The following is a 72,089-nucleotide window of genomic DNA, read 5'->3' on the forward strand; positions in this document are numbered from 1 at the left end:
TTAATTTTAAGTTGAAATAATAATTCTTTATTTAGTACAAGTTTTGTATCTAACCTTATTTGTGAACAATATACATTACTATAGGTATCTTTAATTAAATTTTGTGTATAATAATTATTCACTATCAACATCACCGGTTTTCCTTATTTCATAATTTTTATATTTTTAAAATATTATATAGAGAAAATAATGATAGTGGAAATAGTACTACAACAATTAGATATAATGCATTCAAACAATTAAGAAAATATATTTCTACGATTTAATATCCCAAATGAGTGCAGTTAGTTTAAGTTTCAAGCATAACATAAATTATTTTAAAATGCAGTTCAATTTTAAAAAAATAGAAGGATAAGACTTATTTGAATTTGAGATTAAAAAAAATGAATATGGTAAGAAAAATCGTATTTTGGAATATGAGCAATAGAGTCAAAGTTATTATTGAAATAATATTTAATTTTTATCTGTATAATATTAGAATGAGTGTTATAGAAATAGAAATTAAATTCAAACAGGCTAATAAAAAGCCACATGACAAGTATGATAGATAAATTAATAAATAAAAAATACAGAATAATAAAAATAAATTAAAGATAATGTGAGGATATTTATAGATAATTAGTTTAGAAAATAAAATAAAGTAAATATGCAATACTTATTGTAGGCATATAAATTTTATTGGAATAACTAAATCGGTAAAATAATTTGGACTATATTTTAAATTTAATATATATTAGTCCAAATAAATATTATTGACTAATATAATTGGATTAATTATATAAGTCTGATCCAATATATATGGATTAAATAAACAATTCCAAAGTGTTGGGCTAACCTATTTAGTTAGGCTACAAATAATGAGTCCACTTCATTAAGCTCAAAATGTCAATTTTCTAGAGGCCCAGTTTGGTGCCACGTGTCAAATGATGTGGCACGCCAAGTCAAACGGAAGAACCAATAGGGATCATGCCACGTGTCAAATTGACAAGGCATGCCAAGTCATATTAAAAGGCCAATGAAATCGCGCCATATGTGCAAGTGACATGTTCTGGCCAATCAAATGCGGCCTTGTCACTCTTCAATCTGATTGGTCGGAAAGAGTTTGTTCTTATCATAATTCTTCCCTCCCGCAACTATAAATAGGGATCTTCATAACCCAGAAAAAATACCAGAAGTTATAACAGGAAGCAAGAAAGAGCTCGTGGATCAAATGCTGCAAATTCCTCCACAAGTTTCAAGCTTCAAGCAATCAAGTTCAAGTTCAAACAATCAAATTCAAGCTCAAGAACGAAGAACAAATCAAGTTCAAGCTCAAGAACGAAGAACAAATCAAATTCAAGCTCAAGAACGAAGAACAAATCAAGTTCAAGTTCAAGCAATCAAGTTCAAGCTCAAGAACAAATAATATATCAAGCTCAAGTTCAAGCAATCAATCTCAAGCTCAAGAACAAATAACAAATCAAGCTCAAGTTCAAGCAATCAATCTCAAGCTCAAGAATGAAGTCAAATCAAATACAAGGTGTTCAAGATCAAGGCTACTTGTTCGTGATACAATTCGTGGCAACAATCAAAGTGTTCGCGACGGATAAATCAAATTCAAATTCAAGATCAAGCTCAAAGGCCCTTTATATGGGGAAAAAAAAATCAGAAGAATCATAGATATTGTAACACTCAAACTATTTGAAATAAAATACTACGATTGTTGCGATATTTTTCGGTCTTGATCTTATTTTCTCGACGCAATTTATTGTCTACAAATTCTGGCATGCCCAGTGGGACCATTTCTACCTCTCACCTCAACTTTTTAATCACCAAAGTTCAAGAACATCGAAATGGCTTCAATGAAAATCAACTCCAGATCAATTTCCACTAAAGCTGCTAATTCAAAGTTCTATGCTAATGTAGAAAACAACCTCAATATTACCTTTGGAAGATTTGGGCCAGTTACAAGGAGCAAAGTAAGCTCTTTAGGATAACAAGAACTTCAAGTGTCGTTCGCATCAACCCCTGTTGTCGGATCTTCATACTCAAAAGGAACAAGATTCTTTACAAGCGCGACCCAAAAAGGGAAGGATGTCGCCGAAAGGATCGAAAAGGTTCTTGCTCAACTTAGTTTATCTAAATCCAATAAACCTTTCATGCAAGCTGATGATGATGACTTAAGCGTTGGATCTCCTCTAGTTTCTATTAATGAGACCTCTAAGCTCTATCCCAACAATGATCTATATTATTCTTCATCCTCTACGGCGATCATGCAAGCAATGGTTATTGAAACTTCTACTGTAGAAGAACAACTTGCAAATTTGACGAAAGCAGTTGAAAGCCTATCAAAGCGCATGCAAGATCAAGATGCTAATTTTTGAGTTAATTTCGGATTTTTATTGGAAAATTAATATTTTTCTTATTGAATTAATTCCAATAATTTGTATTGGCTGAATCAAATTAATCGTGGCTAGATACGAGGCTTTCAGAGATTAATTCACTAGGCAAGGGCATAGTGGAGTGAGAAATTATACGGTTTGAGATAAGTAACACTTCTAATCTTGGTTTTGAGGGTATGAATCTCTGAATTACATGTTGTATGAATTGTTTGGAGATGACGCACACGCTAGGTGACGGGCGTGTGAGCGTGCATCATAAGAATTGTGACTTAATTGATTCCGTAGAGTTGCATAATTAAATAAATGACATTATCCGCACATCCTCCACGTGTTAGAGAAATTGAGCCGAGACTCATGTTAAAGATCATGATTTGGCTATGCGCCGATATATTTTGGGACCCACATGGGTCGTATTGTTGTTGAACTATTTGTCTAAATTTACAATGTTGTACTCAGTCACATCTATCACTTGCATATCATATCTCAGTCTCTGTTGTCATTCATTGATACTTCATATCATCATGTCGAGTTGATTTTTCATGTCAAGAGCCCGAAAGACTAGAGATTCTGAGTGATAGTTATGTTTATTTATTATGCCCGGATCTGGCTATTATAGCACTTGGGCTGAAGAAGCCCGTCCGGAGTCTACACCCCCCACAGTGAGCGTAGTTGATATATATATATATATATATATATATATATATATATATATATATATATATATATATGGGATGGATCTTCCCTGGGCATGGATCTTGACATATATATATATTGAGGGATGGATCTTTCCTGGGCATGGATCTTGCTCGAAGTATTTATATTGAGGGATGGATTTTTCCTGGACATGGATCTTGTCCGAATCATTGATATTTGGGTATGGATCTTCCCTTGGGTTGGATTGGCCTTATACAGTACTGAATGACTGACTGTCAGTTGATGGATATACATATATATTTGGGATGGATCTTTCCTGGGATGGATTGGCCATATACAGTACTCAGTGATTGAGTATTTTAGATCGTGAGTACACAGAGTTTTCACTAAGGTGCATCACATACAGTATATATATTGACATGTAGATACAGAGATGTCATATTCCTCACATTGTTCAGAATTGATCTATTTTATTTGTATTGAGAGTAACTGTTGAACTTGAAAGCATGCCTACATTTCTATATTGTTATTTCTATACTGGACTGTACCTGCTGAGCTCGTCACTACTTTCGCTCCAAAGGTTAGTCTTGTTACTTATTGAGTTGGTTGTACTCATACTACACTCTGCACCTCGTGTGCAGATCCAGGTGTTCCAAGATACGACGGTTGCTAGATTTTGACATTTATTCTGTGGAGATTATCAAGGTAGCTGCTTGGCGTCCGCAAACTTTGACTCCTTCCTTTTTAGTTATTATATTATTCTATATTTTCAGACAGTGGTTTTATCAGTCAGACCTTGTATTCATTTAGATGCTCATATACTCAATGACACAGGGTTTTGGGAGTGTTTATATATGTATTCGTGAGTTTTCTTCCACTAAATTTAGATATTATGTTTTCAAACTTAAAAGATATGGCGGTTATTTGAGATTGTCGGCTTGCCTAATATTGAGATAGGCGCCATCACGACCGGTGAGATTTCGGATCGTGACAATTAAGTTCCCAAAGATTTACTAAAAGATGTGTAACTAATAAAATATAAATTATCAATGTTCCTTTTTTCAGATATCTTATAAATCAATGACTCAAAAAAATCTGAATGAAAAGCATGTTATGAAATTACCATGGCTCTACTATATTCAGTCAAACCATATGAGGCACGCGAGAATTCATAGTTTTCATTTGTCATGTGATGTCATTCTGGTCATTAGCTAAAATAGATGGAGCTATTCCCAGGTTCAATGGATTACGGATGGCAGCATCACACGAATGAGAAAAATATATAGTTAAACATGATAATTATAGAACTAAAAAGGGAAACCAATCATAAAGTATTCAAAATTTGTGGTAAAGCCTTAATATATTACCTTTATTATCAGCATTGGAACTTAATTCCCCTTCATATGTGCTTCGTTCAAAATTAGTATTTGCCTCCCTCCTATTGCACTTTATAGCACTCCTATCATACACCCTGGGCAAAACATCGACATGCCAATGTTGAAAAAGTGAACGACATAACATAAAGGGGATGGGGAGAGTAATATATTTTGGTATGCGCTTAGGCAAAATAAGCAAGCAAACTTCAATAATGTAATTCAGGAAATTGGGAGAATGATATCACAAGAGAAAAGCATTAACTTTAGGTCGTTCAAACAATTAAGAAAGTTTGTATTAGAAAATATAGTAGCCAGCAAAATTAAGCTGTAATGATCCAACCGGTCATTTTAACTTTTAGAAATCCGTTCTTTAAAATAAAACTTCCCGAACATGCTTTTATTAATTTATGACTCGCGGGGATGGTTGGTTCGGGATTTGAAAGTGTGTGAGTTGAAATCGGAACACTTGATTCCTTAAGTTAACTTTAAATGGACAAGTTTGACTTCGGTCAACATTTTGGAAAAACGACCCCCGAATCGGGATTTGACATTTCCAATAGGGTCGTATGATGATTTTGGACTTGGGCGTATGTCCGAATCGGGTTTTAGATAACCCGGGAGCGTTTTGACGCTTAATAGTAAACATCAATTATTTGAAGGTTTAAACTTCTTTAAATTTGGTTTGGAGTAGGATTTTGAGTAAATGAAGTCCGTTTGGAATTTCGAGTTTGGGAATATTTTCGTATAGTGATTTAAGACTTGCACGAAAAATTTCGTGTCATTCCGAGTAGTTTAAGTATATTTCGGCGCACTGGAAGTAAATTGAATAACTTGAAATTCTTAAGTTTGAATCAATTTGGTTTAGGGTATGATTCTTAGATTTGATATTGTTTTACACATTCCGAGAGTTCGAGCGAGTCCGTTTTATGATTTCAAACCTGTTGGTATGTTCGGGCGGGACCCCGGGGGTCCCGAGTGTTAATCGGACGAGGCTCGGACCAAGTTGAAAGTTGGGAGCCAAAACTTAATCTCCCAGCTATTGTCAGAATCTCACCTTCGCTTGGCAAGTCGCAGGTGCGGCAGTAGCTCGCAGGAGCGAACCTCGCAGATGCAAGTTTTTGTGCGCAGAAGCGGAAAAAGGGAAGGGGGCAATCGACCGCAGATGCGGATGATTTGCGCACCTGCGAACGCGTAAGTGCGAAGCCGTGTGTGCAAATACGATAATTGGCCAGGCAAGTGGAACTCTCACCTGCGAGGATTTTCCGCAGGTAGAAAGACCTGTTTGGCAGAAAGCTTAAAAGAACGGGAATTCACCATTTTTGACCATTTTCTTTCAGTCTTAGCCGATTTTGGAGCTTTTTGAGAGAAGATTTCAACTAACAACTTGGAGGTAAGTTAATTCTACACTCCTTGAGTTAAATACATAGATTATAAGTAGATTATAACTAGTAAATCTTAGAAATCAAAGATTTAGATGAAAAACCTAGATTTTTATAAAAGTGAGATTTTAACCACGAAAATAGTTATGGAATTGGGTAGAAATTATATATTTGAGTTTTTGATATTATGGGTAATGTTTTCATCCGAATATTTCCAGAATCCGAGCACGTGGGCCCGGGGTAAATTTTAGGAATTTTACCATTTTGGATAGGGTAATTTATTTAATAGATGAATTTCGAATTTTTGAACATATATTAATTATTTTATATAACTTTTGTATAGTTTCGGATTTTTTGGCATTGAATCGAGAATTTTACGCGACGCGATATTCGGAAAGTGGACTTTGAGACGAGGTAAGTCTCTTGTCTAATCTTGTGAGGGGAAAATTACCCCATAGGAATTAAATTGAATATTGTTGCTAATTGCGGGGGCTACGTACGTACGAGGTGACGAGAGTTCGTGCGTAGCTACTATGAATACTAAAGTCCGGGTAGTTTAGAACTCAAAGCATGAATTACTTGTGTAAATTGCATTCCTTGATTAATTAATATTAATTGATATATATGAATATATTGTGAATTGTTAGATAAATGTATTAAAGGATGGAAATCCCATATGCTTAATTTTCTGTTTAAATCAATTAATTTTTAAAAGAAATAGTTCTCCTCCCGAATTTATCTTCTAATAAAAATACTCTCCTTCTGGAGGTACATAAGAAAAATGTCCTCCTTTCTTGTGGAGCGGGCCGAATGCCTCGGCAGGATAGATGCATCTATGGATCACGCCGCACATCACTCGGCAGTGTACACAACACTCTGGATCGGGCCGTACGTCCTCGGCAAAAATCGTGGTTAATAATAATAATTACACAATACTTTAATAGTTTATTTTAGCTTGCGAAGCAAATTGATAAATTGGAAAATCCTTGTAATTTAATGAATTATTATTCTTGCTTGTTAAAGAATTAATTGTTATTCCTGTAAATGATATTTAATTAATATATTGAGAATTATTGCATTTGAAGGAATTTGATTATTTTCGCTGATTAAATAAATTATTTTTAAATTCTGTAAATCATACTGATTTAAATATCTTAGTTGTATTTTAATTATTATTATTGACCCATAGTGAGTGTCAAAGTTAGCCATCTCGTCTCTACCACTTCGATATTAGGCTTGATACTTACTGGGTACACGTTGTTTACGTACTCATATTACACTTGCTGCACTTTTTGTGCAGGACCTGAGGCAAGTACTAGTGGGGGACCTATCGTCTTACACCCACGTTATACAGGGGCATAGTGGTGAGCTGCCTTTCTGATCCATTCTAGGGCTACTAGTGTCTCTCCTTGTATTTTCATTCTGTCTATTTTTATTTCAGACGGTATTTGAGGTTTTGTATAATATACTAGATGCTCATACACTTGTGACACCGGGTCTTGGCACACACATTGATAGAATTTAGTGTTTTATTATTTTTCTTGGTTTTAAATTATATCAATATATGCTTAATTTATTAAGTTGGCTTGCCTAACTGTAGTGTTGGGCGCCATCACGACCTATAGGTGAAATTGGGTCATGACAACATGGTATTAGAGCACTAGGTTCACGTAGGTCTCACAAGTTATGAGCAGACCTAATAGAGTCTTGTGGATCGGTACGGAAACGTCTGTACTTATCTTCGAGAGGTTATAAGGTGTTAGGAAACTACCTTTCTTCATATCCCATCGTGCAATTAATGTAGTATTAAATATCCTTCTCTTATTCTCTCACAGATGGTGAGAACGCGCTCGAATAAGGTCCAGACCAGGGAAGAGCTACTCCCCTAGTTGCTAGAGGCTGAGGCTAAGGCCGAGGGAGGGCTCCAGGCCGTGGTAGAGGGCGAGGACGTCCCAGGACTATTCCAGTTATGCCGCCAGTGGGTCCAGTAGAGAACCCCATTATTGAGGAACATGATGAGTTGCCTGTGGCAGAGCCAGCTCCGGTGGATTTCACATCTGCACCGGGATTTCAGGATTTCATGGGTCGTATGTTGTGGTTCATGGACAATATAACTCAGGCTGATTTATTTCCGGCAGACCCAACCACATCTCAGGCGGGCGGGGGAGCACATACCCCTACCGCGCAGGCTTATGGACAGGCAGCTACTGTATATCAGACCCAGGGTGCACTACCCGTGGGTGGAGCCCAACCAGTGGCAACAGCTACACCTGAGCCCATGCCAGCTGTAGCCGTTGATCCTCAGAAACTATTAGACAGATGGACTAGACTACATCCTCCTGTCTTTGGGGGTGAGCGACATGAGGATCCACAGGACTTCATTGATCATTGCAGGGACAGACTGCACAACATGAGGATATTGGAGTCTCATGGGGTAGACTTTGCTACTTTTCAGCTTGATGGAGGAGCCCGTAGATGGTGGCAGTCTTATGTTCTTGGCAGATCAGCAGATTCTCCTCCCATGACTTGGGACAGGTTCACCCGTATCTTCCTGGACAGGTATATTCCACCCTCCCAGATGGAAGAGTTGCGGTTTCAGTTTGAGCAGCTCCAGCAGGGTCAGATGTTAGGGACCGATTATGAGGCAAGGTTTTCTGAATTATCTCGCCATACACTTATGATACTCCCTACTGAAGCGGAGAGAGTGCGGAGGTTTGTATCCAGTTTACATACTGGCATTCAGGCCACTATGGCTCGAGAGGTTGAGATGGGTACTTCTTATGAGCAAGTTGTAGAGATAGCCCAGAGGATTGAGGGTGTGCGTCAGCGGAGCCGAGATCAGATTATGAGAGATAAGCGGTTCAGGTACTCTAGAGAGTTCATAGGTGCTCCGTTTGGGGGCAGAGGTAAGTTCGTGAGGGGGCAGTCCAGCAGACCCCCATTTCTAGCACCACCACCTCCTCGAGGTGCTCCAGTGCGACCTTATCTCAGTGCTATACCAGAGAGTTCCTATCGCCCACCAGCTATTCAGGGTCCTCCCAGTTGGTATTCAGTTCCCAGGGACAGACACTTAGTCAGCAGCCCATCGCACCGAAGAGTTGTTACGAGTGTGGGGATCCTAGTCACATGCGGAGGTTTTGCCCCAGGCTTCGGGGTAGACCAGTACAGCAGGGTCAGCAGCCTATGCTTATCAGACCAGTTTCTCCACCAGTAGTCTGACCACCAAGAGGTGGATGACAGGTGGGTAGGGGCCATCCTAGAGGTGGAGGTCAGCTAGGCGGAGGCCATCCAGTTGGCGCTCCAGCTCGATTCTATGCTTTTTCGGCTAGACCAGATGTAGAGGCCTCAGATGCTGTGATTACAGGTATTATTTCTGTTTGCGGCGAAAAAGCCTTAGTATTATTTGGTCCAGGATCCACGTATTCATATGTGTCATCTTTATTTGCTCCATTCCTGGGTGTTTCTCGTGAGTCCTTGAGTACTCATGTTTATGTGTCCACTCTTGTAGGCGATTCTATTATTATGAACCAGATCTACCGGTCTTGTATTATTACATCTGTGGTTATGAAACTAGAGAAGATCTCTTATTGCTCGAGATGATCAATTTTGAAATTATTCTGGGTATTGACTAGTTATCTCCATATCATGCTATTCTAGATTGTCATGACAAAACTGTTACCTTGGCTATTCCATATTTGCCTAGGCTGGAGTGGAAGGGTTCATCAGTTAGTTCATTTAATCGGGTTATTTCTTTTATAAAGGCTCAACACATGGTTGAGAAGGGTTGTTTGGGTTACCTAGCCTATGTTTGGGATACTACTGTAGAGACTCCGGCTATTGATTCAGTGCCAGTAGTTCGGGAGTTCTCCGATGTATTTCCTTTAGATCTTCCAAGTATGCCACTTGATCGTGATATTGATATTTGTATTGACTTGGCTCCAGATACCCAGCCTATATCTATCCCACCGTATCGCATGGCTCCGAAAGAATTGAAAGAACTAAAAGAACAACTTGAAGAGTTACTAGCCAAAGGGTTCATCAGAGCTAGTGTATCGCCTTGGGGTGCACCGGTATTATTTGTGAAAAAGAAGGATGGAACAATGCGGATGTGTATTGATTATCGCCAATTGAACAAAGTCACTATTAAGAACAAGTATCCATTGTCACGTATTGATGATCTATTTGACCAGTTGCAGGGTGCTAGGGTGTTCTCTAAGATCGACTTGAGGTCGGGGTATCATCCGTTGAAGATTCGAGATTTGGCTGTTTCAAAAACTGCTTTCCATACTAAATATGGTCATTATGAGTTTCTGGTAATGTATTTCAGTTTGACTAATGCCCCGACGACGTTTATGGACTTGATGAACAGGGTATTCAGGCCTTATATTGATTCGTTTGTCATTGTTTTTATTGATGACATTTTGATCTACTTGCGCAGTAAGGAGGAACATGAGTAGCATATGAGAGTAGTACTTCAGACATTGCGGGAACAAAAGCTATATGCTAAGTTCTCTAAATGTGAGTTTTGGCTTGAGTTGGTAGCATTTTTGGGGCATATTGTATCGGGTGATGGTATTAAGGTTGATCCCAAAAAGATTGAGGCAGTTCAGAATTGGCATCGTCCCACTTCGGCGACTGAGATCAGGAGTTTTTTGGGTTTAGCAGGTTATTATCGTCGGTTTGTGGAAGGTTTTTCATCTATTGCAGCACCTTTGACCAAATTAACCCAGAAGGGTGTTCAGTTCCGATGGTCCGATGATTGTAAGTCAAGCTTTCAGAAGCTCAAGACAGCATTGACTACAACACTAGTGTTAGTGTTACCTTCCGGTTCGGGGATGTATACAGTGTATTGCGACGCTTCACGCATTGGTTTGGGTTGTGTATTAATGCAGGAAGGGCGAGTTATTGCATATGCTTCACGTCAGTTGAAGCCCCACGAGTAGAATTATCCGGTACATGATTTGGAGTTAGCTACGATTGTTCACGCTCTAAATATTTGGAGACATTATCTTTATGGGGTGTCCTGTGAAGTTTATACTGATCATCACAGTTTGTAGTATTTATTCAAGCAGACGGACCTAAATTTGAGGCAGCACAGATGGCTGGAATTACTAAAAGATTATGATATTACTATTCTATATCATCCAGGCAAAGCAAATGTGGTTGCAGACGCCTTGAGTAGAAAGGCGGAGAGTGTGGGTAGTTTGGCTTTCATTTCAGTAGAGGAGAGGCCATTAGCTTTGGATATTCGGTCCTTGGCCAACAGACTTGTGCGGCTGGACATTTCAGAGCCCAGCCGAGTTCTTGCATGTATCGTAGCTCAGTCTTCACTATTTGAGCAGATCAAGGCTCGCCAGTATGATGACCCACACTTAATGGTTCTTCGAGAAACGGTACTATGAGGTGGTGCCAAGGAAGTTTCTATTAGTGCGGATGGTGTTTTGCGACTCCAGGATTGTCTGTGTGTTCCTAATGTAGATGAACTAAGGAAAAAGATCTTGGAGGAGGCACACAGTTCTTGGTATTCTATTCATCCAGGTGCTACGAAGATGTATCGTGACTTGAGGCAGCATTATTAGTGGCGACGAATGAAAAAGGACATAGTTGAGTATGTAGCTAGGTGTCTAAATTTCCAGCAAGTTAAATATGAGAACCAGAGGCCAGGTGTCCTACTTCAGCAGATGATCATACTAGAGTGGAAATGGGAACGAATTACTATGGACTTTGTAATTGGGTTGCCGCGGACCTTGAGGAAGTTTGATGCAGTTTGGGTGATTGTTGACAGGTTGACCAAGTCGGCACATTTTATTCCTTTTGTGACTACGTATACTTTAGAGAGGTTGGCCCAAATTTATACTTAGGAGATAGTTTGGTTGCATGGTGTGCCAATTTCCATCATATCAGATAGAGGCCCTTAGTTTACTTCACATTTCTGGAGAGCAGTACAGAGTGAATTAGGGACCTGTGTAGAGCTAAGCACAGCCTTTCATCCGCAAACAGACGGGTAGTCAGAGCGGACAATTCAGATTTTGGAGGATATGCTCAGGGCATGTGTGATTGACTTTGGAGGTCAGTGGGATCGTTTCTTGCCTTTGGCCGAGTTTTCTTATAATAACAGTTACCAATCCCGCATCGAAATGGCTCTATTTGAGGCTTTATATGGCCGTCGATGCCGTTCACCTATCGGATGGTTTGAGCCTGGTGAGGGTAAATTATATGGTACTGATTTGGTAAGGGATGCCTTGGAAATAGGTAAAGTTGATTCAGGAGCGAGTTCGTACAGCACAGTCCAAACAGAAGAGTTACGCGAATCAGAAAGCGCGTGATTTATCATTTATGGTAGGTGAAAAAGTTCTCTTGAAGGTTTCGCCGATGAAGGGAATTATGAGATTCGGGAAGAAGGTCAAGTTGAGCCCAAGGTTTATAGGCCCATTTGAGGTGTTGAGACGAGTTGGGGAGGTTGCTTATGAGCTTGCATTGCCTCCTAGTTTATCGGGAGTTCATCCGATTTTCCATATATCTATGCTCCAGAAGTATCATGCTGACCTATCACATGTGTTGGACTTCAACACAGTTCAGCTAGATAAGAGTTTGGGTTATGAAGAAGAGCCATTTGCCATTATTGATAAACAAGTTTGCCAGTTGAGGTCCAAGAGGATTTCTGCAGTAAAGGCCTAATGAAGGGGCCAACTAGTCGAGGAAGCGACTTGGGAGGCCGAGGAGGACATGCAGAGCAAATATCCACACTTATTTAGCACTCCAGATATTATTCTAAACCCGTTCGAGGACGAACGTTTGTTTAAGAGGTGGAGAATGTAATGACCCAATCGGTCATTTTAACTTTTAGAAACCCGTTCCTTAAAATAAAACTCCCGAACATGCTTTTATTAATTTATGACTCGCGGGGATGGTTGGTTCGGGATTTGAAAGTGTGTGAGTTGAAATCGGAACACTTGGTTCCTTAAGTTAGCTTTAAATGGACAAGTTTCACTTCGGTCAATATTTTGAGAAAATGACCCGGGAATCGGGATTTGACGGTTCCAATAGGTTCGTATAATTATTTTGGACTTGGGCGTATGTCCGAATAGGGTTTTGGATAACCCGGGAGCATTTTGATGCTTAATAGTAAAAATTAACTATTTGAAGGTTTAAACTTCTTTAAATTTGGTTTGGAGTAGGATTTTGAGTAATTGAAATCCGTTTGGAATTCTGAGTTTAGGAATAGTTCCGTATAGTGATTTAAGACTCGCACGCAAAATTTTGTATCATTCCGAGTAATTTAAGTATATTTCGGCGCACTGGAAGTAAATTGAAGAACTTGAAATTCTTAAGTTTGAATTAATTTGATTTAGGGTGTGATTCTTAGATTTGATGTTGTTTTACACATTTCGAGAGTTCGAGCTAGTCCGTTTTATGATTTCAAACCTGTTGGTATGTTCGGGCGGGGCCCCGGGGGTCCTGAGTGTTAATCGGATGAGGCTCGGACCAAGTTGGAAGTTGGGAGCCAAAACTGAAGCTCCTAGCTACTGTAAGAATCGCACCTGTGCTTGGCCAGCCACAGGTGCGACAGTAGCTCGCAGGAGCGAACCTCGCAGATGCGAGTTTTTGTGCGCAAAAGAGGAAAAAGGGAAGGGGCAATCGACCGGAGATGCTGATGATTTGCGCACCTGCGAACGCGCAGGTGCGAAGCCGTGTGCGCAAATGCGAGAATTGGCCAGGCAAATGGAACTCGCACCTGCGAGGATTTTCCGCAGGTGCGGAGCCGCAGGTGCGTTCCAATCTCCGCAGGTGCGAAAGACCTGTTTAGCAGAAAGCTTAAAAGAACGAAAATTCATCATTTTTTCCATTTTCTTCTATTCTTGGCCGATTTTGGAGCTTTTTGAGAGGAGATTTCAACTAACAACTTGGAGGTAAGTTAACTCTACACCCCTTGAGTTAAATACATAGATTATAAGTAGATTATAACTAGTAAATCATAGAAATCAAAGATTTAGATGAAAAATCAAGGTTTTATAATAGTGAGATTTTAACCACGAAAATAGTTATGGAATTGGGTAGAAATTATATATTTGAGTTCTTGAGATTATGGGTAACGTTTTCATCAAAACATTTCAAGAATCCGAACACGTGGGCCTAAGGTGAGTTTTAGGAATTTTATCATTTTGGATAGGGTAATTTATTTAATAGATGAATTTTGAATTTTTGAACATATATTAATTATTTTGTATAACTTTTGGATAGTTTCGGATTTTTCGGCATTGAATCGAGAATTTTACGCGACGCGATATTCGGAAAGTGGACTTTGAGACGAGGTAAGTTGAATATTGAATATTGTTGCTAACTGCGGGGGCTACATACGCACGAGGTGACGAGAGTCCGTGCGTAGCTACTATAAATGCTAAAGTTCGGGTAGTTTAAGACTCAAAGCATGAATTACTTGTGTAAATTGCATTCCTTGATTAATTAATACTAATTGATATATATGAATATATTGTGAATTGTTAGATAAAGGTATTAAAGGATGGAAATCCCATATGCTTGATTTTCTGTTTAAATCAATTAATTGTTAAAAGAAATTGTTCTCCTCCCGAATTTATCTTCTAATAAAAATACTTTCCTTCTGGAGGTACATAAGAAAAATGTCCTCCTTTCTTGTGGAGCGGGCCGAATGCCTCGGCAGGATAGATGCATCTATGGATCGCGCCGCACATCCCTCGGCAGTGTACACGACACTCTGGATCGGGCCGTACGTCCTCGGTAAAAATCGTGCTTAATAATAATAATTACACAATACTTTAATAGTTTATTTCAGCTTGCGAAGCAAATTGATAAATTGAAAAATCCTTGGAATTTAATGAATTATTATTCTTGCTTGTTAAAGAATTAATTGTTATTCCTGTAAATGATATTTAATTAATATATTGAGAATTATTGCATTTGAAGGAATTTGATTATTTTCGCTGATTAAATAAATTATTTTAAATTCTGTAAATCATGCTGATTTAAATATCTTAGTTGTATTGCAATTATTATTATTGACCCATAGTGAGTGTCAAAGTCGGCCATCTCGTCTCTACCACTTCGAGATTAGACTTGATACTTACTGGGTACACGTTGTTTAAGTACTCATATTACACTTGCTGCACTTTTTGTAGAGGACCTGAGGCAAGTACTAGTGGGGGACCTATCGTCTTACACCCACATTATCCAGGGGCATAGTGGTGAGCTGCCTTTCTGATCCGTTCTAGGGCTACTAGTGTCTCTCCTTGTATTTTCATTCTGTCTATTTTTATTTCAGACAGTATTTGAGATTTTGTATAATCTACTAGATGCTCATACACTTATGACACCAGGTCTTGGCACACACATTAGTAGAATTTGGTGTTTTATTATTTGTTTTGGTTTTAAATTGTATCAATATATGCTTAATTTATTAAGTTGGCTTGCCTAACTGTAGTGTTGTGCGCCATCACGACCTATATGTGAAATTGGGTCGTGACATTAGCAAACAACACAGTTAACACTTACCTACTAATCAAAATTTCAACACGTTACAAAGATCTGTGATAACCAATACACAAACACGCATATAAATTATGAAAATTTGATATTTGTTTTATATAACTTGCGCCGTCAACAAACTTCATAGAAATTATCTGTTACAGAAATACAATCTCAACTGGAATAATAAAGAGAATTGTATTTAATTATCTGTTACAGAAATTTAAAGATTGTTCATGAAATACAAATCATACCAATTACTTCTTGTAGTCCAGAATTGCTATTTGATATGCACGCAAGAGAGAAAGATTAGTCCACAATTGCTATTTGATATGCACACGAGGGGGAAAGAATAGAACTATATACTATAAAAGAAAAAAATTGACTTGAGAAAATTGTGAAATCATGTTATGAGAATCCAGCGAAGAAGAATTCATGGGTGAGAAGATGAAATCGTGGTGAGAGATCGTGGGATTGAAGCGCCGAATCTGTAGGATGATATATTTTTGGGCAAATAGGCGAAGGAATGGCGTTATTAGGTTCCCAATGTTTCTTTTAAAAACTACGGTTTTTCAAAATAGTAGAAATTACTGTTTCTTTTAAAATACATACCTATTTAATTATTTTTAAAATTGAAATTACAAAGAGAAACTAATTTACCTAAACTAACTAATTTGTCCTAAAATTGCTACATGGCAATTTATAGATGCAACACTTGAAAAAATCTCAAGGTTGACTTCTTTCCTTTTAAATAAACTATTATTAGTACCCCGCGATGCGCGAACATATACCATATTAAAATTACTTGAGTTATTTGAATTATGTGCAACTAACCTTAAAATATAAATATTCTAGATAAAAGTTAGTATATATAATCATTAGATATTAATTAAGAAGCAAGATATGATATTATTTCTCAAATCTCGTAGTGGACAACATATTTGTTTTCTATAATTGTAACATCCTAATCCCTTGATTTTAGTACTTATATTTCGTTTCGCTGTCAATATTATATGATACTAAATATATTATGTTGCGATCTGTCTTGTTTGACCACATTAGATCATTATATTTTAACAAAATTACTACGACTTTATTTTTCATTTCAAAGTCAAATAAGTCTTATTCATCACAATTTTACACAAATTCTTCTTTTTCTTTTGTTCTTTACTTATAGTTATTGTATTATTTATTATTTAATATTGATATTCCATCATATAATCTTTTATTGTCTTACTAATTGACTTAATGTCTTTCTTATTACCCTTTTAATAGTCATCAATAAATAAATAAATAAATTTATTATTAATATTTAATATACTTTTATACTTTTATCCTCTTACTAGATACTTTTTTATCAGTTAAATATATTAGTAATATTTTTAAGTATTATTTAATTATTTATTTTTAAATTAATTTAAAGTATAAATAATCTCACATTATCTTTATTTTCTTCATTATACATTCTCTTTCCTACTATAAAATTTTAATTATTTTTCTACATTAATATTTTACCTATAACCAAAATAAAATCACATTTTATTTGAAGTTGTAACTTTGGATCAGTCTAAATATTAAAACATAAGTTCTTCAATTATTATGCTCCAAATCTATTGAGTTTTTCTATAATTATTTTTTGTATTACATGTAATTAAGTTTTCTTTCTCTTTTAATTTTAAGATACAAATTTAATTTTAATTTTTGTTAGTAAAATTACCTACTTCAGACACTTATTTTCTATTTTTAAAACTTAACTTGTTATCAATTTTTTAAATTTTTTTAATAGGACTTTAATTTCGTGGTCTTATCCACAGTTTGAATCATAATTGTAAGAGCTTTGTAATCTCAAATTCAAATAGTCCTTCCCTTTCATTTCTAATAGTAAATTATTAATTATTTTCCTTAATTTGGATATTAAGTTATCTAATATATAGTATTATCACATTTTATATGTCTTTACACTAAGTTGTCACTTTATATAATATTATTATCTATTAATATTCTTTAATATAATATAGATAGATATATAAAAAATTTAATTCCGAAATAAGTATTATTTTATTATAAAATATTGCTTGAAAATTTTAAATTATTTAAATTTATTAATAATATAATAAGTGTTTGCAATAAATTTTCAAGATATGAAAAATAAACTACAATCACAAAATAGTAGAAAAATATTTTTACTAATCAATTGTGAGTACAATTATGTTTCTCCCTTGATTCTTCTCTCCTGATTATCTCCGTGATTCGAGGGCTGAAGCAGCGTATTTCTCGAATGTAGGATGATGCAGACCTCCTGGGGATGTATTTGATCTCCAGCTTCTTGAACTGTTTGATTGTGAAGAAGTATCCGGTCATATTTTGATCTCTTTATGAATATCCCAAGAGTTTATGGGACTTTTGAGACCCCTCTTCAAGGGAATATGTATCCCTTAATATAGGTCTGCGTTAGGGTTTAGGGTAGAGTAACCTCCAAGAAATCCTAATATACTCCTAGGATTTTAAAAGTCTTGTAGTATCTTAAATTTAGGATTTAGCTTGATCCGTTAAAATTTTAATGTCTACAAATGCCCCCTACTTCAAGGTTTGTCGGGGTGTAGGCTTGCCGAAACTTGAAGAAGAGACTTGAAGTACTCGACCATCGCAACAAATAATTTTAAAACTTGGAGTTTTTGATTTACATGAGAAAGAGATGAAGGGCAGAACTAGTCCCACTGGGCGTGCCAATTTGTTTGTAATAAATTTTCAAGATATGAAAAATAAATTACAATCACAAAATAGGAGGAAAATATTTTTACTTATCAATTGTGAGTACAGTTCTGTTTCTCCCTTGATTATTCTCTCCTGATTATCTCCGTGATTCGAGGGCTGAAGCAGCGTATTTCTCGAATGTAGGATGATGCAAACCTCTTGGGGATGTATTTGATCTCCAGCTTCTTGAACTGTTTGATTGTCAAGAAGTATCCGGTCATATTTTGATCTCTTTATGAATATCCCAAGAGTTTATAATTTCAATCCCACATCGGCAGTATACTATTGTAAGTGGCCTATGGAGATCTATATAAACCCCTGGGTTCGTATTTGTTGAGCATCAATTCACAGTGTTTGCCAATGTTTTTCCCTTTTTCTGTCTTTTTTTTTCCTTTTTTTTGGTAGGCCAAACAAGAAGGATAAATCCATGATGGCATATAGATGATCAAATCCACAACAGCATACAAGAGGATAAATCCCTCGAAACATATAGACAGACAAATTCACATTTCCATATACACGGATAAATCCATACCAATATATAGACGGACAAATCTCCATCACCGTATAGACGGACAAATTCCAATCAGTATATAGACAGACAAATCCACATCACTATATAGATGGCCAAATCGACATCACTATATAGACAGATATAATTGGGCAACAGATAGAAGAATAAATTCTCAACAGCATATAGAAGGATCAACCCGCAACAGCTTATACTAGGACAAACCCATGACAACTAATAGAAAGGACAAATTCTCAACAACATATAGAATGATCAAATCTGTGATGAGACGAGCTTAAGGTGCAAAGGGATTTAAACGTCCACCTTAAGATCGGAAAAATTATAGTTCCTTCTAAGAAAAATCCGCGAAGAGGTCAACTTAAGGTGCAAAGGGACTGCAACATCCACCTTAATATTGAAAATTAGAAAACTACAACTTGAAGACTTGGTGGACTTTGTATATTTCAACTTGAAGACCAACAAATTTGAAGATTTGACGGACTTGAAAATTTGGTGGATTTTGATGCTTCAAATTGAAGAGCAGTGGACTTTAAACTTCAACTTGAAGAATTAGCAGACTTGTAGACTTCAACTTAAAGGCTTGGAGGGCTTAAACAACTCAACTTGAAGACCGATGAACTTCAACTTGAAGGGTGGTGGACTTGTAGACTTCAACTTGAAACTGGCGGATCTAAAGATTTTAACTAGAAGATGGGTTGTCTTGAAGACTTGGAGATTCGTAGACTTCAACTTGGAGGCTTGACGGATTTGAAGACTTCAACTTGAAGACTTGCAGGAATTAAACACTTAAACTGGAAGACCAATAACTTGAAGGTTTGGCAAACCCGAAGGCATAACGTATCTCCCGGCTTCATTGCAAATACTTGGTAGCCTCCTAAAAGACTATAATCATTCCATTGCAGATACCAATTTATTCATAGAGGCTTGCCCCCTTTAAATCAAATGGGATCCAAAGTTCAATAGAAGAATGGTATTTCAGCCCGATTTTCAAGTGTTGATTGAATGGATTACATTCCATCATACTTCATTCGAACAACGATTGGGGCACTATGTAACTTTTGAACTCACGCGACTGAACTTAGAATGAAACTCTAAGCTACCTACGTACCTCGGTGAAGAGGATCAAGTCATACCATAGTTTAGAATATGTGAGTTTTTCTTATGTCCTAACTTTTACCTAGGACGCCTCTTTTGAGATTTTCAACCTAGCGAATTTTTTTTAGGCGGTACACAGTTTATACTCTTGCGGGTCAGGAGTAAATACAGTTTATGCTCTTGCATTAAGGATTGCAATTTAAGCTTGTATTTTGAGAAGATTTGCAACCTAAAGATTTTGCTCAAATTTGAAGAGCTTCATGACATACAGTTTAGGCTCATGCGTCCGAGAGCGTAGTAATTTGAAGATTTAGCTTAAAGTTAGAAATGCTTCGCAACTTGAAAACTTGCTCAATTTTGAAGAGTTTTGCAACTTGAAGTTCAGCTCGAATTTGAAGAGCTTTGTGACTTGAAGATTTAGCCAAATTTGAAGAGCTTTATAACTTGAAGTTTGGCTCGAATTTGAAAAGCTTTGTGACTTGAAGTCTTTGATCGACTTTGAAGAGATCTCGACTTGAGTCTTTGCTCGAATTTGAAGAGTTTTGAGACTTGAAAACTTTGCTTGAATTTGAAGAGCTTTGCGACTTGAAGACTTTGCTGAACTTTGAAGAGCTTTACAACTTGAAGACTTTGCTTGAACTTGAAGAGCTTTACGTCTTAAAGATTAGTTCAAATTTGGAGAGCTTCATGACATGCAATATAGGCTCATGTTCCAGGAAATATTATTACTTGTAGTTTAGGCTCGTGCATTGATGAGCATTATAACTTGCAATTTAGGCTCGTGCGTTAAGGAGCGTTACGACTTACTGTTTAGGCTCATGCGTCAAGAAGCATAGTGACATGCATAGACTCTTCGATTTCATTCTCAGATGAAAACTTCCCCCCCATCCTCTCCTTCTTGTTCTTCTTCTTCGTCGTAAGACTCAAAGACATGCAACTCTTGGTTTCCACTTGTAGCCATACTTAGTTCCATATCGTGAGCACGAGTTTCTAGTTCTTCAAATATTTTGGGCTTTATGCCTTGTAAGATATAGCGAAGACCCCAACACATGCCTTGAATGCATATTTTGATGCTAGAAGTTTCGCTAAGGCGATCTTTGCAGTTGAGGCTTAAGCTCCTCCAGCGGTTGATAAAGTCAATAACTAGCTCATCCTTTCGTTGATGAGAGTTTGTAAGTTCGATCATGCTTACGATGCGTCTTGTGCTATAGAAATGATTGAGAAACTCTTGCTCTAATTGCTCCCAACTATTGATGGAACCAGATTCGAGATCGCTGTACCAATTGAATGCATTAATTTTGAGAGATCGCACAAACTGTTTGACAAGATAATCGCCATACGTTCCAGCATTGTTGCAAGTTTCAACAAAGTGTATTACATGTTGTCTCGGATTTCCCTTGCCGTCGAATTGTTGCAACTTAGGAGATTGATAACCAACATGCATCTTCAAGTTATCGATTCTTTGCGTGTACGACTTTGCATATGTGAGAGATAATTTGGACGACTCGGGCTTATCTTTGATAGCCTCCATGATGAATTCCTTTAATTTCTCAACGGGAATCAGACCTTCAGTGGAGACTTGAATCTCATTGGTTGTCGTTGCTTTCTTTTCGGAGGAGTCTTCTTTCTCTTGTGATCTTTGAAGAATTAAAGATGTTTTTGTGAATTCTCCCTCTACTATGCTATCCAATGTATTTGTTCTTTCTCCTTCTCTTTATCTTCTTAGAAACATATACAAGGATGTTTTGGTTTGCAGCTTCACTTTACTACAAGCCAGCATGGCATTTTATTGTAGCTACTTAGGAAATACTTGTGTATAGTCCAATCCTTGATCTGTATAGGTACTAAAAATATTACTTTTTATTCTGAAATTATGTTACTTTTGGGTGTTCTTTATGAATCTCTTTTTTATTTTGGCTTGCATCATTACTATTACTAAGTAAAACAGTACAAAAGAGGGTTGCCCTTTGTTTTATTTTTGATCTGTAGAAGCAGCACAAAAATATTTATAGCAGTACAGGGATTAAAATTGCACTGCTACTATTAAGAAACGCCTAGCCGTAGGAAAGGTTTGAAGCTACATGGAAATATCATTATTCTTCAAACATTAAATACTTATAAGAGTTGTTTGACTTAAAATCTTTTATTGTTTTATGCCTCTTAATTTATCATTGTTCTAACAGGAGTAATAAATAATTGATAGTGAATGGTAGTTGAAACAGAGTATTCGATCAATAAGATTTAAGAAATATAACTTCCTGCTAAAAGCTTATGTTTACTTTTTTGTTTTAATTTTCTTTTTTCTCCTGAAAGAGGAATTGCTTATTAAGATATGAATTTAATAGTAGGCTGTAACTATACATTCCTGATTTAAGATATTGCGGTTGTAGCAGCAACTGCTGACTTATATTAAAGCAATTCATTTGCTTCATGTTTTTAGTATTCCAAATAGACGAGGGTGATGTAAATCTTATATTCTAGAGTGGATTGCAAATGTAGTCTTATATTATTTGTCCTTTAATCACATTTTTTGCTTTTTACAAATTGCAGAGTATTTCTTGCAAACAAGTACTATTCTTCCAGAGTTAGTCGATATCCTTGACGAAGAAAGGATCGGAAAGACAATTGTAAATGTTGGATAATTTACTAGAGATTCGTTTTCTCCAGTTACATCTATTCTTTGATATTAGATAGGCTCCAGATGCCACTAGCAACTTTTGTGATTACAAGATTCAGAGCAGACTATAACCTTTAATATAACAGACTATAATGAAGTAGTTCTTATCCAATTTAACCCCCTGATAATTGAGATTCTTGAAAATTCTATTGATGTTAATTCAAGTAAGTTGGTCGATTTATTTCAACAACTAATGTAGAGGCATACTTTAACTCCTTATGGATTAGTAGGAGTATTTTTTTTGGTCTCTCTTTAATTTTTGTTGTTGTTGTCAAGTAGCTTATTAAAAGTTAGTGGCAAGCCGCTGGATAAATTAGCAAAGCTAAATGAGTTAGTTGATTTTTCGCCTTACGAAGAAATTAAACTTTTTGATAGATTGTTATTATTATTATTATTACTTTATAACTCATAATGAGGAATAAATATTTTACCGATCAAAAAGAAGATCAAATATTTCATGCTCAGGCCATTTTTTAACGAGTTACTTGGGATCGGTGGCCCTTGGCAATAATAATATAGAGACAACACGATCAAATTCATCTATTTGTTTTTTGTTTTAATTGTTTTGATCGCGATCGCTAAAATTAATCTACAATATACATATGTTTTTATTATCTCTCCGCTCTTTTTCTTCTTCTTTGAATCGATCCACGCATCGCGCGGGTACGTATACTAGTATCTAATTAATGTGAGTATTGAAAAATTTGAAACACTGCAACTGTCTCACTTCGTAATTTATTTTATTTTTATATCTTATTTTGTTCAAATGTTATGATAATCCCACGTTTTAAATCAATTTCATAAATTTCTCAAGAGAAACAGAAGCAAATTTTTTTATATTTGGTTACTACTTATTCAAAAGTTTAAACTATTAAAAAAATATACTTTTATTTATCTAATTATGTCTTCAACAATATGCTTATGTCGTGATATTTTGTTGTCTCTCATTTATGATAACAGATCTTGCAAGTAAAGAGCTGGTGAATGAAATACTAATCCAAACCTCTTAAAAATGTTTTGTTGATTCTGGTCAAGATTGAAGGGTGAAAGTCATCCATCAAAATTGAAAATATTTCACCATTCCTTTAAAGAGAAATAACCGCATAGCCAATCGTCATCATTTTGAATCCATACCCTCGTTGTGCTATATTAGTTTCTATAGCCTTATAAAGAAAGAAATAATAGCATTAGAAAGTATAAAAGGAAAAAAAATAAAAATAAATAGAATAAAAATTAAGATCCAATAGTCTTTGCTCTTAACCTCCTCCTTCCTTCTTTTTTTCTGATCGATGACCAAAATATTATTGGAGTTTTTTCCAATGTATCGTTAAACTGGATCATGGAGTAGTGTTAATATTCCAAATAGAAGTCATCGATCTGGAAATTATAGAAGGAAGGAGAGTATTAGTATTGACAAATGGAAATTCAGAGGTTAAAAGATTTGTTGTTATTGTGGACAAAAGTGCAAAGTACTCGAGTTGCCCTCGTGGGTGGAAATCACACAGCTGCCAGGTTTTGCACTCGCTAAAATAATATTCATATTCTCTCCATTATTGTAGCTCACTCTTCTTTACTCTAGCTTTAATTTTTTTCAACCTTCCCCCGAACGTTTTTCAATCTTCTTTCTACGACCGAAGTGTCTGGCTAGCTTGCATGCACCTGAAACCTTCTTTCTGATTTCTAAAGAAAAAATTTCAAGAATTTTCGTGATTCGTGCTCATTTTTATTTCTTGTTACTTGTCACATTATACAAACATGAGGTACATAACGATGAATGATATGTTGCCAAGTTTTTACACCAAGCAACATAACAAAATGAGAGGTTTATACATAGATGGTTTGGGCTACCATGGGGACACAAAATTTGTTATTATAAGATTAGACCATTCTTGGGTTTTGAAGTTTATGGCTCGTGCAACAATTTTAGCATTGGTAATTGTTTCCTTGCCCTGGATTAATACGATAATCGGGTACTTATCGCGCTGCGAATCTAATTCTGCTTTCAAAGTTCATGAGATGGCTTTTAATCCAATAAATTTGGAGTTTTTGCCTATAATTTTTCGAGATTTGGCAAATGAAGGCCTTTTAAGAATGGGCGATAGATCCCTTCTTGTAACCAGTGGCAATGAGGAAGTTATTTACAATTCTCAAATTGTTAAAGATTACAATCCAGATTTGATTTCTTTTTCAGATTCGACACGACAAGATCTTGTTCCTAATGAAACTTTTGACTTTGTATTTTCCTATGGTTTCCCTCAGTCCTCAAATTTTATTGAACGAGCTTTGAAAGTAGGTGGCATTGTAGTTGCACCACTTAGTAACAATCCAATGGCTGAATTTCCACAGCCATCAAATTATAAGATTGTCTATGTACGAAAATTTGATTCAACTATTGTAGCCATGAGGAAAACAAGGAATGTCTCTATCAGCTCTTCTAGCAAACGACGGCTTTGTAATTCTCTTACAACAAATGCAAGAGAGGCCTCGGGTCTGAATCCTGAGAATGAAAAGCTTTTTGGTAGGAAACACTTTACTTCCCTTAGTCGGCCAAGCCTGCACGAATTCAAATTGATCAGACCAGCTGATTTTGAACATCGGATGCCTAAAGCGAAGAAAACAAATGCAAAAGAGGCAGCACTAAAGAAACTAGAAGATGTACTACTTGAACCACCAAGAGCAGCATCAGGAAAATCAAGTAGATATTTAAAACGGACTCGTTATTTACCAGATTTAATGGGTGTTTCCCTTGAAAATTATCCAAGAAGAGTATTTATTGATGTTGGTTTACAAGACAAGAATGAAGGATCAGATTGGTTTTCAAAATACTATCCTACAAAAAACACAAAATTTGAGATATTCAAGATTGAGACAGTGACAAAAGAATCATCTGGAAAGGAGATACCAATGATTATTAGCATGTCTGATTGGTTAAAAAATAATGTAAAAGAAAGTGAGTATGTGGTAATGAAAGCTGAGGCTGATGTGGTTGAGGAATTGGTGAAAAACAAAGCTATTAGGTTAATTGATGAACTTTTCTTGGAATGTAAACATCAAGGAATGAAAAAAGGTGATAAGAAAAATAGGAGAGCATATTGGGAATGCTTAGCATTGTATGGATTGTTGAGAGATGAGGGTATTGCTGTGCACCAATGGTGGGGTTGATAAAAAATTGTAAAAAATAAATTAAAAGATAGGTGGGGTGAGCAAAATAGAAAATGAGGTTTTTAACTTTGCTTATTGGTTTTGTGTGTATTCACTTGCTAGTGTTTATTGATCATGTATTACTTTTGAGCAAAATAATATGATAATGGGGTATATATAATATAAACTGATATGTAGATGTAATTCTTATATATTCTTGCTCATTCATTCCTTTTTTTATTTTATATATATTATTTTTTCATCGTGTATTAGTCATGTTTAAGTTAATTTAGCAGTTTGAAATTTTAAAAAGAGAAAAAAAGACAAATACTCTTTGTTTAAAAATGGAAGTTTCATTGTTAGTGATCATGTTTTCCTTTTCATTGTTAGTTCGTACAATTCTACATAGACATAGTTATATATACAATAAGAATTTTCATTGCTTTGTCTAATAATTGGAAATTGACATGCTGATGCTAAAATAATTCTTGTCGGTGCATGGGATCAAGTTCTATAATATCCCTTTAGACAATTTAAAGACCGAAGTAAACTTTACTTTTCTTCCTAATTAAATAATTAAATGGACCAGATAGTCCTCCTTTCATGTGATAAATTCCTTTGTAATTTTCTATTAGGAATATGAAAAGGCACACAACACATGAAAAAACTAAACCAATTAAAGTCTAATAAGCCAGGAAAAAGAGAATTCCGTACAAATTTGACAAATTTGATATCTAGTAGTACTATATAGTATATATTAAGTAGAAATTCTAAATGCACTGCTATTTTATTTTTACTCTAATTAAAAAGTTAAAGATAAATTATACTCCAAATCATTTCATTATATTGCTGAATGTAACGACCATTTCAAATTGTCAGACAAGGGAATTGCACTTGATGAACTTTTTCACCAAGGGGACTTACATTTTATTGAACATTCAGATAATTAAATTGAAGAGTGTATTTTCTCTTCCAAATTAAACAACACATAAAAAAAAAAATTAAATTAAAGCAGACTTGATAACAACATGTTTCTTTGTAATCTAGTTAATTAATTACAAAGTTCACGAGCAATTCCCACGCGAGAATTTGCAGTGTCAAACAAAATCCTGAGGTTCTGCTGCTGTAAATTGGCTATCACATTCAACACTGAGTTCACATTGTTTGGTGCTGCTGCCATTGCCAAACATGCCAAAGGAGTTGCACTGCTGTGTATCAAAGTGTTCTCCATTGGCAGCTTTAAATTCATCCCCTCAAACTGCAATGTGATGGCTGGTGCCCCTGCTTCATTTGGTGATGCAAAACATGTGTCAAATGCACCCAAGGAGCTAAATGGCCCTTTCACTTGTTTCCTAAATTCATCCCGGATTGCATTGTAAGCTTGTGGGACGAATCGGGTTATGACCGTCCCCGAGTCAATTATGGTGCCTGCACCGGTGTTCGGGTCAAAACCAAGTTGCTCGGGGCTAATGGGAACCTGAATTCGTCCCACACTTACACTTGTCAAGTTCACGTAGTACAATGATGGTCGGCGTGGGTTCTTGAGTAATGGGGTAGTTTTGATATTCTTGGGTTGACCCAGGGGTCCAAGTTTTAATGATCCAGAGAAATAATACGATTTAAAACTTGGTAAACAATACGAGAATACGCCCGAGTAGAGAGATCCGGATTGTGACAGTAACGACATGGAGCCCCGACCCAGACCCAACAACCCTTGGGGCGGTATTGCGTTTCCAGATACAGCACTAATGCACCCGAAAGCATAATTTGGAACAACATCATTGGCTAGTCCAAGTGAGTCACGTGACAATGTGGCGTAGAACGATGAATCTCCACCATATGATTGGTTGAAGAAGCAAGCACTTGACCCGGATCCCGACCCAGTAGTCGAGCAAGAGAGCCCGCGGACTTGAGTGCATTCGGGTACGGAGCAGTCTACCGACCCGTAAGTAGAGGAAGTAGTTGGGGCAAACAAAGTATTTGATGTGCACCCAACACAACCACTACATGGTACCCATGCATCATCGTTACTAGTGTCCAAGACCATGTACATAAGCTGGCCTGGAGTACCAATCTTTGCCTTGACAACATAGTTACCTGTAACAATGTGTAGCATTGATAATGTGAATTACATGTACAATGGGGTATTTATATTGAATAAATGCATACTGCCTTCGCGTTCCATTTTTTGTGAGATGATTCAGGCTCAAATTATCTAATTTTCTGTTTCAGACAGAATCTTTCACATTTTTTAAAATAAAATTTACATATTTAGATAAAAAGTACAACATTTCACAATAGAGGCGGATCCAGGATTCAATAGTTATTGAGTTCACATTCAAATATTTATAGATATTTAGTAAATTTTTTGAACACATTTAACAAAAGCTACTAGATTCACGTGAACCCGTAGGTCGCAAGGTGGATCCGCCTAGTTCACAATATTTATAAAAGACGTATGGAAAAGTTGATAAAAAGAAATCGTTTGATTCTCCAAATAGTAACTGCATCAGATAATTGAGAAGACTAAGCTACCCTTGAGTATAGTAGACAGTATTTATCATTACCTATATTGAAGAGGTTCTGGCCTGGAGCAATGGGCACAATAGTGGGCTTTTTGGATACTACTAAGCTGGATAAATAAGAGAGCCTTTGTGGGTCTTTTGAGGCCATGTTGATAACAGTATTGAGAAATGAAGAGGAAGGTTTAGGTGGGTTAAAGGGTGAGCATTTGCCATAAATGTGAATGATTGAAAGGTCTGAATTACCTTTGGAAGAAGCACAAGAATCAGAAGCTGAACATCTTGTAGAAAGAAGAGTGATGAAGAGGAAAGTGGCTATGGATAAGGCCATAACTTTAAGTTTTTATAACAATGACAACTAGGGTGGTGAAACATGTATATATAGATCCAAAAGGGTGTATAGTTAGGGATTTTGGGGTGGGAATTAAAAGTGTGTGAAATTATTGGTGAAACTAAAGAATTCACGTGAGTTTTTTTTTCTTTTTCTTTTTGGTAATTTATGGGGTAATAGTACAGTAGCTAGCAAGCTATGATCCAAAAAAGGACTAAAGAGAAGTCAATATTTGCAGCATAAACTAACTGAATAAAAGATGACAAGTTCAAGCTCCGATCATTCCATTGGTCCATCGAAATTTTCCATATCTATCAGTTTATCATTGTCCTGACTTGTTACATGATTTTTCACATTAATACCATTGCTTTGCTTTAAAGCTTTTCAAGAATATAACCTCAAATTATCCTAAGTAATATGACCTCAAATTAAAATAAGACTTTAAATTAAACTTCGAATATATCACCATTTATCTATTATAGTTACCGGTTCAAAATATGATTCTTGAATAATTCACGAGCTTGACACTGATGTTGAGTCATTCGTGGCGTACCCGAGAAGTTATAGAACAAAATGTCTTCTCTACTCCTTACAATTTTAAAGGAATAGGATAATTTTTACATTTAACAAATGTATGTTATGTTAGCCTTTAGTGGAAATCAAATCACAAGATATTGGAAGAGGGATATTTTGAGTGTGAAAGCATGAATAGAAGAAGCTCGTGAACCTTAGTTGGAGTTTATATTGTTTTGTCCATAAGCAAAGGAATTAAGGCATGAGATGCGGTTGGTCACGGGCATGCATGCAGCAGACGTGCAAATTGTCAGGCAAACTGCCCAAAGTTTATGAAAGAGACCTCTCTATTCTAAGGCGGATACGTGTTTTGGCTTAAATTATACTATAACATATGCAAAAATAAATTTAAAATGTATACATATATTAAAATTACGTTAATTCTGAATTTACAAACTCTAAATTCTGAATTCATCTATATTGCATCTACTTAAATTTAATTATCAGTTTGTCATTTCCTCAAGAAAATTGGCACATATGTGTAAGTCATAACCGATAATTAACTTAAATATTACACAGGCATAGTAAATAAAGCTAAACAAAATTTTAAGGTCCAATAATATCAAAGGGTTATCCCCATCTCCCGTTCTAGCCCAAAAAGGACTCCCTCGGACCTAGACCGTCAAAGCTTCAAATGAACTTGTACCGTACCCCTCTTGATTGAGTTTTTAAGGAATATACATCGTTCTTTTAAATATTTTTACACCGTCATTTTATATTTACTAGTTATAGTCGGTAATTTTTATTTTTATTTTTAAGATTACAAATTTTACAATTTAAGGAGGCTTACTTACATAAATCATTTAGATAACCTGATAGTGTAAAATATTATTTAAATTGACAGTGTATATTATTTAAATTCTCTTTTGATTATATTATTCACTGCATATTATTATGGGCGGAGCTAGCTCTTCGATTATGGGTTCAATCGAATCCAATAGCTTTGGCTAGACTCTATATTTATCTTAAGAAGTTCATTGAATATGTACAAACTATTAATTTAGAACCCAGTAAAGGAAATAACATTAAATGCCTATCTGGGCTAATTTTATTATTCGATTTTGCCTATCTGATTATACTTTCTACTTATGCATCCCAAGAATTTTATACGGCCTACCTATTCCCTTTTTCTCTTTAATTTGTATTGAGTGGTCGGAGATTGATTGAAAAGGCAAGCCCGGCCGACCCTCTCCCCCCCTAACCGCCTATCTATTCGTGATCGAAACTTCCAAGCTAGAGTACGGCAGGAGCAGAAGAAATTTTCGGTGAAACGATGAAATGCATAGAGATCTAAAAGACCACAAACGACAAACTGGATTTTGCACTTCTTGTGTTATGGTGAAATGAAAATTTTAAAGATTTACTTTTTGAAGTCGTTTTTTCAAATTTCTAGATATGATTTTTGTGTGTATTTGAAGACCTACCATTGTTGAGCCTGAAGCACTTTAATATGAATTAAGATTTTGTTATTTTAGTCGAAGTGTGTGTTATAAAATATTATCTATTGTACCTTAAAAAAGTTTATACTAATAAAATTTGATCGTATTTGGAGCTGATTTAAGATAATTGGGATCGAATTTTTGAAGACCCACTATTAAGTTTAACTTGAAGCTCTTTAAAAGCACAAGCACAATTACCCAATAATATACTGCTTCAAGATACAATATACTATAAAAGTATATTGTTGTATTATACAGTTTATTGCAGTATAATTCAAATAGTACACATTTCTATAATAGTATATTGCAAGAGAATATAACTCTACAATAATATACTACAATAATATACTATAATAGTATACAATATACTACAACAATATAGTGTAATAGCGTAAGACATACTTCAACAATATACTTCAGCTGCTATTGTTGAATCATCTAGGTACTATTGCGCAAAGCTAATCGTGGTTATAGTCCAAGTTTGGTGGCTGATAATTGAAGAAAAATAAAATTGGTCCACCATCGAAAGAGCTTTGAAGTTTTATGTTCCGGAATTGAATACTTAATAGATTTTTGGACTTTAAATTTGAGTGAGTATTATTAAAACTTGTTGCAAATGTTTGTAGGAATTGAATATGAAGTTTCTGTTCATTTTTGACCCGAAGTTGGTCTGATCGAAAATTTCAAGCTAAAAATCTTCTCCAGATGTGCTTGATCTCCAATTTTGAATTTTTGGTTGTGCTTCTATTAAATATGATAACGCGTTGCTTGGTTCCTTTGAAATTGGTGTTGATTTCACCTTCTTTCAGCTATAATAGGTGTATAATTAAATAGTTAGTGTGTAGGATATTTAATGGGTAGAGGCGGGTAATACTTTTGTTTTATAGGTATCTCTGTATTTATCCCTAACTTAAAAAGGTTAAATTGTCGAACTCATAAATTTTAAATCGTATGCATATTACAACGCTTTCCAATGGCATATTAACATCGTTAATGCGCGTAAATTCGCCGCGACAAACACAAATATCAGCCGAAATTGCACTCATCTTTGTAGTGAATTATATTTCCTCAATTTGTAGGTATGAACGATCAAGTTGTGTAGTTCAAGTACTTGCAAGGAGACTTGAGCTATAATGGCTAGACCTAGACCCCTTCTTCTAGAGTCCGGAATCAAAGTGTGGTCTTTTTTGACTCAAAGCACATAAATAGGTGAAAAATTAATTGATGACCAATTTATATATAACACATAGGTTGAATGTGCTATACCTTAGCAGCACGTTTGTCCGTTAAGGTATAGTGCATGCAACCCATGTGCTATATTTGAATTTTACTGGCCCACCAATAATTAGTGGGTATAGCACATGCATTTATCGCGCTACATATGTAGCGCGTATAATGAATGCGTTATACCCTCAATTATTGTACCCCCACATTGGTTTTTTGCTTATTTAAAGAGTTTTATTATTTTGTTAAAAATCCATTCAGGATCCTCCACGTCTTCTGCATCTTTTTTATTTTCTTTTACTAATTCTGAATTTGTTTACTTAAATTTTTTTGTATTTTGTCATAATGTCCGAAGAGCGAAAAATTAGGGTTGCATTATATTGGGGGGAGGGGGGAGGGAGAATAACTCAGTACACTATAGTTGTTCTCCATAGTGTATTATTAAGTTGCCACTTACAATGGAGTAAGATAGATTGGTTTCGTTGTTATGTAAAAAAATAAGTGTGAGGAAACGTTCGGTTAATATTAAAGTAACCGAAAGATATTTGTATTCTGTTACTCGGCAAGGGGTTGCTTGTTATGCTGAGTTCAACATCGAAGATGATGAAACTCTGACAGAATTTTTGAGGACTCCGAATGAACACCGAGAACTTCTTGTGATAAAAATGTTGAAAATGTACGTCAAGTTTGAAGACGTTCGCAATATTCAAGTTCCGCAAAATAGGGATAACTCTCAATCATCGGGTAATTTTTTTGGAGCAGTTTTATCCAAATAAGTTTTTGTTTGGAAGAGTTTGGCCAGATCTAAACTTATCTCAACGAGCGAATGAGGAGCGAGGACATAATTTCTTCCCAAGTTTACATAATTCACACGCCGAGTGGTAAATTTCAATTTTTCTTTGTATTACTATATTTTTTTATGTATTATATTTGTATTAACACTCATATATTCCAAAGGGAGTACCAGTCAGATATGAATTTTACAAGTTATGAACCAACGGGCAGTTGGAATATGTCCAATTTTGGTATTTTGGATCATGGTGGTCCATCCGGGAGTCATCAGCAACTCGATAATGTATATCATGAGATATCAACATATTATGATTTTCAAGTTACGAGATAAAGTTTATATATAATGTTTGGATGAATTTGAGAAACTCATTATTTTATTGGTTGTGCAGTGAAAACAAGCAACTTGAAGGTCCTGTCTTTACTCAATTTCCCGAAGACGATATATTTAATTAGGATCTGTCAGATGCACAGAGTCAGGAAGATGATAATGATTATGACAATAATGCTGATGAGTTTGAAGATGTGATAAGTGAGGATTTTGACTACTTATTATCGCCTTTTAACTTTTGTTTTAGTCTAAAAGCATTGAATTGTATTCCCGAAACTAATGAAATTGTGCAAAATTACAGAAATACTGGAAGTTGGGTCCCGTAGATAAAATTCGACTAAAAAAGGAGCAGTCTATGAACAAGGTAATAAAGGGCACAAAATCACACAATGTGCGGTCCGCAGAAGAAATCGCGGACCACAGAATTTCATCTGCGGCCGCAAACAATTGTAACGACCCGACCGATCGTTTCGAGAGTTATAGCCCCGTTCCCCCATTTTCTGCTTCTTTTTGTGTTCTTCAGCCATATTATAATATACCGGGTTAGTTGATTCGAGTCCAGAGTGATTTCAGAGTGAATTGAGACATTTAGTCTCTTTATTAGAAGCTTAAGTTGGAAAAATCAACTGGATGTTGACTTATGTGTAAACGATCTCGGATTTGAATTTTGATGATTCCGTTAGCTCCATTACGTGATTGTGGATTTAGGAGCACGTCCGAAATGTGATTTGGAGGTCCGTGGTAGAATTGTGCTTGATTGGTGAAAATTAGAATTTTGGCGATTTTGGCCGATAGTAAAAATTTTGATATCGGGGTCGGATTGGATTTCTAGAAGTTGGAGTAGGTTCATGGTGTTATTTTTAACTTGTGTGAAAAATTTGAGGTCATCCGGACGTAGTTTGATAGGTTGCGGCATCGTTTGTGGAATTCGGAAGTTTAAAAGTTCTTAGGCTTGAATTCGGGCGTAATTTGGTGTTTTGATGTTGATTTGAGTGATCCGAAGGTTCGACTAAGTTTGTATAAGGTTATAGGATATGTTGGTATGTTTGGTTGTGGTCCCGAGGGCCTCGGGGTGATTCCGGGTAGTTAACAGAAGAATTGGAGTTGATGAAATGCAGCTGAAGCTGCTGGTTCTGGTGTCTTCCGCACCTGCGGAGTGGGAGTCGCAGGTGCGATCCCACAGGAGCGACTGAGGAGCCGCAAATTCGGCCATGGAGGACCTGAGCAGGAACCGCATATGCGAAGGCATTCCCGAACCTGCGTGAGTCGCAGATGCGGGCAGGCAGGCGCAGGTGCGGGTTTTGACCGCAAAAGCGAGTGAGTTTCTGCACCTGCGTAGGGCGCAGATGCGGTCTTGAGGCCGCATGAGCGAAGTCAGGATTTTAAGTGAAATCCGCACCTGCGATGGAATTTTCGCAGGTACGGCATCGCAGAAGCGATCAATGGACCGCAGGTGCGGCATCAAGATTTTGTCTTTCATTTTCAGTTTTGGACGTGAGAAACTCTGGAGAGAAGCGATTTTTCGAAGGTTTTCAAGGAGAAACGTTGGGGTAAGTGATTCTAACCCATAATGATATAAATTTCGTGAATCTATGGCTTTGTTCATCATTTAATTAGGGATTAGAATAGGAAATTTGAGGATTTAGGGCTTGGGAATTGGAGAGTGAACTTTGGGGTTTTGGAGGGGCAATTGAGGTCGGATTTTGGTAAATTTGGTATGACTAGAATCGTGAGTGAATGGGCTTTCGGGTTTTGTAATTTTTATTGGATTCCGAGACGTGGGCCGGGGCCCCGGAGGGCCGGGTTTGAGTCGATTTCGGATTTTGGCTATAATTTGGTATTTTTCTTGCGGAATTGATTCCTTTAGCCTATATTGATCGTATTGTATTACTTGTGGCTAGATTCGAGATGTTCGGAGGCCGAATTGAGGCAAGGGAATTCCGGAGAAGGACTTTGCTTAGTTTGAGGTAAGTAACATTTTCAAACTTGGTTCTGAGGGTTCGAGACCCCAAATTATATGCTATATGATTGGTATTGAGGTGACGCACATGCCAAGTGACGGGCCTGCGGGCGTGCACCGTGAGAATTGTGACTTGGGTGATTCCATGGAACCGTTTAGTGACTATATCCTATTGATATCCATGCTTTCTTCATGTGATAAAGTAATTGAGCTATAAATTATGCTATATATCATGTTCAGGCTTTATGCTGGTATTGTTGGGACCCTTAGTGGTCGATTCTTGCTGTCATCTCATTATTTTTATTAATATTCCGTACTTAGTCATGCTCATGTATTTTTATATCATATCTCAGTCTCAGTTAATTATTGATTTATCATATCATTGTTCGGGCTGTTTTCATGACATTGTGAGCCCGTGGGTGAGATTGGAGAGATTGATGACTGAGTGAGGCCGAGAGCCTGGTTATGAGTGACAGTTATGGGATCGGGCTGCATGTCGTAGGGGTTATTCTGATGATTATGATAGCGCTTGGGCTGTAGGAGCCCCTCCGGAGTCTGTAACACATCCCCAGTGAGCGCGGATGATATTATTGATGGATGGATTTCCCTGGACATGGATTTGTCCGAAGAACTTGATACCTGGAGATGGATTTCTCCACAGGGTTGGATTTCCCTTTTTCCTCGGTACTAGTGACTTATAGTCAGTGTTGTATATGTTCCGGGATGGATTTTCCTGGGCCGGATGGCCATATACAGTAACGAGTGGTTGAATACTTGAGAGTGGAGCACATGGTGCATTTCATACAGTCTGTGCATTGGCATGTAGAGATAGCTGAGTTATATACCGTACACTGTTCAGATCTGTATTTCCTTTACTGTTTGAGCTGTATATTTGACTTGAAAGCATGCCTACGTTTCTGCACATTTATTTCTCTTATACCTGTTGAGGTTGAGTTCGTCACTACCTTTCAGTCCAAAGTTTAAACTTGTTACTTACTGAGTTGGTGTACTCATGTTACTCCCTCCACTTCGTGTGCAGATCCAGGCGATACTGGTTGTAGCGGCGGTTGCTGATTGAGGATCCTAGAGTTTTAGAGACTATTAAGGTAGCTGCACTACGTTCGCGGGCCTTGACTCTCCTTCTTTATCTTTGTTGTACTTTCAGTTTATATCTCTAGACACTGTAGCAGACTGTATTTCTGATCTAGACGCTCATGTGCTCAGTGAAACCCTGGTTTTGTGCTGGATTGTATCACTTTGGGATTTTCTTATGTTTCCAACAATTTTTCTTTAATGTTAAATTCTTCCGTTAATGCTTTCAAACTTATGGTTGTTAGTGTTGGGTTGTTGAGTTGAGGCTGGCCTAGTTCCACGATAGGCGCCATCACGACAATTGATTTGGGTCGTGACAAGTTGGTATCAGAGCTAAGTTACATAGGTTTCATGAGTCATGAGCGAGTTTAGCAGAGTCTTGCAGATAGGTACGGAGACGTCTGTACTTATCTTCGAGAGGCTGCAGAACTCTTAGGAAACTCCACATTCTTGAATTCTTGTCGTGCGAATTTGTTGAATCTAGTAACTAAACATCTGTTGTTTCATTCTCTCATAGATGGTGAGGTGTCACGACCCCAAATTCCCTCCGTAGGATATCGTGATGGCACCTAGTCTCTAAGACTAGGTAAGCCTATCAATGCGGAATAATAATAAATATCTAAAATAAATAAACTATAATTCAAACAATTTCAACTCCCAAAACCCGGTAGAAATAAGTCACAAGCTTCTAAGAACTTATTCTCAATGTCTCTATATGTCAAGGTCTAAATAAAATATAAGGAAGCAACATAAAATGATAGAAGGGGACTCCGGAGTCTGCAGACGCTGGCAGATATACCTCGAAGTCTCCGTGCGCAGGTAACTCACTGACGTCTAAGCTGGTAAAAATGTACCTGGATCTGCACAAAAAGATGTGCAGAAGCGTAGTATGAGTACACCACAGCGGTACCCAGTAAGTGCCAAGCCTAACCTCGGTAGAGTAGTGACGAGGTCAGGTGAGGCCCTATTGGAATATAATAATGGCATGGTAAAATGTTTATCAATGTAGTAAAATAAAATGACATTGGAAATGAATCAAATAGTATGTCACATTTAATGACACCAAATAATTGCAAATAATATCTCGTGGAATCAAAACAGAATTTTCTTCAACTTTATGAAAATCACAATAATTAATCGAAAGCAACTATGGCCATAAATCAATATCAACAAGGGCACTACCGAGGTACCGCCTCGTAGTCCCAAGTTATAAATAATTTCACAATATCTCATTTCCTTATATCACTGCGGGAGCCTTCACAATTTATTTAAAAAAAATATTTTTTTCCCGAAATAGCATCCCGCGTTTTAGCCATCCTTATCACATCGCATGACTTCTAGTAGTTCCCGTACTAGCCACGCATATCAAGCCACCCTTATCTCACCGCATGCGTTTCAACACCCAGACCTTATACCACCGCATGCGTATCAATATCACAATATATCATAATTTGCACCTCAAGTGCTCAAATAATTTAACTTGCCAAAATAATTCAACAACAATATTTTTCCACAATAAAGAGCTCACGGCTCATGCCAAAATAAATCATCAATAATAGTTTTCCACAATAAAGAGCTCACGGCTCATGTCAAAATAATTCAACAACAATATTTTTCCACAATAAAGAGCTCACGGCTCATGCCAAAATAAATCATCAATAATAGTTTTTCACAATAAAGAGCTCACGGCTCATGTAAAAATAATTCATCAATAATATTTTTTCACAATAAAGAGCTCACGGCTCATGTCAAAATAATTCAACAATAATATTTTTCCACAATAAAGAGCTCACGGCTCATGTCAAAATAATTCAACAATAATATTCTTCCACAATAAAGAGCTCACGGCTCCTTCCCAATGAGTATAAAAATATTCATGAGTAAATAATTTAGGAAAATAATATTTCAAAATCTTTACTACGTTGCTTCAATGTCAAGTTTAAAAATGTCAAATACTTTATATTAATAATATTTAACTTAAAGAAAATCAACCTTCAAATAATGCACAGAATAAACGAAACCAAGTTTCAACTAAACAGGTAAAACAATTAGTAAGAAAAAATCAAACAAATTTGAAGTATATATCTCAGATCAATGATGAAGAATATAACAAGATAAAATAATTTAATAAATGCGCAACAGTGATCTACACAATTTAAAAATATAATCTTTCGCAATTTAGTCCGTGTACACACTCGTCACCTCGTGCACACGACTTTCAACACATTTCAATAATCACATCAATACCAATCCTAGGGGAAATTTCCCCACACAAGGTTAGACAAGTCACTTACCTCGACTTGCTCCAATTTAACCAAGTATTATGCTTTTTTCTCGATTTTTCGATTCCGATCGACTCGTATCTAGTCATAATTAATTCGATACAGTTAACAAAAATTATAGTAATCAGTTTCATAAGAAAATATTGCATTTTCATTAAAATCCGAAATTAGCTTAAAATTTGCCCGTGGGGCCCACATCTCGGAATCCGGCAAAACTTATAAAATCCGACAACTCATTCAATTACGAGTCCACCCATACCAATTTTACCAAAATCCGATAACAACTCGGCCTCCAAATCTTAAATTTTCGATTTTGGAAGATTTTGCAAAAATCTTGATTTTTCTTCCATAAATTCACGGATTCATGATGTAAATGAGTATGGAATCATGAAATATAATCAATATAGGATAAGGAACACTTACCCCAATGTTTTCCCGTGAAAATCGCCCAAGAACCGTGCTCCAAAAATCCAAAACGTAATGAATGAAATGAGCATTTTTGGTCCTTAAGTTTCTGCCAATCCATCATTAAAAGTCCATTTTTCGTCACTAAAAGTCCGCCAGAAACAGCTCTACTAGTCTTATTTCAATTGATCATAACTTTATGTACAAATGTCCAAATGATAAATGGTTTAACTTTCTGGAAATTAGAATCCACCGACTACAACTTTCGTGTTTTGCAATTATTCTGATTCCTTATGCATTGCGAGATATAAGCTGCCAAAGTCGGCTGCATGCATCAGAATTTTTGGCAAAACTGCTCTACCAGCCTTCATTCAATCCGTCATAACTTTCTGTACAAATGTCCAAATAATGCATAGTTTAACTTTCTGGAACTTATAATCATTCGAATACAACTTTCATGTTTTACACATTTTCTGATTCCTTATGAATTGCGAGATATAAGCTTCCAAAGTTGGCTCCATGCACGGAATTTCTGCAACAGAAATTTCTGCAACAGAAATTTCCAGCACTCTTTGTCCGAAATCCATTCTGTTTACCTTCCGAAATCCACCCGAGACCCTCGGGACCTTAACCAATTATTTCAAAATGTCCCAAAATATCATACGAACTTAGTCGAGCCTTCAAACTACATCAAACAACATCAAAACGACGAATCGCACCTCAAATCAAAATCAATGAACTTTGAACTTTTAAATTCTATATCTTGTGTCGAAACACATCAAATCAATTCGGAATGACTTTAAATTTTGCACACAATTCATAAATGACATAACTGAGTTATGAAAATTTTCAGAATTGGATTTCGACCCCGATATCAAAAAGTCAACCCCTCGGTCAAACTTCCCAAAAATTCAACTTTCGGCATTTCAAGCCTAATTCCACTACGGACTTCCAAATAAAATTCCGGTCATGCTCCTAAGTCCAAAATCACCATACGGAGCTGTTGGAATTATCAAAATTCTATTCCGGGGTCGTTTGCACATAATTTGACATCCGGTCACTATTTGAACTTAAACTTTTAATTTTTCATCAAAATTCCATATCTCTGGCTAGGAACCTCGGAATTTGATTCCGGGCATACTCCTAAGTCCCAAATCACGATAAAGACCTACCAAAATTGTCAAAATACTGATCCGGGTCTGTTTGCTAAAAATGTTGACCAAAGTCAACTCAGTTGAGTTTTAAAGCTCTAATTCACATTTTAATTCATTTTTCACCTGAAAACTTTCCGAAAATTTTTTACGGACTGCACACTCAAGTTGAGTAATGGTAAATAGTGCTTAGATCACATAATTAATCATTAAATTTAAAGATGACATTTTGGGTCATCACATTCTTCACATCTAAAACAAACATTCGTCCTCGAACGGAGTTAGAAAAAGTACCTAAGTTGGTGAATAAGTGTGGAAAACATATGCGCATATCATGCTCGGTCTCCCAAGTCGCCTCCTCGACCGGATGACCCCTCCACTGAACCTTCCCGGAAGCAATGTTCTTTGACCTCAGCTTTCGAACATGCCTATCCAAAATAGCCATTGGTTCCTCAACATAAGATAGATTCTTGTCCAACTGAACCGAACTGAAGTCTAGCACATGAGACGGATCCCCGTGATATTTTCGAAGCATAAAAACATGGAATACCGGATGACCGGCAAAGAGACTAGGTGGTAGTGTAAGTTTGTAAGCCACCTCTCCAACTCTCTCAAGAATCTCAAAAGGCCCAATATACCTAGGGCTCAACTTGCCCTTCTTCCCGAACCTCATCACACCCTTCATAGGCGAAACCCGGAGCAATACCCGCTCACCAACCATGAATGCAACATCACGAACCTTCCGATCTGCATAACTCTTCTGTCTAGATTGGGCTGTACGAAGTCGATCCTGAATCAACTTAACCTTTTCCAAGGCATCCTGAACCAAGTCTGTACCCAAAAGTCTAGCCTCGCCTGGTTCGAACCAACCCACTGGAGACCGGCATCGCCTGCCATACAAGGCCTCATACGGAGCCATCTGGATGCTTGACTGGTAACTATTGTTGTAAGCAAACTCCACAAGTGGTAAGAACTGATCCCAAGCACCTACCACACACACACGAAGCATATCCTCTAGTATTTGAATAGTGCGTTCGGACTGCCCGTCCGTCTGAGGGTGAAATGTTGTACTCAACTCCACACGAGTACCTAACCCTTTATGTAAAGCCCTCCAAAACTGTGAGGTAAACTGTGTACCCCGGTCAGAGATGATGGATATCGGTACACCGTGAAGTCTGACAATCTCGCGAATATATACCTGAGCCATCTGCTCTGAAGAGTAAGTAGTAATCACAGGAATAAAATGAGCTGAATTAGTCAATCTATCCACAATCACCCAAACTGCATTGAACTTCCTCCGAGTCCGTAGGAGCCCAACAACGAAATTCGTAGTGATCTGCTCTCATTTCCATTCTGGAATTTCCAACTTCTGAAGCAATCCACCCAGTCGTTGATGCTCATATTTCACCTGCTGACAATATAGGCACCGAGCTACATATTTCATTATGTCTTTCTTCATCCGCCTCCACCAATAGTGTTGTCTCAAGTCTTGCTACATCTTCGCAGCACCCGAATGTATGGAGTACCGCAAACTGTGAGCCTCCTGGAGAATCAATTCACGAAAACCATTTATATTTGGCACACATAGCCTGCCCTACATCCGTAATACATCTTCATCTCCAATAGTGACTTCCTTGGTATTGCCGTGCTGAACTGTGTCCTTAAGGACAAGTAGATGGGGGTCATCATACTGACATTCCCTGATACGATCATAAAGAGAAGACTGAGAAACCACACAAGCCAAAACTCGACTCAGCTCGAAAACATCCAAACTGACAAACTGGTTGGCCAAGGCCTGAACATCCAAGGCCAAAGGCCTTTCTGCTACCGGTAAATATGCTAAGCTGCCTAAACTCTCTGCCTTACGACTCAAGGCATCGGCCACCACATTGGCCTTCCCAGGATGATAGAGAATGGTGATATCATAATCCTTAAGCAACTCCAACCACCTCTGCTGCCGCGAATTAAGATCATTATGTTTAAATAGATGTTATAGACTCCGGTGATCAGTGTAGATTTCACAATGGACACCGTACAAATAATGCCGCCAAATTTTTAAGGCATGAACAATAGCTGCTAACTCCAGGTCATGTACAGGATAATTCTTTTCATGCACCTTTAACTGTCTGGACGCGTAAGCAATCACCCTACCGTCTTGCATCAACACAGCGCCGAGACCAATACGTGACGCGTCACAATACACAGTATAAGATCATGTACCTATAGGTAATACTAATATTGGGGTTGTAGTCAAAGCTGTCTTGAGCTTTTGGAAGCTTTCCTCACATTCCTCGGTCCATCTGAATGGAGCATCCTTCTGGGTCAATCTGGTCTTAATAGTTGTTCATAATCAATTACCGAATCATCAATTAACTTCATGTTAACAAAAATCTCATTTCAAACTTTCACAATACTGATAACGAGACACGAGGCATGAAGACCTCAAAATTATTTACCCAAATTAACGAGTCACATTTAACGCCACCTAGGCGGGCACCTACCTCGTAGGTTAAAAATTAATAATTACCACACGAATTTGACAACTATGCACAGAGAATTTCATATAAGAATTTTCAAATAAGCCTAATAGGCATGACTCCCTATTAGTACTATAGTACAAATTTAATTTCACAAGGGAGAACTTAAACACAAGAATTTTCCTCACAAGGATCTCGTCCTTATATAACTTTCACCGCAGCTCGTAGCCCGGCTTAAACATATCAATTTACATAAAAATGTGAGGATCTCGTCCTCAGTTCTGAATCACAAGTAATATGCACATCGTGCCAATTGCAAATTTCTATTTTCTCCTTTTAAATAATTTCGGTTACACCAAATCACAACACATGATGAACCCCACACCGGTAGGGCATATAATTCATAATTTGCAATTAATTATTCGGAATTTACATCAAAATTTACCGAAATGAGTAACAAAAAGCCACATTTAGCCTCGCAGCTCTTATTAGTGACCAACACGAAATGATAGGTGTAGTTATCTCCATAAAATCTCCCAACAGGTGTAAACACATAAGTAAATTATAGAATTATGAAGCTCACTCATAAGTGGAGCACAATAGGAAGATTCGTTTCGATATTGAGAACCGAATCAACTTAAGGAAATCATTCCTTTATATTATATCAAAGTCGTACCTGTAACGACATCAACCGATGTAACGACCTCCTCCATACCATAAAAGAAATATATCAATGGCTGGGTCTTCACCTCTAGGACGCCTTTTACCCGTCTGTCCTCCACCCCTAACTGGTCGTGTGGGTGGTGTAGTAACTGCATTGGGGCACGTAGCCTGAGTGATTTAATGAAATAAGTCTCTCCCAAGTTTGGGAAATTTATTCTCCTAATATTCCAGTATCACCGTATTCATAATAACCCCTTTGCGGGTTAGGCTGCTCATATTGAGTTTGTGCCAGATAACTGGAATAACCATTGTAGGAACTCATGTCGGTGGTACATTAAAAGAACTTACTAGAGCACCCCGAGTAATCCGATGTGTGGACTGGGCTGGACGACTGCCTGAGCCAAGTGGGCGGTGTTGCATTGGCTGGTCTGCCCTCTTCATAGGCTTACCACGAACACTGGTGGAGAATTATCTCTCCCAAGGCAAATTTCTTCTTTTGTTATGCTGACTCAACACTGTTGAGCTGACCCATTTCTTAACATACTCTTTGATTCTTCTTTGGGGTAACCCTTACCCCTATTTATACACAACAATCACAAAAGTAGAGCTCCATACAGACAAATCTTGGCACGAACCACATAGTCCATAATCTCGTCAACAACTATACTTACTCCGAAGCACTCCAAAATCCGCAACAGTGACGTCCACGCTGAGTAGACCTTCTACAAATTTAGAGTTGTTTCTATAGTTCCTTTGGTATTGAAGTATAGGATTATTAAGGAGGCAGACATACCGTAAGTCCCAACCTTATCCTCTACAAAATCTCAGGTCTTAAACATGTGTAAATTTTAGGGAACCTTTCAGTACCACATATATATATATTTCAAGCCAAAATTGATATAATACATGACCCCGCAATCCACCCATTGGTAGTGGACTCCCCCTACTCAGTGCGAAGTCATAGGTCACAACGTCCGATAATCCACAATAATAATCTTCACAACTTGTATAAATCAACCAGACGCCAATGTTCGTTGCACCCCGCACATGATTCACTAGGTGATCTCTCAATACGCCCACATCTTCAGTCGGAACCACATGTTAAGGAAATTTTTGAGCATCTCTGGCTCCCTCGTAGTCCATCTGCGGCATCACGAACTCTCGACACACAACTGATATTGAGTGCGCAATGTCATACACGAGTGGATACAAAGGAGTATAAGATATATCTTTCAAGCTAAATCAATGCCGCACGATAAAGAGTCAAAGAAGTGAATATTTCCTAACAGTTCCATAGCCTCTCGAAGATAAGCACAGACGTCTCCGTACCGATCTGCAAGACTCTACTAAACCTGCTTGTGACTCATGACACTTATGAACCTAGTGCTCTGATACCAACTTGTCACGACCCCAAATTCCCTCCGTAGGATGTCGTGATGGCACCTAGTCTCTAAGACTAGGTAAGCCTATCAATGCGGAATAATAATAAATATCTAAAATAAATAAACTATAATTCAAACAATTTCAACTCCCAAAACCCGGTAGAAATAAGTCACAAGCTTCTAAGAATTTATTCTCAATGTCTCTATATGTCAAGGTCTAAATAAAATATAAGGAAGCAACATAAAATGATAGAAGGGGACTCTGGAGTCTGCGGACGCTGGCAGATATACCTCGAAGTCTCCATGCGCAGGTAACTCACTGACGTCTAGGCTGGTAAAAATGTACCTGGATCTGCACAAAAAGATGTGCAGAAGCGTAGTATGAGTACACCACAGCGGTACCCAGTAAGTGCCAAGCCTAACCTCGGTAGAGTAGTGACGAGGTCAGGTGAGGCCCTATTAGAATATAATAATGGCATGGTAAAATGTTTATCAATGTAGTAAAATAAAATGACATTGAAAATGAATCAAATAGTATGTCACATTTAATGACACCAAATAATTGCAAATAATATCTCATGGAATCAAAACAGAATTTTCTTCAACTTTATGAAAATCACAATAATTAATCGAAAGCAACTATGGCCATAAATCAATATCAACAAGGGCACTACCGAGGTACCGCCTCGTAGTCCCAAGTTATAAATAATTTCACAATATCTCATTTCCTTATATCACCGCGGGAGCCTTCACAATTTATTTAAAAAAATTATTTTTTTTCCGAAATAGCATCCTGTGTTTTAGCCACCCTTATCACACCGCATGACTTCTAGTAGTTCCCCTACTAGCCACGCGTATCAAGCCACCCTTATCTCACCGCATGCGTTTCAACACCCAGACCTTATACCACCGCATGCGTATCAATATCACAATATATCACAATTTGCACCTCAAGTGCTCAAATAATTTAACTTGCCAAAATAATTCAACAACAATATTTTTCCACAATAAAGAGCTCACGGCTCATGCCAAAATAAATCATCAATAATAGTTTTCCACAATAAAGAGCTCACGGCTCATGTCAAAATAATTCAACAACAATATTTTTCCACAATAAAGAGCTCACGGCTCATGCCAAAATAAATTATCAATAATAGTTTTTCACAATAAAGAGCTCACGGCTCATGTAAAAATAATTCATCAATAATATTTTTCCACAATAAAGAGCTCACGGCTCATGTCAAAATAATTCAACAATAATATTTTTTCACAATAAAGAGCTCACGGCTCATGTCAAAATAATTCAACAATAATATTCTTCCACAATAAAGAACTCACGGCTCCTTCCCAATGAGTATAAAAATATTCATGAGTAAATAATTTAGGAAAATAATATTTCAAAATCTTTACTACGTTGCTTCAATGTCAAGTTTAAAAATGTCAAATACTTTATATTAATAATATTTAATTTAAAGAAAATCAACCTTCAAATAATGCACAGAATAAACGAAACCAAGTTTCAACTAAACAGGTAAAACAATTAGTAAGAAAAGATCAAACAAATTTGAAGTATATATCTCAGATCAATGATGAAGAATATAACAAGATGAAATAATTTAATAAATGCGCAACAGTGATCTACACAATTTAAAAATATAATCTTTCGCAATTTAGTCCGTGTACACACTCGTCACCTCGTGCACACGACTTTCAACACATTTCAATAATCACATCAATACCAATCCTAGGGAAAATTTCCCCACACAAGGTTAGACAAGTCACTTACCTCGACTTGCTCCAATTTAACCAAGTATTATGCTTTTTCCTCGATTTTTCGACTCCGATCGACTCGTATCTAGTCATAATTAATTCGATACAGTTAACAAAAATTATAGTAATCAGTTTCATAAGAAAATATTGCATTTTCATTAAAATCCGAAATTAGCTTAAAATTTGCCCGTGGGGCCCACATCTCGGAATCCGGCAAAACTTATAAAATCCGACAACCCATTCAATTACGAGTCCACCCATAAACAATTTTACCAAAATCCGATAACAACTCGACCTCCAAATCTTAAATTTTCGTTTTTGGAAGATTTTGCAAAAATCTTGATTTTTCTTCCATAAATTCACGGATTCATGATGTAAATGAGTATGGAATCATGAAATATAATCAATATAGGATAAGGAACACTTACCCCAATGTTTTTCCGTGAAAAGCACCCAAAAATCGCCCAAGAACCGTGCTCCAAAAATCCAAAACGAAATGAATGAAATGAGCATTTTTGGTCCTTAAGTTTCTGCCAATCCGTCACTAAAAGTCCATTTTTCGTCACTAAAAGTCCGCCAGAAACAGCTCTACCAGTCTTACTTCAATTGATCATAACTTTATGTACAAATGTCCAAATGATAAATGGTTTAACTTTCTGGAAATTAAAATCCACCGACTACAACTTTCGTGTTTTGCAATTATTCTGATTCCTTATGCATTGCGAGATATAAGCTGCCAAAGTCGGCTGCATGCATCAGAATTTCTGGCGAAACTGCTCTACCAGCCTTCATTCAATCCATCATAACTTTCTGTACAAATGTCCAAATAATGCATAGTTTAACTTTCTGGAACCTATAATCATACGACTACAACTTTCATGTTTTACACACTTTCGGATTCCTTATGAATTGAGAGATATAAGCTTCCAAAGTTGGCTCCACGCACGGAATTTCTGCAATAGAAATTTCTGCAACAGAAATTTCCAGCACTCTTTGTCCGAAATCCATTCCGTTTACCTTCCGAAATCCACCTGAGACCCTCGGGACCTTAACCAATTATTCCAACATGTCCCAAAATATCATACGAACTTAGTCGAGCCTTCAAACTACATCAAACAACATCAAAACGATGAATCGTACCTCAAATCAAAATCAATGAACTTTGAACTTTTAAATTCTATATCTTGTGTCGAAACACATCAAATCAATTCGGAATGACTTTAAATTTTGCACACAAGTCATAAATGACATAACTGAGTTATGAAAATTTTCAGAATTGGATTTCGACCCCGATATCAAAAAGTCAACCCCTCGGTCAAACTTCCCAAAAATTCAACTTTCGGCATTTCAAGCCTAATTCCACTACGGACTTCCAAATAAAATTCCGGTCATGCTCCTAAGTCCAAAATCACCATACGGAGCTGTTGGAATCATCAAAATTCTATTCCGGGGTCGTTTGCACATAATTTGACATCCGGTCACTATTTGAACTTAAACTTTTAATTTTTCATCAAAATTCCATATCTCTGGCTAGGGACCTCGGAATTTGATTCCGGGCATACTCCTAAGTCCCAAATCACGATACAGACCCACTAAAATTGTCAAAATACTGATCCGGGTCTGTTTGCTAAAAATATTGACCAAAGTCAACTCAGTTGAGTTTTAAAGCTCTAATTCACATTTTAATTCATTTTTCACCTGAAAACTTTACGAAAATTTTTTGCGGACTGCACACTCAAGTCGAGTAATGGTAAATAGTGCTTAGATCACATAATTAATCATTAAATTTAAAGATGACATTTTGGGTCATCACATGAGGACTCGTACTACCGAGCGGGATAAGCAGCCACCAGTACCCCCAGACAGGGCCGCGAGAGGCCGCGGTAGGGGAAGAGGTGCAGCTCGCACAACAGCTGGGGCAGTACCTGCAGATCTACCATTTTCCCTAGATCAGGACAAGATTCCAGTTGTTGATGCACCAGATCAGGCACCACTTGTGCCTATTGTGATTCCAGGCCTTCAGGGGGCCTTAGCTCAGATTCTGACCGCGTGTACTAGTCTTGCTCAGGCGGTCTCTGTTCCGGCCGCAACAACCACTTCTGAGGCCGGGGGAGGTGCTCAAACTCCCGCTACCCGCATACCAAAGCAGGTGGTACATGGATTCCAGACACCAAGGGAACCACTAGCCCAGCCGGTTGCAGTTGCTCAGGACTATGCGGTTCCTATTATGCCTGAGGATGAGCAGCATAGGTTGGAGAGGTTTGGGAGACTCCAGCCTCCATCTTTTAGTGGTGTAGAGGGTGAGGATACATAGGGTTTCTTGGACAGGTTCAGAGAATACTCCGTACAACAGGTATTCTAGAGACCAGTGGGGTCTCATTCACTACTTTCCAGTTCTCTGGGGCTGCCTTCAGTTGGTGGGAGGCTTACGAGAAGCGTAGGCCAGTCAACGCAGCACCCCTTACTTGGCAGCAGTTCTCTGTTATCTTTTTGGAGAAGTTCATGCCTCAGTCCCGCAGAGAGGAGTTGCGCAGGTAGTTTGAGAAGCTTCGTTAGGTGATAAGTCTATGACGCAGTATGAGATGTGATTCTCGGAGTTGGCCCGTCATGCTATCTGGTTGGTTCCCAAAGAGAGAGAGTGTCTGGTGCTACTGTTGATGAGGTTTTTGACATTGCTCGGTAGATTAAAATGGTTCGCAGTCAGGAGCGGGTCGAGAGGGAGGCCAAAAGGCCTCGTGGACAGGGGGGATTTAGTGGTGCTCCTTTTGGGGGTCAGTTACAGCACGGTGGAGGTTGTCCTTTCAGGCATGCTCAGATGGCTCGCCCAGTGCACCGAGGTGCATCATTTGGTCATGGGCCCCATGGTTATCAGCAGGGCCAGACATCATTCGGTATGCTACCAGCTCAGAGTTCGTCTCATGCACCATCAGCTCAGTGTTCATCTGTGTGAGGACCTTCTAGCGGTTATTCCAGTGCTCGGGGTTCCCTTCAGTCCCCAGTGGCCGGTAGAGGTTGCTTTGAGTGTAGGGATTTGGGTTATATCAAGAGTCTTTATCCCCGCCTGACGGGAGGTTCATTTCAACAGAGGATTCAGCCTTCGACTTCAAAACCAATTCCTCCACCACCCGCCCAGCCAGCTAGGGGTAGAGCTCAGTCAGCTAGGGGCCGTCCGAGAGGGGGAGGTCGATCAGGGGGCGGCCAGGGCCTGTTTCGATGCCCTCCCAGCCAGACCAGATGTCATTGCTTCAGATGGTATGATTACAAGTATTGTTTCGATTTGCCACCGAGATGCCTCGGTATTATTTGACCCTGGGTCCACTTATTCATATGTATCCTCGTATTTTGCTCATTTTCTAGATATGCCCCGCGAGTCTTTAGTTTCATATATTCATGTATCTACTCTTATGGGTGATACTATTATTGTGGACCGCGTATATCGGTCATGTGTGGTGACTATTGGGGGTCTGGAGACCAAAGTGGATCTTTTGCTGCTTTGTATGGTCGATTTTAATGTGATATTGGGTATTGATTGGTTGTCTCCATGTCATGCTGTTCTAGATTTTCACGCTAAGACTGTGACGTTGGCGATGCTGGGGTTGCCGAAGTTTGAGTGGAGCGGTTCTATATGCTATGTTCCCAGTAGAGTGATTTCATACTTGAAGGCTCAGCGGATGGTTGAGAAGGGTTGCCTATCTTATTTGGCTTTTGTGAGGGATGTTAGTGCAGAGATCCCTACTATTGATTCTGTTCCTGTGGTACGTGATTTTCCGGATGTGTTTCCTATAGACCTGTCGGGTATGCCGCCTGACAGGGATATTGACTTTGGTATTGATTTGGTGCCGGACACTCAGTCCATTTCTATCCCACCGTATCGTATGGCACCGGAGGAGTTGAAGGAGTTGAAGGGACAGCTTCAAGAACTCCTTGATAAGGGGTTTATTCGGCCTAGTGTGTCACCTTGGGGTGCACCGGTCCTATTTGTGAAGAAGAACGATGGTTCCATGAGGATGTACATTGATTACAGACAGTTAAACAAGGTCACGGTCAAGAACAAGTATCCTTTGCCTCGTATTGATGATCTATTTGACAAGTTTCAGGGAGCGAGGGTGTTCTCCAAGATCGATTTGAGGTCTGGTATTACCAGCTGAAGATTCGGGATTTGGATATTCTTAAGACAACTTTCAAGACCCGATATGGCCATTATGAGTTCTTAGTGATGTCGTTTAGGCTGGCTAATGCCCCTGCAACGTTCATGCATTTGATGAACAGTGTATTTCATCCCTCTTTGGACTCATTCGTTATTTTATTCATTGATGACATCCTGGTGTACTCTCGTTTCCAGGAGGAGCATGCTCAACATCTGAGGATTGTATTACATAGATTGAGGGAGGAGAAACTTTATGCAAAGTTCTCCAAGTATGAGTTTTGGCTCGGTTCAGTAGCATTCTTGGGGCACGTGGTGTCCAGTGAGTGTATTCAAGTGGATAAAGTTGGCCACGACCGTCCTTAGTCACAGAGATTAGGAGTTTCCTTGGTTTGGCGGGCTATTACCGTCGCTATGTGGAGGGACTTTAATCTATTGCATCGCCCTTGACTAAATTGACCCAAAAGGATGCTCCATTCAGGTTGTCGGGTGAGTGTGAGGAGAGCTTCCAGAAGCTCAAGACTTCTTTGACCACAACTCCAGTTCTAGTTCTGTCGTCAGCTTCAGCTTCTTACACCGTGTATTGTGATGCTTCGAGGATAGGTATTGGATGTGTTATGATGCAGGAGAGTAGGGTGATTGCCTATGCCTCGCGCCAGTTGAAGACTCATGAGAAGAACTATCCTGTCTATGTTCTTGAGTTAGTAGCTATTGTGCATTCCTTAAAGATTTGGCGGCACTATTTGTACGGGGTTCATTGTGAGATTTACACTGATCATCGGAGTTTGCAGCATCTGTTCAAACAGAAGGATCTTAACTTGTGTCAGCGGAGGTGGTTGGATCTTCTCAAGGACTATGATATCACTATTTTGTACCATCCGGGAAAGGCCAATGTGGTGGCCGATGCTTTGAGTCGCTGGGCGGAGAGTTTGGGGAGTTTAGCATATCTTCTAGCAGCAGAGAGATCTTTGGCATTGGATGTTCAGGACTTAGCTGGCCAGCTTGTCAGATTGGATATTTCGGAGCCGAGTCGGGTATTGGATTGTGTGGTCTCCAGGTCTTCTCTTTATGACCGCATCAGGGAGCATCAGTATGATTATTGAATACCTAATTTTTGTACTGTTTTAACACCTCCTAAAGTCATTAGTGTTTTGGTGCTTTAATTATATTTCCCAATTTTTGTGTCTTTGATTGCATATTTCCTATCATAAAAATACTAAAAAATAGTTCTTTCTTTATTTGTGCATTTTAGGAATTAACTAACTATTCAATTGGTGAATTAATATAGTTAATTGATCATTTGAATAAGTTACTTAATTAATTTATTTGTTTGTATAAATTTAGTTTAATAAGTAGGATTAAGAAAGAAATTGGGCCAAATTTGAAAGAGAAAGTGGCCAAAAGTGCAAGATAAGGGGCTGCCCTTGAAAGGGTCTGAAACGGCGTAGTTTTGCCTCAAAACTACGTCATTTCATTAAGTGACCCAAGATCAAATCTCACCCATTGATCACCCCTTGATCTAATGGTCCATATTCGATCTCTCAAGAGGTATTTAAAGCCTTAAAAATCTGAAAACTTCCCTCATTTCCCCCATAACTCTTTCTCTCTTCTCTTCTCTCTCTTCTCTCTGCCGCCGCCGCCGGAAATCACCCACTGGTGGCGGCCAACCTCCAAACACCCCCAAATTCATACCATGTAATCTCTAAGTTCCGGCCACTACCACCCCACAATACCTACATCAACGGATTGAGCTCATCAAGACCTACCTATTGATGTCAATTCCATCCCAAAAATCCGGCAACTAAAAATCTGGCCAAATTCCGGCGACCACCCCGAACACCCCCGTTTGGTATACCCATATTCTCATTTCCTTTGTCTATTTTTTCTAATTGTATTGTATTTAGTTTATGTCTAGCATAATTTCTGATTTTTTTAATTTATTTTTATTATTAGTTGTGTTTAATCTATGTTAGCTTACTCGTTCATAGTTATTAATTACTGATAATTAGTTATTCATTAGTTTTGAAATAGCTATTTGCTTAGTCATGATAGTTTATGATAGAAGTTTCAAGTGCTTAGTGAATTTGTTTTTATTGGATTTGAGTATTTGAATTTTTGTGTTGATAAAAGCTGAAATAAAAGAAGGAATAGTACAAGTTAGTTTATTTTTATTGTGCAAAGACTTTGGAGTGCAAAACTCAAAAGTCATTGTGTGGTGACAAGTACAATACTTTTTGACAGCTTTTGAACAGTGTTTAGCACACAAAGTCAGTCTTTTGGACAGACTTTTGGGGAACCAAAATCTGTCCAAAAAATCTGATTTATTTGCCTATTTAAAGGGCTCTTTACTCACTGAAAAGGAGGGGACACTCTATTACAAACTCTATCTTATACAGAGACACATCTTGGAGAGTTGCTTAAAGACATATATCTTTGAGAAAAATCAGCAGCTTAATACATATAACAAGCTGAAATTTCAGAGTTTTGTGAGGATTATTTGAGTGCAAAAACCTCGAGAAAAATAGAAAGATCCCTTAGGCAATTTGTGAAGTTGATAGCTACCAGTTTCAAGCATCTTTGTTGAGTTTTCTGGGTTGTCTTAACACTTGAGTTGCTGCTGTTTCTACTGTATTTGCTGTTGAGTTTTTTGTTGCTGCACTGTTATATTTTATTATTCTACAAACCAAGTAACTTTCAAATTCTTATATTGAAGATTCTTGATGATAATAAGAAGGATTTAATCCCGGTTTGGTTGATGGAACATATTAGATCTGATTTTGTTTCAAGATGAATGTTATATTAGTGTTATCATCATGTAAATCTGTTAAAAATTAGTTAAATTATCGTTTTCTTCTTTATATATGTGATTAAAATTGTATTCTGTTAAGATTACTTAGTTTAAGGAAAAGATAAAGACCCCACTTTTAACCATGTTTGTTTAGATTGGGCTCTTTTCCTTGAGTTACTTTCATGGTTCATGTATAATTATCTAAGAAAGACTTCTAGCTTCAAATGTTTTGATGCTTTGAATTATAGTCAACATAATGTTATACTTAATATAGTTCTTCTCTTTAGCATTGAAGTATTACCGTTTTTTGTAGTTTTTATATTTAGTCGTGGTTTTTATGTTGTTAATGAGTGTAGTTTGATTAGTTCCATGATTGGTGTAGATAAGTTGAAATATTATGTTAGTCCTTAAGAAATAGTTGGTTAAGAAGATAAAAGATAATAATGAGCATGTAAGTTTCTTTTATGAAACAAATAATTTTTAGTTTGGACATCAATGTAAGAAGCAATTTGGGCTTAGAAGAATACTTGTTATTTTGTGTTGTCTTGGTCATCGAGGCTCTTAAGCAACATGGGCCAAGTATGCTAAAATTTGTAGGCCCAATGACAATAGAAAGTAAGATGGGCATTTTCTTTAAAACCAATAAATTGTCTTTTGTTAAATAAAATAAGTGGCCCAATACCATAAAAGTTTAACATAAGCTTACCCAGGTTTAATGTCTTGCATTAGTGAAAATTGTTTTTAATAATAATATTTTTTTTAGTCCAAGTAATAAATAAAAAAGAAGCGCTTTTTAATTAATTTAAGCGATAGGCAATTTTAGGCACGTTTGAGATGTAGACCATGTGTTCATACACTGTCCTTGGTCGATATTTTTTTAATAAAGTAGTCATGTGTGCATTCCCGCTCCTTGACTTTTCAATATTAATTGTATTTAAACCATGTGTACCGACACGTTCTTTGTTTTAATACATATAATCAAATAAGGACTTTGTGTGCTTACATGCTCCTAGGCCAAAATTATTAATTATTAAGCAGCACTAGACAATAGTAACTTAAGGCAAATAACACACACTTTATCCAAAAATAATTCAAGCCAAATTTTAATCAATAAAAGAGACCATGCTAGAACCACGGGATTCGGGAAATGCCTTACACCTTCTCCCCGGTTAACAGAATTCCTTACCCGAACTTTATTTTCGCAGACCAATAATAATAGAGTCGAATCTTCCTTTGATTAGGGATTCAAATAAAAGGTGACTTGGAACACCAACAAAATCAATTCCAAGTGGCGACTCTGTAAATAAAATAATCCTTACTCAATTTTGTCACTTTAATTGGAAAAACCCTTTAATCCACACAATATTATTTTGCGAGTAGAAAAAGGGGTGTGACAGCTCTGGCGACTCTGCTGGGGACTTCAAGAATTCGAGCTTGTACATTGATTTTATTTGGCTTTATTAATTTTTGTATATATTGTGATTTATTTGGGCCTAATGTGTTACTTGTCGAGTTTTTACCGTTTTGATATTGTTGAACTGTACATATAAATTGTATCTTCTCTCGCATCCCTTTGAGTCTTCTGATAATTAGTTATGTTCTGTTTGCCTACCAACATCACAAAATTTCTGTCTTGAGATAAAGCCAGTTAGCCTACCAGCTTCTGGTGAAGGATTTAGTCACACATGTTTAGGCGGGAGAGTCGTTAGCTAGCCAGTGCTGTTCTACTACTGGTGACGCTTGACGCTTCTCGGCTCGTGTTGTCCGCCCGGGTAAGCCAGGTCTAGATACCATCTCCTTTAGGATTTACAAACTTAGAAGTACAAGCTACAAGCAATGAATATCCCTAATAGGCTACACTTTATTTGCATCATGTGCATTTGACTTAGCATCGCTCGACGCAGGGGCCGAGTTCTGTTTTAGGACTGGTACCTTGTTGAGACCATTATGTCATGTTATGTGCTACTTGTTGCATTATTTGGGAGGCTTGCATGTCGACCGACTTTAGCATAAATCAGTTGAATGAACAGAGAAAAAATGATGTGGTCTAGTGCATATGGTTTTTAAAGATTAATTTTCATAAAAAAATATAGAAAATAAAAAAATAGTCGGTTATGACCGAACTACGCGGGTCTGCTTCTCACCATGTGAGATACGTAGGCAAACCTCATCGGTTCCGGCCCCCAATTTTCAAAAATCCAAAAAGATATCTTCCTTTAATTGCTTCTTTAGAAGTTCCTTTTTTTGAGACCAAAAATCCAAAAATATTTTCTTTTTTTTTTTAAAAAAAAAAAAAGTCTTTCTCCCAAAATCCAAAAAAATATTTTCTTTCTTTTGAAATTTAAAAAAATAAAATATATATATATATATATATATATATATATATATATATATATATATATATATATATATATATATATATTTCTTCTTTAGAAGTTTTTCTTTCACCAATTCACAAAAAAGAATCAAAAAAAAATTGAAAATATTTTCTTTGCTAGGAGATTTTGTCGGATTAATTGTATATGAAAAAAAAAGAGTTAGTTTACCTTTTTATTTCTCATCCACCGAACTACGCGGGTCTGATTTTCACCGAATATGAGATACGTAGGCAAACCTCATCGGTTCCGGCCCCAATTGTTTTTTTTTAAAAAAGAATAATTCAAAAATAGTTTCCCTTTCCTTGATTCCCTCTCTAGAATTCTTTCCTTAGAAAATCCAAAAAAAAAAAATTAAATCCAAAAATATTTTTCTTCTTTTTCGAAGCCTTTTATTCGAAAAAAAAGAACAAAAAGAATCTTCAAATTAAAATCCAAAATATTTTCTTCCTTCTTTAGAATTCCTTTTTTTAAAAAAAATAAAAATTCAAAATTCCATAAAAAGAAAAAAAACTCAAAAAATATATTTAAAAGTCTTTATAAATAAATAAATATATAAAAAAGAAAATAAAAAATGGGCCAGTCTATTCCGAATCTTCCTAAACTACGCAAGATCTGATTCATGCGGCGTCATGATACGTAGGCAATCCCCATCAGATTCGATCATTGCATCAAATAAACTGGAAAAAAATAGAGAAAAAAAAAGAGTGACAAAAATAACAAAGAAAATAAAAAGCCAAAAAAAAAAAAGAAAAAGAAAAAAAAAAGAAAACAAGAGTAAAATTCCAAAAAAAGAGAACTCTGTGTCCAGTTTAACAAAGAAAACGGTGAAAAGTTTCCGTGAATACGCTGTCAAATGACGCGAACAAGCCGCCATCGTAAAGACTCATATAGACGAAGCAGAAATGGTTACGGTCTTCCAATAGGCCCAAGAGGTGGACTACTTCTAGAACACGATGTCCGCTATGGGTAATCCGTTCACCGAAGCTATCAAAATTAGGAGATGATCGAAAATGGTTTTTAAAAAAATGGGTCGAATCTTGAGTTATGCTACCTTTAAAGCCACATCATAGGTCGTTGCACCGCCTCCCTATGCAGTGATGAACGCACAACCTTACATACGGCCACTGCATTATACACAAAACCGAGATCCACTTTCCAAAAATGCCCGTTCTTACCAAGTTCCATATAATCCCCCAACCAAATGATCCCCAATACAATCCTTGCCCAAGAGAGACTTTCAGAAAGAATCAGTTCACCCCTATTGGTGAATCATACTCGAGCTTGTTCCAAAAGCTAGTCAGGCTAGGTCTATTGTAGCCAGTGGCCCCGAACCGGCCAAGCCCAGAGTCCCCCTCGCACCGGGCTAATACTAGATGTGAATACCACTCTAAAGCAGTGTGACATGATACGGAAGACTGTTGGAATCTTAAGAGAGCAGTGGAAGACCTCATCGAGGTCAAGGCAATAATGCTTAGGGATGAAGATGCCCTTAATATGATGAACAATCCTTTGCATGTTCACACCAATGAGCTAGTAGTTGGAATGATCCGTGAAGATGAGGAATTTGATCCGGCATTGAAAGCCATTGCATCTATTGCCGAGACAGAAGAAAAGCAAAAAATGGTCGCCAAACCTGAAAGACCCCATCAGACGGGAAACTCGGTAGCCAGTCTTGTTATCTTTTCTGCGTCTAGATTATTTCAGGGTGTAATCCGGATGTTTTACATTATTGTCTTACTTTCCGATGAAAACCCTTCTATCTTTTAAATTCAAAATGAAAAAAAAATCAAATTAAAAAAAAAATCAATTAAATGAAATTAATATTTCATTGTCTAAGAATGTTCTCTTTTCTTAATCTTGTCACCTTTCTTATTCTCTTTTTGAAGTTCTGTTAATGCAGATTTTAATAACATGACATGCTTGTGGACTTCATGCCTAGATCATAAAACGCCATTAGACCTCGAAATAATGAATAAAGAAGCAGAATGTGTTGAAGATAAGGCTTGTGAGAAAATAAGCAAAGAAGTGGAACACTAGGCCTAAGCCAAGATCCAAATGAAATCGGAAGAAGTTGAAATTCCCTCTCTTTGGATCATTGTCGAAGCCGAGATTGAGGATAAATATTGGGTCAAGAACCGATTTGGAACAATTGACTATGATTGATGAAAAATGTATGGCCGCAGTTTGCCACGGGCAGTTGTACCAACAAAGAATGGCCCGTGCCTACAACAAGAAAGTGCGGCCTAGAAAGTTCAAAGGAAATGTCTCTGAGATAACTGTCTATACATATTGCAAAGATCCATACATTGTAACAAGATTACTGCCAAAAGGGAGCGTTGTATTTGGGAGATATCGAAGGAAATGTCTCCGAGACAACTGTCTATATAGACACGGTCAAAAGGTATTATGTTGGACCCTTTTACGCATCTTTAATGTTCTCTGATTGGGATGACGAAGGCTTTCATTCTCGCTACCCAAACACTATCAACCCTTTGCAAACCCTTTTGAGCCGGTTACTTTTCTTTGATTACCCTCTTTGGATCCTGGAAGTTTTATGAAAAAAAAAAAGAGAAAATAAAATGAAAAACAAATGAAAAAAAAGAAAAGAAAATCAAAACAAAGTGAATCGAACTACGTTCGACTTGATTCCGAAAGAATACGTAGGCAGCCTCTCTCTGGGGTTCAGTCATACCAAAATAAAAATCTATATTCCCCCAAAATTTGAAACTGGGGCAGGTGTTACAATGGTTCGGCGATGGTTTCGCCTGAGAGGTTCCAAAGTTGTAATCAAATCCAAATCCTTTTTACCCAAATCCTTTGCAAGTTCTTCCGATCAATTAACGAGAATGTTCAAGAATTGGAGGATACAGTCACTTGGATCTGATGCTACCAAAATGAGAGAAATAAAATGAGAGAGTCTTGTTAGTGAAAACCCGCAAAGGGCACTATAAGGTGATGATGAGAAGAGAAATAAGAGAGATTAGCTGGGGAAAACCCGCAAAGGGCACTACTGATCGAAAAGAGGATCTTCACAGCCATTGGTATTGACAGTCCTGGGCAAGGTTTCTAGGTTTCGAGGCAAAAGTTGTGATGCATTTCTAAGAGTCGGACGGTTTACACAGATCAGGCATCAAGTCCAAAAGGCATGTCATGATCATTGAAATCCGCATGTACTACAGATAAGTACTTCTTTCCTTCCCCGAAAGGGATACCTCTTATCTAAATTCATTATCCATTCCATTGTTTGTTTTCTTTGAATCCCTTTTGGTCTAACTCTATTTTGAAACTAAGGCAAAGAAGGGATAGCAAGATTGATTTACAGGACTCCGGTTTGATACAAGCTAATATGCAAAAAAGGCACCCAGACTCGGCATGGGCATCAAGTTGACCCCGACTGGCCATGGCGGCCGATGCTTTGAAATCAAAAACTCTTGTAAGGATGAAATCAAATTGAAAGTGCCTACAAGGGCAAAATAAAGTTGAAAAGGTTAAGTCTCAAGTGGCTAACCGTTTTGGCAAAGTTTGAAAAGCCAAAGGTTCTCCCAATGCTCTGAAATTGAAAGTGTTGAGGAAAGAAGTCGAAAGTGAAATGGCAGAAAGTAAAAATAAAGTTGAGAAGGTTAAGTCCCACGCGGCCAACCGTGGTATTAAGGAAGTCATCATAAAAAAGATGGGCACAAAGCCAAGCTGCCAAAGACATCAAGGCCACAAATCGACCACCACTTTTTAAAACTCACAATTTTTCTTTGTTTGCAGCAGGAACAAAGCAGTGCAGAATGTCGATTCCTAAAGGACGAATGTCACCAAAGGTAAGTTTTTGCAAAATCTCCATTTTCTTTTATTTTCAGCATGCATCACTATTGTTCATACAAATCATTTTGGTAGCTTGACCCAGGTAGAACCTTTTCGCCTTGGGGGATCCAGCTCATAGTTCCGGGTAGAAGTACTCTTCGCCCAGGTTGTTTATCGTAGCTTAACCCTGGTAGAGCTTTTTCGCCTAGGGGGATCCAGCTCATAGTTCCGGGTAGAAGTACTCTTCGCCCAGGCTTGTTTTTTGCAGCTTAACCCAGGTAGAACATTTTCTCCTAGGGGGATCCAACTCACAGTTCCAGGTAGAAGTACTCTTCGCCCGGGTTGTTTTTCTTAGATTAACCCAGGTAGAGCTTTTTCGCCTAGGGGGATCCAGCTCATAGTTCCGGGTAGAAGTACTCTTCCCCCAGGCTTGTTTTTCGTAGCTTAACCCAGGTAGAACATTTTCGCCTAGGGGGATCCAGCTCACAGTTCCGGGTAGAAGTACTCTTCGCCCAGGTTATTTTTTCGTAGCTTAACCCAAGTAAAACCTTTTCGCCTAGGGGGATCCAGCTCATGGTTCTAGGTAGATGTACTCTTCGCTCAGGTTGTTTTACGTAGCTTAACCCAGGTAGAACCTTTTTGCCTAGGGGGATCCAGCTCACAGTTCCGGGTAGAAGTACTCTTCGCTCAGGATGTTTTATGTAGCTTAACCCAGGTAGAACCTTTTCTCCTAGGAGGATCCAGCTCATATTCCGGGTAGAAATACTCTTCACTCAGGTTTGTTTTTCGTAGCTTAACCCAGGTAGAACTTTTTCGCCTAGGGGATCCAGCTCATGGTTCCGGGTAGAAGTACTCTTCGCTCAGGTTGTTTTACATAGCTTAACCCAGGTAGAACCTTTTCACCTAGGGGGATCCAGCTGATAGTTCCGGGTAGAAGTACTCTTCGCTCAGGGTGTTTTACGAAGCTTAACCCAGGTAGAACTTTTTCGCCTAGGGGGATCCAGCTCATGGTTCCAGGTAGAAGTACTCTTCCCTCAAGTTGTTTTACGTAGCTTAACCCAGGTAGAACCTTTTCGCCTAGGGGGGATCCAGCTCATAGTTCCGGGTAGAAGTACTTTTCACTTAGGATGTTTTATGTAGCTTAACCCAGTAGAACCTTTTCGCTTAGGGGGATCCAGCTCATATTTCCGGGTAGAAGTACTCTTCGCCCAGGTTATTTTTCGTAGCTTAACCCAGGTAGAGCTTTTTTGCCTAGGGGGATCCAGCTCATAGTTCCGGGTAGAAATACTCTTTGCCTAGGCTAGTTTTTCGTAGCTTAACCCACGTAGAACATTTTTGCCTAGGGGGATCTAACTCATAGTTCCGGGTAGAAGTACTCTTCGCTCAGGTTGTTTTACGTAGCTTAACCAAGGTAGAACTCTTTCTCCTAGTGGGATCCAGCTCATAGGTCCGGGTAGAAGTACTCTTCGCTCAGGATGTTTTACGTAGCTTAACCCAGGTAGAACCTTTTCTCCTAGGGGGATCCAGCTCATGATTCCGGGTAGAAGTACTCTTCGCTCAGGTTGTTTTACGTAGCTTAACCCAGGTAGAACCTTTTCGCCTAGGGGGATTCAGCTCATAGTTCCCAGTAGAAGTACTCTTCGCTTAGGGTGTTTTACATAGCTTAACCCAGGTAGAACTTTTTCGCCTAGGGGGATCCAGCTCATGGTTCCGGGTAGAAGTACTCTTCGCTCAGGTTGTTTTACGTAGCTTAACCCAGGTAGAACCTTTTCGCCTAGGGGGATCTGGCTCATAGTTCCGGGTAGAAGTACTTTTTACTCAGGATGTTTTATGTAGCTTAACCCAGGTAGAACCTTTTTGCTTAGGGGGATCCAGCTCATATTTCCGGGTAGAAGTACTCTTCGCCCAGGTTGTTTTTCATAGCTTAACCCAGGTAGAGCTTTTTCGCCTAGGGGGATCCAGCTCATAGTTCCGGGTAGAAATACTCTTCGCCCATACTTGTCTTTCGTAGCTTAACCCAGGTAGAACATTTTAGCCTATGGGGATCCAACTCATAGTTCCGGGTAGAAGTACTCTTCGCTCAGGTTGTTTTACGTAGCTTAACCCAGGTAGAACCTTTTTGCTTAGGGGGATCCAGCACATAGGTCCGGGTAGAAGTACTCTTCGCTTAGGATGTTTTATGTAGCTTAACCCAGGTAGAACCTTTTCGCCTAGGGGGATCCAGCTCACAGTTCCGGGTAGAAGTACTTTTCGCTCAGGATGTTTTATGTAGCTTAACCCAGGTAGAACCTTTTCGCTTAGGGGGATCCATCTCATATTTCCGGGTAGAAGTACTCTTCGCCTAAGCTTGCTTTTCATAGCTTAACCAGGTATAATCTTTTCGCCTAGGGGGATCGAGCTCATAGTTCCGGGTAGAAGTACTATTCGCTCTGGTTGCTTTTTGTAGCTTAACCTAGGTAGAACTTTTTCGCCTAAGGGGATCCAGCTTATATTTCCGGGTAGAAGTACTATTTGCCCAGGCTTGATTTTCGTCGCTTAACCCAGGTAGAACTTTTTCGCCTAGGGGGATCCAACACATAGTTCCGGGTAGAAGTACTCTTCGCTCAGGCTATTTTTTGTAGCTTAACCCAGGTAGAACCTTTTCACCTAGGGGGATCCAGCTCATAGTTCCGGGTAGAAGTACTCTTCGCTCAGATGTTTTACAATAGCTTAACCCAAGTAGAACCTTTTTCGTCTAGGGGGATCCAGCTCATATTTTCGGATAGAAGTTCTCTTCGCCCATGCTTGTTTTTCATACCTTAACCCAGGTAGAACATTTTCGCCTAGGGAGATCTAACTCATAGTTTCTGGGTAGAAGTACTCTTCGCTCAGGCTAGTTTTCGTAGCTTAACCCAGGTAGAACCTTTTCGCCTAGGGGGATTCAGCTCATTGTTCCGTGTAAAAGTACTCTTTGCTCAGGCTGTTATACGTAGCTTAACCCAGGTAGAATCATTTCGCCTAGGGAGTTCCAGCTCATATTTTCGGGTAAAAGTACTCTTCGCCCAGGTTTGCTTTTCGTAGTTTAACCTAGGTAGAACCTTTTCGCCCAGGGGATTTAGCATCCTTTCAGTAATACAGGGTGTCAGCCCCTGGTTACACTCCTTTCTGTAATACAGGGTACCAACCCCTGGTTACGCTCCTTTCAGTAATACAGGGTGCCTGCCCTTGGTTACACTCCTTTCAGTAATACAGGGTACCAACCCCTGGTTACATTCCTTCCCAGTAATACAGGGTGCCAACCCCTGGTTACACTTCTTTCAGTAATACAGGGTGCCAACCTCTGTTACACTCCATCCAGTAATACAGGGTCCAACCCCTGGTTACACTTCATTCAGTAATACAGGGTGCCAGCCTCTGTTACACTCCTTTCAGTAATACAGGGTACCAACCCCTGGTTACACTTCTCTCAGTAATACAGGGTGCCAACCCCTGGTTACACTTCTTTCAGTAATACAGGGTACCAACCCCTGGTTACACTCCTTCCCAGTAATATAGGGTGCCAACCCCTGGTTACACTTCTTTCAGTAATACAGGGTGCCAGCCTCTGTTATACTCCTTTCAGTAATACAGGGTACCAACCCCTGGTTACACTCCTTTCAGTAATACAGGGTGCCAACCCCTGGTTACATTCCTTTCGGTAATACAGGGTACCAACCCTTAGTTACACTCATTTCAATAATATAGGGTACCAACCCCTGGTTACATTTCCTTTCGATAATACAGGGTACCAACCCCTGGTTACATTCCTTCTCAGTAATACAGGGTGCCAACCCTTGGTTACACTCCTTTCAGTAATACATGGTACCAACCCCTGGTTACACACCTTTTAGTAATATAGGGTGCCAACCCCTGGTTACACTCATTTATGTAATACAGGGTACCAACCCCTGGCTACACTCCTTTCGGTAATACAGGGTACCAACCCCTGGTTACACTCCTTCTTAGTAATACAGGGTGCCAACCCCTGGTTACACTTCTTTCAGTAATACAGGGTACCAACCCCTGGTTATATTCCTTCCCAGTAACACAGGGTGCCAATCCCTGGTTACACTTTTCTCAATAATACAGGGTGCCAACCCCTGGTTACATTTCTTTCAGTAATACATGGTGCCAACCCCTGGTTACACTCTTTTCAGTAATACAGGGTGCCAACCCCTGGTTATACTCAGTTCTGTAATACAGGGTACCAACCCCTGGTTACACTCCTCTCAGTAATACATGGTATCAACCCCTGGTTACACTCATTTCGGTAATATAGGGTACCAACCCCTGGTTACATTTCCTTTCGGTAATACATGGTACCAACCCCCGGTTACATTCCTTCTCAGTAATATAGGGTGCCAACCCCTGGTTACACTTCTTTCAAGAACACAGGGTACCAACCCCTGGTTACATTCCTTCTCAATAATACAGGGTGCCAACCTCTGGTTAGACTTCTTTCAATAATACAGGTTGCCAGCCTCTGTTACACTCCTTTGAGTAATGTAGGGTACCAACCCCTGGTTACAGTTCTTTCAGTAATACAGGGTGCCAACCCCTGGTTACACTCATTTCAGTAATACAGGGTGCCAACCCCTGGTTACACTCTTTTCTGTAATACAGGGTGCCAACTTCTGGTTACACTCCTTTCGGTAATACAGGGTACCAATCACTGGTTACATTCCTTTTGGTAATAGAGGGTACCAACCCCTGGTTACACTCATTTTGGTAATATAGAGTACCAACCCCTAGTTACATTCCCTTTCAGTAATACAGGTTACCATTCTCTAATTCCATTTCCTCTGGTAACATAAGTTACTTCCCCTCGTGGTTGCATATCCTCACATAGTTAGTTTGTACTACTCCCGTTGTCTTCATTTCAACAAATTAGATACTTTAGCTTTCTCGAACTCACAAAATTTTCCGAGTGCCAAACTGGGGCAGAAAATTTTTATTCGTTTTGTTCGTCTTTGATGGCTTTGCAGGCCCCGCCGCATAGCACAAGTGACGATTAAAGCTTGCAGTTTCAGCTTTCTCATCAGAATAAAGAAATTTTTCGGTCACAAGATAGTTAGAGTTAGCTTGGATAATGTGTCAACAGCCCAGCTTCTCGAGTTTCATTTTCCCAAACTCTGATCCGGAAAGCAAGCAATCGAGAATAAGCCATGATCCTTTCCTCAAAGAGCATCAAGATCCAATCTAAGGTCAACACAAGTGAGCAGGTCAAGAATCAAGATTTGACTCCACAAGGCACATAGATTAGGAATTTTGTAACTCTTAGTTTCCAGACATATGTAGTTCTTTCTCTTTTCCTTTTAATGCAAGCAGCAAGTAACAGTAATAGCAACAACAACAGCAAAAACAGTCTTAAATCTAGTGTCTGGTAGTCCCAGCTACCAAATTTTCCCAGAACTACACTGACCTGATTCCTCTAAACAAGGATATGTAGGCTACCTCGGAAGCAGGGTTTAGTTACCATTTTTTTAAAAAATAAAATAAAATGCTTTCATTGGGAGTGACATGTGAGCAAAAATTAGCCATGGCATTCACTTTTCTTTGCACGAAAACTCTTCATGTTCTCGAGCAAAGAGGGGCAGCTGTGAATACCTAATTTTTGTACTGTTTTAACACCTCCTAAAGTCATTAGTGTTTTGTTGCTTTAATTATATTTCCAAATTTTTGTATCTGTGATTGCATATTTCCTATCATAAAAATACCAAAAAATAGTTCTTTCTTTATTTGTACATTTTAGGAATTAACTAACTATTTAATTGGTGAATTAATATAGTTAATTGATCATTTGAATAAGTTACTTAATTAATTTATTTGTTTGTGTAAATTTAGTTTAATAAGTAGGATTAAGAAAGAAATTGGGCCAAATTTGAAAGAGAAAGTGGCCAAAAGTGCAAGATAAGGGGCTGCCCTTGAAAGGGTCCGAAACGACGTAGTTTTGCCTCAAAACTACGTCGTTTCATTAAGTGACCCAAGATCAAATCTCACCCATTGATCACCCCTTGATCTAATGGTCCATATTTGATCTCTCAAGAGGTATTTAAAGCCTCAAAAATCTGAAAAATTTCCTCATTTCCCCCATAACTCTTTCTCTCTTCTCTCTCTCTTCTCTCTCTTCTCTTCGCCGCCGGAAATCACCCACCGGCGGCGGCCAACCTCCAAATACCCCCAAATTCACACCATGTAATCTCTACAACCTCCTCTTTCCATATCTCCAAACCAAATCCTTCAACACCCCCTCAAACTCCTTGAATTTTAGATCTATGAAACTTTAGCCGCCACTTTTTTGCCCAAAATCTTGAAGTTCCGGCCACTACCACCCCCCACAATACCTACATCAACGGATAGAGCTCATCAAGACCTACCTATTGATGTCAATTCCATCCCGAAAATCCGACAACTAAAAATCCGGCCAAATTCCGGCGACCACCCCGAACACCCTCGTTTGGTATACCCCTATTCTCATTTCCTTTGTCTATTTTTTCTAATTGTATTGTATTTAGTTTATGTCTAGCATAATTTCTGATTTTTTTTATTTATTTATTTTTATTATTATTATTATTTATATCATTATTATTAGTTGTGTTTAATCTATGTTAGCTTAGTCGTTCATAGTTATTAATCACTGATAATTAGTTATTCATTAGTTTTGAAATAGCTATTTGCTTAGTCATGATAGTTTATGATAGAAGTTTCAAGTGCTTAGTGAATTTGTTTTTATTGGATTTGAGTATTTGAATTTTTGTGTTGATAAAAGCTGAAATTAAAGAAGGAATAGTACAAGTTTGGTTGTTTTTACTGTGCAAAGACTTTGGAGTGCAAAACTCAAAAGTCATTGTGTGGTGACAAGTACAATACTTTTTGACAGCTTTTGAACAGTGTTTAGCACACAAAGTCAGTCTTTTGGACAGACTTTTGGTGAACCAAAATCTGTCCAAAAAATCTGATTTATTTGCCTATTTAAAGGGCTCTTTACTCACTGAAAAGGGGGGACACTCTATTACACACTCTATCTTATACTGAGACAAATCTTGGAGAGTTGCTTAAAGACATATATCTTTGAGAAAAATCAGCAGCTTAATACATATAACAAGCTGAAATTTCAGAGTTTTGTGAGTATTATTTGAGTGCAAAAACCTCGAGAAAAATAGAAAGATCCCTTAGGCAATTTGTGAAGTTGATAGCTACCAGTTTCAAGCATCTTTGTTGAGTTTTCTAGGTTGTCTAAACACTTGAGTTGCTGTTGTTTCTACTGTATTTGCTGCTGAGTTTTTTGTTGCTGCACTGCTATATTTTATTATTCCACAAACCAGGTAACTTTCAAATTCTTATATTGCAGATTCTTGATGATAATAAGAAGGATTTGATCCCGGTTTGGTTGATGGAACATATTAGATCTGATTTTGTTTCAAGATGAATGTTATATTAGTGTTATCATCATGTAAATCTGTTAAAAATTAGTTAAATTATCGTTTTCTTCTTTATATATGTGATTGAAATTGCATTCTGTTAAGATTACTTAGTTTAAGGAAAAGATAAAGACCCCACTTTTAACCATGTTTGTTTAGTTTGGGCTCTTTTTCGTGAGTTACTTTCATGGTTCATGTATAATTATCTAAGAAAGACTTCTAGCTTCAAATGTTTTGATGCTTTGAATTATAGTCAACATAATGTTATACTTAATATAGTTCTTCTCTTTAGCATTGAAGTATTATCGTTTTTTGTAGTTTTTATATTTAGTCGTGGTTTTTATGTTGTTAATGAGTGTAGTTTGATTAGTGCCATGATTGGTGTAGATGAGTAGAAATATTATGTTAGTCCTTAAGAAATAGTTGGTTAAGAAGATAAAAGATAATAATTAGCATGTAAGTTTCTTTTATGAAAAAAATAATTTTTAGTTTGGACATCAATGTAAAAAGTAATTTGGGCTTAGAAGAATACTTGTTATTTTGTGTTGTCTTGGTCATCGAGGCTCTTAAGCAACATGGGCCAAGTAAGCTAAAATTTGTAGGTCCAATGACAATAGAGAGTAAGATGGGCATTTTCTTTAAAACCAATAAATTATCTTTTGTTAAATAAAATAAGTGGCCCAATATCATGAAAGTTTAACATAAGCTTACCCGGGTTTAATATCTTGCATTAGTGAAAATTGTTTTTAATAATAATTTTTTTTTTAGTCGAACAAGTAATAAATAAAAAAGAAGCGCTTTTTAATTAATTTAAGCGATAGGCAATTTTATGCACTTTTGAGATGTAAACAATGTGTTCATACACGGTCCTTGGTCGATATTTTTTTTAATAAAGTAGTCATGTGTGCATTCCTGCTCCTTGACTTTTCAATATTTATTGTATTTAAACTATGTGTACCGACATGTTCTTTGTTTTAATACATATAATCAAATAAGGACTTTGTGTACTTGCACGTTCCTAGGCCAAAATTATTAATTATTAAGCAGCACTAGACAATAGTAACTTAAGGCAAATAATACACACTTTATCTAAAAATAATTCAAGCCAAATTTTAGTCAATAAAAGCGACCGTGCTAGAACCACGGGATTCGGGGAATGTCTTACACCTTCTCCCCGGTTAACAGAATTCCTTACCCGGACTTTGTTTTCGCAGACTAATAATAATAGAGTCAAATCTTCTTTTGATTAGGGATTCAAAAAAAAGGTGACTTGGAACACCAACAAAATCAATTCCAAGTGTCGAATCTGTAAATAAAATAATCCCTTCTTAATTTTGTCACTTTAATTGGAAAAACCCTTTAATCCGCACAATATTATTTTGCGGGTAGAAAAAGGGGTGTGACAATGATTACCCTCACCTGCTCGTTCTTTGGATAGGGTTCAATGAGGTGATGCTAGAGATGCGACTATTGGTGATGATGGCGTGTTAAAGATGCAGGGCCGGATATGTGTACCCAATGTGGATGGGCTTCGGGAGTTGATTCTTGAGGAAGCCCACAACTCGCGGTATTCCATCCATCCGGGTGCCGTGAAGATGTACCAGGATTTGAGACAATACTATTGATGGAGGCAGATGAAGAAGGATATAGTTGGGTTTGTGGCTCGGTGTCTCAACTGTCAGTAGGTTAAGTATGAACATCAGAGACCGGGTGGTTTGCTTTAGAGGTTAGAGATCCCAGAGTGGAAGTGGGAACGAATCACCATGAACTTCGTAGTTGGGCTCCCACGGACCTCGAGGAAGTTCGATGCTATTTGGGTTATTGTGGATCGGCTGACCAAGTCCGCACACTTTATTCCAGTTGGTACTAATTACTCTTCAGAGCAGTTGGCTGAGATTTACATTCGAGAAATTGTTCGCCCGCATGGTGTCCTAGTTTCCATCATTTTAAATAGGGCACTCAGTTTACATAGCAGTCATGGAGGACCGTGCAACGAGAGTTGGGTACTTAGGTTGAGTTGAGCACAACCTTTCACCCTCAGATGGACGGACAGTCTGAGCGCACTATTCAGATATTGGAGGACATGATACACGCTTGTGTCATCGATTTTGGGGGTTCATGGGACCAGTTTCTGCCGCTCGCGGAGTTTGCATATAACAACAGTTATTAGTCGAGCATTCAGATGGTTTGAGCTAGGTGAGGCTAGGCTCTTGGGTACAGACTTGGTCCAGGATGTATTAGACAAGGTGAAATTGATTCAGGAGCGACTTCGCGCGATGCAGTCTAGGCAGAAGAGCTATGCAAACATGAAGGTCCGTGATGTGTCTTTCATGGTCGGAGAGAAGGTTTTGCTGAAGGTATCACCCATGAAGGGTGTTATGAGGTTTGGGAAGTGGGGCAAGATGAGCCCCCAGTTCATTGGGCCTTTTGAGGTGCTTCAGAGGATAGGGGAGATGGCTTATAAGCTTGCCTTGCCACCCAGCTTGTCGAGTGTGCATCCAGTGTTTCACGTTTCTATGCTTTGTAAGTATATTGGCGATCCGTCCCATGTTTTGGACTACAACACGGTTCATTTGGATAGTGATATGACTTATGATGTGGAGCCGGTGGCCATTTTGGAACGGTAGGTTCGGAAGTTGAGGTCAAAGGATATAACTTCAGTGAAGGTGCAGTGGAGAGATCAGCCTATGGAGGAGGCCACCTGGGAGACCGAGCGGGAGATGCGGAGCAGATATCCACACCTATTTGAGGCTCCAGGTATGTTTCTAGACCCGTTCGAGGATGAACGTTTGTTTAAGAGGGGGATGATGTAACGACCCGGCCGGTCGTTTCGAGAGTTATAGCCCCGTTCTCCCATTTCCTGCTTCTTTTTGTGTTCTTTAGCTATATTATGATATACCGGGTTAGTTGATTCGAGTACGGAGTAGTTTCAGAGAGAATTGAGAAACTTAGTCTCTTTATTAGAAGCTTAAGTTGGAAAAGTCAACTAAATGTTGACTTATGTGTAAACTATCTCAGATTTGAATTTTGATGGTTATGTTAGCTTCGTTAGGTGATTGTGGACTTAGGAGCACGTCCGGAATGTGATTTGGAGGTCAATGGTAGATTTAGGCCTTAATTGGCGAAAATTAGAATTTTGGCGATTTAGGCCGACATTGGAAATTTTGATATCGGGGTCGGATTGAATTTATGGAAGTTGTAGTAGGTTCGTGGTGTCATTTCTAACTTGTGTACAAAATATGAGGTCATCCGGACGTGGTTTGGTAGGTTTCAGCATAGTTTGTGGATTTCAGAAGTTTAGAAGTTTTTAAGCTTGAATCTGGGCATAATTTGGTATTTTGATGTTGATTTGAGTGATCCGAAGGTTTGACTAAGTTTGTATAAGGTTATAGGATATGTTGGTATGTTTGGTTGTGGTCCCGAGGCCTCAGGGTGATTCCGGGTGGTTAACGGAAGAATTGGAGTTGATGAAATGCAGCTGATGCTACAGGTTCTGGTGTCTTCCGCACCTGCGGAATGGGAGCCGCAAGTGCGAGCCCACAGGAGCAACTGAGGAGCCGCAGACGCGGCCATGGAGGAGCTGGGTAGGAACCGCATGTGCAAAGGTATTCCCGCACATGCGTGAGTCGCAGATACGGGCATGCAGGCGCATGTGCGAGTTTTGACCGCAGAAGCGAGATAGTTTCCACACCTGCGTAGGGCGCAGATGCGGTCTTGAGGCCGCAGGAGCGAAGTCCGGATTTTAAGTGAAATTTGCACCTGCGATGGAATTTCCGCAGGTGCGGCATCGCAGAAGCGATCAATGGACTGCATGTGCGGTATTGCTGGGCAGAAAAGCACCAGCTCGAGGTTTTGTCTTTCATTTTCAGTTTTGGATGTGAGAAACTCGGGAGAGAGGCAAATTTTTGAAGGTTTTCATGGAGAAACGTTGGGGTAAGTGATTCTAACCCATAATGGTATAAATTTCGTGAATCTATGGCTTTGTTCATCATTTAATTAGGGATTGGAATTGGAAATTTGGGGATTTAGGGCTTGGGAATTGGAGAGTGAACTTTGGGGTTTTGGAGAGGCAATTGAGGTTGGATTTTGGTATGACTAGACTCCTGAGTGAATGGGCTTTCTGGTTTTGTGATTTTTGTTGGATTCTGAGACATGGGCCCAGAGGGGCGGGTTTGAGTCGATTTCGGATTTTGGCTATAATTTTGTATTTTTCTTGTGGAATTGATTCCTTTAGTCTATATTGATCGTATTGTATTACTTGTGGCTAGATTCGGGACGTTCGGAGGCCGAATTGAGGCAAGGTCATTCCGGAGTAGGACTTTTCTTGGTTTGATGTAAGTAACATTTTCAAACTTAGTTCTGAGGGTTCGAGACCCCAAATTATATGCTATAGGATTGGTATTGAGGTGACGCACATGCCAAGTGACGGGCCTGCGGGCGTGCACCGTGAGAATTGTGACCTGGGTGATTCCATGGCACCGTTTAGTGACTATATCCTGTTGATATCCATGATTTCTTTATGTGATAAAGTTATTGAGCTGTAAATTATGTTATATATCATGTTCAGGCTTTATGTTGGTATTGTTGGGGCCCTTAGTGGTCTATTCTTGCTATCATCTCATTATTTTTATTAATATTCCATACTCAGTCATGATCATCCATTTTTATATCATATCTCAGTCTCAGTTAATTATTGATTCATCATATCATTGTCCGGGATGTTTTCATGACATTGTGAGCCCGTGGGTGAGACTGGAGAGATTGATGACTGAGTGAGGCCGATAGCCTGGTTATGAGTGACAGTTATGGGATCGGGCTGCATGCCGCAGCGGTTATTCTAATGATTATGATAACCCTTGGGCTATAGGAGCCCCTCCAGAGTCTGTAACACACCCCTAGTGAGCGCGGATGATATTATTGATGGATGGATTTCCCTCGACATGGATTTGTCCGAAGAACTTGATACCTGGACATGGATTTCTCCACAGGGTTGGATTGCCCTTTTTCCTCGGTATTGGTAACTTATAGTCAGTGTTGTATATGTTCCGGGATGGATTTTCCTAGGCCGGATGTCCATATACAATACAGAGTGGTTGAATACTTGAGATAGAGCACATGGTGCATTTCATACAGTCTATGCATTGGCATGTAGATATAACTGAGTTGTATACCTTACACTGTTAAGATTTGTATTTCCTTTACTGTTTGAGCTGTATATTTGACTTGAAAGCATGCCTAAGTTTCTGCACATTTATTTCTCTTATACCTGTTGAGGTTGAGTTCTTCACTACCTTTCAGTCCAAAGTTTGGACTTGTTACTTACTGAGTTGGTGTATTCACGTTACTCCCTGCACTTCGTGTGTAGATCCAGGCGATACTGGTTGTAGCGGCGGTTGCTGATTGAGGATCCTAGAGTTTTGGAGACTATTAAGGTAGCTGCACTACGTTCACGGGCCTTGACTCTCCTTCTTTATCTTTGCCGTACTTTCAGTTTATATCTCTAGACACTGTAGCAGACTGTATTTCTGATCTAAACGCTCATGTACTCAGTGGCACCCTAGTTTTGGGCTGGATTGTATCACTTTGGGATTTTCTTATATTTCCAACAGTTTTTCTTTAATGTTAAATTCTTTCGTTAAGGTTTTCAAACTTATGGTTATTGGTGTT

The 72,089-nt window shown here is 38.1% G+C and overlaps 2 protein-coding genes and 1 long non-coding RNA gene across 3 annotated transcripts; 2 read left to right on the plus strand and 1 right to left on the minus strand.

Moving 5' to 3' along the window:
• Positions 1–24,119: 24,119 nt before the first annotated feature.
• On the plus strand, positions 24,120–25,511 carry LOC104110298 (uncharacterized). Its single transcript, XM_009619762.4, has one exon. The coding sequence runs from the start codon at positions 24,120–24,122 to the stop codon at positions 25,509–25,511; it is 1,392 nt and encodes a 463-aa protein (XP_009618057.3).
• Positions 25,512–26,311: 800 nt separating this feature from the next.
• LOC104110299 (aspartyl protease AED3-like) lies at positions 26,312–28,377 on the minus strand. Its single transcript, XM_009619763.4, has 2 exons — positions 28,058–28,377; positions 26,312–27,587 (listed from the first exon to the last, which is right to left on the minus strand). Exons 1-2 carry the CDS (start codon positions 28,341–28,343, stop codon positions 26,542–26,544), a joined length of 1,332 nt encoding a protein of 443 aa, XP_009618058.1. The 5' UTR covers positions 28,344–28,377; the 3' UTR covers positions 26,312–26,541.
• A 36,737-nt stretch (positions 28,378–65,114) lies between these two features.
• Positions 65,115–66,696, plus strand: LOC138903592 (uncharacterized). The gene is made up of 2 exons (XR_011412895.1): positions 65,115–65,461; positions 66,353–66,696. It is a non-coding gene; the product is annotated as an uncharacterized lncRNA (long non-coding RNA).
• Positions 66,697–72,089: the final 5,393 nt, after the last annotated feature.

This window comes from Nicotiana tomentosiformis, chromosome 12 (assembly GCF_000390325.3).
Source record: "Nicotiana tomentosiformis chromosome 12, ASM39032v3, whole genome shotgun sequence".
In the NCBI taxonomy this organism is placed as follows: Eukaryota; Viridiplantae; Streptophyta; class Magnoliopsida; order Solanales; family Solanaceae; genus Nicotiana; species Nicotiana tomentosiformis.

Coding starts and splice junctions, on each gene's coding strand:
- LOC104110298 (XM_009619762.4), top strand. CDS start 24,120: ATGAATGATATGTTGCCAAGTTTTTACACCAAGCAACATAACAAAATG.
- LOC104110299 (XM_009619763.4), bottom strand. CDS start 28,343: ATGGCCTTATCCATAGCCACTTTCCTCTTCATCACTCTTCTTTCTACA. Junction 27,588..28,057: donor CCAGAACCTCTTCAATATAG/GTAATGATAAAT, acceptor ACATTGTTACAG/GTAACTATGTTGTCAAGGCA.